Source organism: Manis javanica, chromosome 13 (assembly GCF_040802235.1).
Source record: "Manis javanica isolate MJ-LG chromosome 13, MJ_LKY, whole genome shotgun sequence".
In the NCBI taxonomy this organism is placed as follows: Eukaryota; Metazoa; Chordata; class Mammalia; order Pholidota; family Manidae; genus Manis; species Manis javanica.
The window spans coordinates 54228511-54289902 of NC_133168.1; the positions used below are offsets into that span (position 1 = coordinate 54228511).

The 61392-nt window shown below is 40.0% G+C and overlaps 1 protein-coding gene across 3 annotated transcripts; it reads left to right on the forward strand.

Annotated features, from left to right (window-relative positions):
* Positions 1–7118: 7118 nt before the first annotated feature.
* MYB (MYB proto-oncogene, transcription factor) lies at positions 7119–39964 on the forward strand. 3 transcript variants are annotated; one of them, XM_017646988.3, is made up of 16 exons: positions 7119–7450; positions 11653–11770; positions 13513–13584; positions 15078–15170; positions 15422–15642; positions 17333–17567; positions 18796–18876; positions 19317–19421; positions 20715–20969; positions 21868–22230; positions 23675–23817; positions 24813–24927; positions 25018–25143; positions 26008–26118; positions 27661–27768; positions 38650–39964. In XM_017646988.3, exons 1-16 carry the CDS (start codon positions 7428–7430, stop codon positions 38764–38766), a joined length of 2286 nt encoding a protein of 761 aa, XP_017502477.3. In that variant the 5' UTR covers positions 7119–7427; the 3' UTR covers positions 38767–39964. The 3 variants fall into 3 exon arrangements, with proteins under 3 accessions (XP_017502477.3, XP_017502481.3, XP_017502478.3); XM_017646989.3 differs by lacking the exon at positions 7119–7450 and adding an exon at positions 8394–8634; XM_017646992.3 differs by lacking the exon at positions 21868–22230 and having other exon boundaries at positions 7154–7450.
* The last annotated feature ends 21428 nt before the right edge of the window (positions 39965–61392 follow it).

Here is a 61392-nt window from a genome sequence, read left to right on the forward strand (position 1 = left end):
ACAAAAAGTAAAATGTTTTGCTTAACATAAATATTTAAACCAGGTTAAGATAATTCTGGGAACTGGTACTTTTCATAAGCCATTGCTTATTTTTATTTATTTCCTTAGAATCATTACTAACATAGAAAAGTAAATCAGAACAAGTCATCTCAATAGTTGTCACGTTTTGTAGTATTCATTTTTCACTTCCACAAACTTTTTCTTTTTATAGTTCTAGCAATAAATTTAAGTGGAAGGCGTAGAGTTATGGTATACTTAATCCTAACAGGGTTGGCATTTTAAATCCTGTAGTCTATTTGATGTGAAGGTCTGAAGAAAGGTAATAACTGCCTTAAAGCTATTCCACGCTTCTTGTTCTGGTGGAGGTAAGAAACTTATTTTCTTACACTGTGGGTTCAGGTAAGAGGTGGGGAGAAGGGAAGGGAGGAAAGAGAAAGGAAGAAAGAAGGAAGGGAAGAAGGAAAAAGGAAACGGAGAGAGAGGGAGGGAGGGAGGAAGGAAGGAAGAAACAAAAGGGAGAAAGAACTAGGAAAGTTATACTAGTGATTAGAAAAGATGACCCTTCTCACCAAACGGTTTTCACAAAGACTAAGCAAGCTTTTCAGATTTGCTGGAATTAAGCACTCAGTCACTCACTGATTTTATGACTAGTTGGAAAATAGATCCTTGAGGAAAAGGAATAGAATTCAATATTATATAAAGGTATATTAAAGTAAAATAAATGGTGATAAATCACAATGATAGAGTAGGAAAGGAAGAAATAAGATTCAGAAAAACAATATGAAAAAATATGGTTTAGAAGGAAACAGCTCCAGAGACAAGTTGCCAAAAGGCCAGCAATCTACACAAATATTAGAAATAAAGCCTTACTTTTTAATAAGATTGAAGCTGTGTTGTTGATATAATTTATAAGATTATCAGCCTTTACCTGGGGACAGAATTGAGTCCATGTGAGGGATTCACAACTTAGGAGGAATTACAAGAACGTAAAGGTGTGGGAAATAAAAACTAGAGGCTACCACAGAGTAGTGGAAAGAACTCAGGATTTGAAATAAAAAACCTGGATCCCATCTCTTCAATTTATAATTTGTGTGACTTTGGGCAAATCCCTTCACCTCTCTCAACCTCAGTTAGCCCCATCTGAAAATGAGGAAAATAATATTTAGGAAGGAGGAAAACCATAGGCAGAAAGATAAGACCTGCTATAAAGATTGAATTAGGTAATATATGACAAAGTCTGTGGTAAACTCTAAAACCCAAATGTAAGGCATTATTAAGTATAATTAAAACACACATACACACCAGCTCCAACTAATTCCTCATGGATTGTCATGAGCACCACAAACATTTAATGAGCACACTTATCCGCTCCAAAAACTGAATATGTAGAAAGGAAGAAGAAACTGTTTCTCCCCGCTAGTTTATAATCAAGGCCCAAAGACAGGGCACATTATAAAAAATAAAGAGAGAGATCGGTAAATAAAGAGCAAAGGAAGGTAACATAGGTCATATTTTCAATAGGAGGCAATGAAGGTAGGCATCAACACAACTCACAGGTGGAAGAGATGTTTGTGGAAGTCTAAGAGGACTTCAGAAGGAGGGCTGGGCTTCAGCAGGGCCTGAAGGATTGGGTGGGGGGCACTTATGTAAGCGGAGAGGAGGAAGGAAGGCATTGCAAGCAGGAGGCATGGTGTAAGCAAAGGCCCTGAGATTACCAATGGTTTTTGGAGAGGAAACTTAGTGAACAGAGTGCAGGAGGAGAAAAGGTTGGAAAGTAGGTTGTGTTGTAAAGCAGAATGACATTCCGCCAATGCACCCCTGTTGAGCTATCCAGGTTGTCTATAGTCAGGCCCATTTTGAATGGTCAGTACATGAGCATCCCAATTATTAAATACCATCACCCCTGGGGGTAAGGTTGTGCAGGACAGAGTCCAGAGCAAGCTCAGGACAAGGAATGCCAAGCTAGGGAGTTCAGATCCTGTCTTTTCAATATTAGGGAGCCAGTAAAGGGTTTTTAAACATATAACCAAATGGCAAAAGCTGTTATGATGAAACTGATCCAGCAGCAAGATGAGAGTGGATGGGGGAGAAAGAGATCAGAGAGATCAGAACTAAGGGGGCCATCATGGTCATTCATGATGTAATGGTAATTCATGGAGAAGAAGGTGGTGACAGTAGAAATGGAGAAGAGATCCTAAATGGGTAAGAATCGTTTAGCAAAAGGCTTTCTGTAAGCTCATGCCTAGCATAGTGCCTGGCACTGAATAAGTACTCCCCATGTGTTACCAATAAAAAGGAACTATGGAAACATGGCAGGTATGTAGGGGTAAAATGAGAGGCCTATGAATCTTAGAGGAAAACAGAATATTAAAGACTGAAAGTGCTTTGAAGGCTGTCTACTGCAATGTCCATATTTCAACGGTTTAGAATATGAAGCTCAGGGAAATTGTGTTGCCTGTACATTTGCTGAACCTGGTTTAGATATCTCATTGTTTGGTTATTCCAATATGCCCCTAAGTGTTAATTTTGCTATTTCTGTTAAAATATCTATTAATACAAGCTTGCTGTTTGGTTGACTGACTTGGAGAGCAGCTATTTTACATTTATAACATATGTGGGGAAAGTGCAGCGAGGAAGGAGGAATTGGCTAAGAACAGTTGTGAGAAGAGATGGGATGATCACTTCTGTGAAGTGGTTTTGAAGACTTTTCCTCAAAACTTTGAAAAGATAGGACCATCACTTGGGGAAAAGCTAGCTATTTCATAAACATATTTTCTAAAGCAGAAAGAGGTGAGGCCTTCCTTCTCTCAGTAATGTTCTTCAAACTGCAGTTTACTATTTATTATTGCCATCATGCAGATATAACAGAGATAACCAACCTCAGGATCAAGCATAATAGTAAAATGTAGTAAAATAATTGGGAAATCATAAGTTTTTAATATTACCTTAAAATATATCTAATTGTAGGTTTATATCATTTAGTTTTCACTAATGTCTGTATGTAACAACAGGCTTACAATATTTTTCCCCTGCCCACCACTGTCCTATCTTGACCTCTCCAGCAGACTTTGAGCCCACACTCTGTACCACCTGCTGAACAATTCTACCTGGATCTTTTCCATAAGAAACCACAAATGTAACCTACGAAAATCTAAACCCTCTCTCTTCTTTGAATCTCCTTTGTGCACACTTCTCTTCCCCTCTCAACTTCCCTATTTCTATTAATGGTGCCTCTGATAGTCTCCAGTCAATTGATAAGTCTTGAAGGTTCTGCCCATGTAATGGTCTCCTGATCTGCCCCCTTTTCATTCCAACTAAGGTTACTGTCCTAGTCCAGACCAAATAACTGCCCTCTTCCCCTTCCCCTTCTCACTCCAGCCTATGTGATGATACTGTCAGTCTTCTAAAATGCACGGCTCTGAGAACACAGCTCTTCCATGCAGCCCGCCCACACTCTAATCTTCCTTCAAAGCTCTCCTTGCTGTAGGCCATCTAGACAGCAACTTGTTCCCTATGTCTGGAACATGCCTTGCAGTTCCTGATTGTATGTTTCTGCTCATGCTTTTCCTTTCCTCTGGAATGTCCTTTCCCCATCATGGAAAAATTCATTCCTTTTATTCAAGTCTCAGTGTAAATGGTGACGAAAACATGCAGATTGGCTGTCATAGGTATGTGTAAGTTTATGAGACCCCGGAGGGTGGAAACAAACAGGAAGTGCCAAACCTAAAAATCATTTAAGACAAAATATTTATTTATTTGGTCACTATCTCACATGGAGTTCTATGAAACATACAACACTAACATAGTGCTTCCACCATTGTCGTTGCTAAAGGGTTTGCTGTGAATCAACATAAGGTTTATCCCAAATTTATGGATTTCAATTATACATGCATGCTACAGCTGTCATTTATTAACTCAAATGATCAAGAATTGTCTGTACTATAGCCATTTGGTGTTTACAGTAATTATTCCTCTCTTAATATTCTGAACCAAACTGTGTTGAGGGGGTGGAGATAGGTGGGCGGCAGAGACATGGAGCTCCTGAAGCCTGGGCTGCCACCACCATTGATAATCCTCAGTTATCTTTGGGACACTGATCACAAGTATTAAAAGATCTACCACATGCCCAGGATCTCTCAATAGTCAGAAGCAAAAAAGTTGGAATGTGTATTTTCTCTACATCTTTCTTCTTCAGCCTCTCCTCAGTGTTTAGAGGGAAATAAAATGCTTTAAGGGCTTGCTTTCTCGAGCAGGAGACTCATAATGATGATCAGCAATGATGATCAAGTGATTCCTTTTCTTTCAAATTTCAGATATGAGGCTGAAGTTTAGGTGTAAAAGAAAAAGGAAAAGGTTGACACAACCTGGTGTCACTGGCACCAACTTTCCCATGGACTTAAATTATTTTGGATTATTGGGAGCCTGAATCCTCAGCCCAGGAGAGGTGAAAGTGAGTGAGGAATCAGGAGGTGGGAGACACAACTGGCAAAGGCTGAAGTATTGAGCCAGCCTGTCCTTACTCTAACATCACAGCTGTCACTGGGTGGTCTAAATTCTGCTTCAATTTGGTACTTGTTAAAATGTTAAAAGATCCTGGGTCCTATCTCAGACCTACTGAATCATAGTTTCTAGGGGAACTGCCTAGGACTGTGCATTTTTTTATGCGTATACCCAGTGATTCTGATACACACTGAAGATTGAGGATCGCTGTTCTAGTATTGGCCAACTGTGGCCTGCAGGCTGGATACTGCCTTCAAACTAAAAATAGTTTTTATGTTTACACAGAGTTGTAAAAAGGAAAAAAAAAAGAGAGAAGAAAAGTAGAATATGCAACACAGCCCACAACCTCTAACATATTTACTCTCTGTATCTTTCCAGAAAAGTTTGGTGAGCCCTGTCTAGTGCATTGCAAATAAAAGACTGTTTCTGAATTTAGCCCTATCCCAGGCCACAGATAAAATAACTGATGTGGCAGATCTTTAAAACAGAAAATTGAGAGTGATGAAATATATAAAGTTATCATCTAAAAATATCATAATAATTGTAAGTGGAGGGAGGAAACGTGCAGTTACAGGAAGCATTCCGCATTTTCTTTGAAAATACATATTTAATCCATATAAGAATTTATGTTTTGATTCCACCCTTCCATATACTTATCATGTGGCGATATATCTCAAATTAGCATAGTAAGAATCACTGCGTACTCTTTATTGGACTATGTTTGTTCCCAAATACATTTTTTGTCACATATATGAGGAAAAAGGTAAACCTGTATCCCAGAACTTCTGGGGAATGAAAATATTATAAATTCTCACAACAACATATAGGAAAATGATTTACAAAGAGAATAAAGGAGCAATTGAATTTGGTATCTTTCTACTTAAAAGAAGCTTAAGAAACATTGAGCAGTTCCAACCTCTAAGAATCTTGGCACTATGAAAGCACTTCAGGAAGGTTCAGACACCCTCATTGTGTCAAAAAGGCTGTTTTTGGGACTGAAGCCAGTTAGAGTCATAAAGAAATGCCCCAAAACAGAATACTACAATTTCTTTAAAGGTAGTTTCTAGGTGGTTGTTCTAGATACACATTTTTTTAATTTTTGTTTATTTTTTATGTGGAGAAAGAAACTTTATTATAGAATCCAGAAATAAATAGTGGTTCAAAAAATACTAACTTGTAAGTGACTTGTCTTTTAGAATTGTAAGCTGACATAACAATAATTTTATTTCAGAGGGTTTTTCTTCCCTCAAGAAGAAAGGAATGTTAAAACCTTACACGCAACTAACATTGATAAGGATTTAAACTGTATTACAACTTTTAAGAAACAAAGTTTAAAACACCAGATAAAGTCTTGAAACCTAGCATGCTTCACCATTTAATAAAATTATGACTCATTTCAGTAAGAAAATGCTTTTTTAGTAAGAAAAATGCTTTCTGAGCTAAGTTTGAACTGCCTGGGCACATGGGACACCCACAAACCCAGTCAGCAGAAGTCTCAGACTCCTATAAGATTAAAGGAAAAATAAATTAGTGTGTACAGAGAATGAAAAAAAAAAATCCCCAATGGTACAAGTCTACAAACGGAAGTAAAACTAAAACTCCCCTAAAATCCCCCAATCATCAATCCTTATAAATTCTGCACCTATCTTCTTCCTTTACTTCTTCAGGAGCCCCTAGTTAAATGAACACCTAAGCAAGCCTTCGACGAGTTTTACGTGGTAAAAGTAGGTTCTCAAACTATGCTGACCATGGAAACGACCTCCGTCTCGTAAACTGTTTAACTTTTAAGACATGAAACAAACGTGGGGTTCCCTGAGGTCAGCTGGGGGCGGGCTTTTTGGAACCCCGTGGATTTTGCAGGTGTAGAATTCAGGGCGCCAGCGGCACAGCCTGGGCACGGGCGGAGGGGTGCGGTGGGCGCCGCCGGGGCCGGGAGGGCGGCCGCGCGAAAGTGGAGGGCTTGCGACGACACCGAGGTGGCGTGTCGGCTCCAGGATTGGGGGGGTCTGAGAGCTCCGCCCGGTGCCCTATCTGTGAGCCCTGATAGCTCCTATCCCACCTGAATTCAAGTATTCTTTGTCGCTAAAAAGTTAAATTAGAGATACTCTATTTAAAAAAATCTAGTCAAACATCCTATGAAAACAAACGCCCCCATCTCCTACCAACACCCCGCCTCCCTGTAGGTCCCCCATCTCCAGAGAGCTGAGTTTTTAAGTCCTGCCTAAAACCCAAAGCCAAATGCGGGAGTTTCCCGCTGCCCCTGGCTGCCCCACGACGGTGGCTCAGAGCCCGGTGAGTTCGGGCTCCGGGGCCCTGGGCAGGCCGAGAGGAGCGAAGGTGGCACGGCCGCCGGGAAGGAAGGGAGGCGGCGTCCCCGGGACGTGGCGCGGGCGGCGCGGCAGCGACCCTGGAGCGGGGTTTGCGCAAGAAAAGGCGCCGCCGCAGCCTCCGCAGCCCCCGGCCGCCCCTCCCCGGCCCCGGGCTCCCCGCCCGCGCGCCGTCCGGGACTCGCGGCGCGCCAGGCGCGGCGCGGCGGCGCGAGAGCCGAAGGGGAGCGGTGGCCGGGCCGGGCCAGCTGCCCCGCGCGGGCCGCAGCCAAGGAGACCGCGGAGGCGGCGGGCAGGGCGCGTGCGCACTGCAGGGGCGCCAGATTTGGCGGGAGGGGGAGTGTCCAAAGCTCTTTGTTTGATGGCATCTCTGTTTACAGAGTTTACATTTTAATATCAACCTGTTTCCTCCTCCTCCTTCTCCTCCTCCTCCGCGACCTCCTCCTCCTCCTCCTCCTCTTTCTCCTGAGCGACTTCGCCCCGGCGGTGCTGAGCGCCGCTGCGCAGCCGGGGAGGGACGCAGGCAGGCGGCGGGCAGCGGGAGGCGGCAGCCCCGTGCGGTTCCCGCGGCTCCCGGCTGAGCCCCGCGCCCGCCGCACCATGGCCCGGAGACCCCGCCACAGGTAAGTGGGAGCCCGGGCGGGCGGAGACGCGCGCAGAGCGCCAGGCGCCCAGAGAGCAGGTGGGAATTCGCTCCCGGATCCTCTGCCGGGCTGTCAGATCCTGCGAGGACCTAGAGTCTCTGCCTCGGCCACGGAAGCCGCTGGAGAGACTGATGAATGGAAGGATCAATGAGGAAAATATATCAGGACGTGGGAAGCACGCCCAGAGGCTCATTTTGCAAGTTGCACGGGAATACATTTCTCTCTAGGAGAAAAAAGGCTGCACGGGGGCAGAGCAGTGCCCACCAGCCGCGGGGAGCCCACTGGATCTCTGGCTTGCTGCCGCGAGTGTCGGCGAGGGAGTCGTAGTTTAATTGCTAGATGAGTTGCGATATGTTTGAACTTGGAAGCGCAGAGCATATGGCAGATAGAGGGAAAACGCCGGGTTGTTTAGTAGCTGCAGGTAGTTCATTTAAATTTCATTCATTCTTTATGGAGGCAAAGAAGAGTGTCTGCTGACAGGCGGCTTGAAAGATTTTAGGGAAGGAAAAGTGTCTCGACATTTGCAAATTGCTTTAAGCCCTGGATTTGAAAGTTCTAGTAGTTTTTCTTTGGAGACTTTTTATTGCACACGCGCCCGCACCGCACATGTCACCGCATTTAGGAAGGCTCTCGGTGATTATGAGTTAAGTCCCCTTAACATTTCGGCGGGACGGAGGGTAAGAGGGAAGCGGAGAAGAGAAAACTTGTCGGAACTGTCAGTTGCTGGCGCTCCCACTTGCATGGGTCTCTAGACTTCCCGGACTGGACGCGCGGGAGCTGCGGGGTGCGGGGGCCAGCTCCGCGGCGGTCACGGTTGCCACTCAACGTAGGGGACGGAGGCGGGCAGCACCCAAGGCCGCTGCCGCGCAACCAGGACGCAATCCCCGCGGGCTCTTCCCCCGGGTAAGAGGTCCGGGCGCGGCGCGCACACGTGGACGCGGCTGAGGTTGCCGCTCCTCCCCGCGCCCTGCTCCAGCAGCCTTTGGTTGCCTGGGCAGGGGAGGGGTGACGGGACGGACCCTCGAGCTGAACTTCTGGGACAAGCCCCTGGAGGCAGAGTAAATGCAACGTCCCCCTCCGAGTCGTTAGATTTTCCTGTACTTTGTTTTTGAACTGGCTGTCGCTGGTCGCCGCGCAGCGCTGGAAAGTTGCAAAGAGCGTGGGTGAGGGCCCTGCGGCAGCACCCTAGGTCGGGCGGGGAGGAGCGCCGAGGCATGGCTGGGCGTCGGAGGAAAAGGGAGGCGACTTCGGAGGTGGGGGTACTGGATCTCTGAGCCTCTCCCAGGGCTCGGCCGCCTGAGGCGAAGGTGTGCCTCGTCGGTGGTTTACCTTTGCCTTTGGGACCTAACAGCAGAGCAGCCGAGGTCACCCATTTTTTTTTTTTTTTTTTGAGAGCAGAAACTGGGAGGAGAAGGAGGGTGCTGGGAGGAGGCGCGGTGGAGGCTCAGCGCCCGGAGCTCTCCGCGGTCCCCGCGGGGCGGGGCCGCGCAGGTTCCCTGCCGCTCCCAGGTAGCGGCGAGGGGAGGCCGCCCGGAGGGGCGGGAGACTTGAACCTGCCTCAGGGGGAAGAGAAACCCCGCTGCGGGTTCGAAGCCGTTTCTTGCAGGGCGAGCGTAAACTCGGCAGGGATTATTAACCAGGTCAGCGAAATGAGTCTGAACCCCTTCTCTAGAATCACAGTAGTAGCCACAAGGCACTTCCTCCCGCTCCCCTCCCTCTTCCCAACCCCCAACACCTCTTTTCTTTTTCGTTTCTTTGCACGGTTTATTTCCTTGACAGAATGTAATATTCATAGTTGTACTCTTGAAACCACACCGGGTCTAGCAGGTGGGGAGTTGAGTGCATCAAGCCTGAAATCAGCCTTTGAAAGTCCTCCGACTGTTGGGTCTGAGAGCTTGTTAAAGCGGATAAAGGAAAACTCATTTCGGGTCCTTAGTAGAAATTAATCATGCTACTTAGGCGACTGGGACAACTTAGAGCGAGGAAATCGCATGCAGAGCTCAAAGGCGAGTCCCAATGCCAAGCCTGCTGATGGACCCAGGAGCTGAGTGTGAGCAGTCTGGGCTCGCCCTGCTCCCCTCATGGCGTCTTCGAGATCTGTAGAAGTCACACACCACGTTTCCCCAAGACTTTGATTTTGCACATCTCTGCTTCTATGCTTCTCAAAAGTCATGGGAGACATGAAATAATCTTTTATTAGCATTGGAAAGTACCTTAGTAGTAGAATTCAAGCCCTTATGTAGAGCGAGTAACTGAGGTCCTGAGAGAGAGGAAGTGATTTGTCCAAGTCACCCAGAACTAGGACAGGCACCTTTGCCTCCAGAACCCTAATTCTATTTGATGCCTGTTCTCGCTCACCTGAAGTTGGCTGCCCCCTATGGGCGGTTGAACATGTTGCTTGTTTCCGAAAGAGGTGTCCAATGACTAATTTGGAAAATGTAGTTCTCACTTATGAAAATGTGATCTGCAGATCCAGCCAGGCCTAAAAAGTTTAACTGAGTTGAGTCTGTGACTCCACTTTCAGATAACTCTGGTTTTCTTGGTATTCCTAATATCTTACAGGGGCACCCTTCATTTGGGGGATTTCCGAAGGGTTCCCTAAAAACCATTCAGAAGATGCTGACCTACAACTCTGGGCTAACGTTTGTTTTTTTTTCACCTTATGATGCTTGTGCTTTTGGTTGAAGGGAAACGACTGTAATTTTTAATCAGGCAGTTTTTAAACCCTCCTGTTGACAGTGAAGAACAGGATTAGGCTCTTGTTTAAAAGGATAGACACTAAATGGAAGAAATTATTATAGATTATAAATAGTTTGGTGGCCTTTTTTGTGGGTGGCATTTTACATTTGGATCACATCCTACTTGTCACCGAGCATCCTAGACCTTCAGATTGTTGCCCAAAATAATAGTTTTAAATTATAAAAACCTAAAAAGTTCCGAATTTGGGGTAAGTGCATTTGCTTGCCTTATAAGGGATGGTAATATGTACTTGTAGGTTAAGTTTGGGACAAAACCTGATACGAATATAAATTTACTTTTTAAAAATAATTTGCATTATAATGTTGCTTTATATCATTTTTATTGTCCTCAGTTTGATGGATTTCTCAAATTACAATGGTAAATTTTAGCGAAGTTTCCAAAACAACATACTTTGTCCTCATATATTAAATTTTATAATTAAAATTATAACTGAAAGTAAACTGTGACTGTAAAATTCCTCTCATTTATTCAGTGTATGATTAATAAACATTAGGTATAGAGTTACTTCAAAAGTCATCAAAATTCATAGTTTTGGCCAACTAGGTAAAAAAAAAAGCTCATTGGAAAACAGTAATACATAACTTTTTCAAACCCATCTGGGGAAATACCTCAGTTTTGATTTAGGTACATTTTAAGATAGTCAAATCAGTCAGAGGCAGAAAAAACAGAAGAGTAAGATCCTGACCCTCAAGGAGCCTAATTATTCACTTAGTTACTTAGGAAACTGAGTGCTATAAACATGGCTGCAAGTTGGATAAACCTGGCCTGGAGTTTTGAACTGTTTGATATTAATATACTTACAAAGAAATTTTATCACTTGATGGTCTTAGCCTTCCTCAGGTTTTTAAAATCCTTTCCTCTTAGATTTTCTTAATCTTTTAATCTTTAAGGGATGACTATTATTATATTGTTGGGTGTATTACTTCTTCAATTTTTTTTTCTTAATAAAACACTGGTCCCATTGAAATAACATAATTGAGTTGTTTATTGTATTTGGGAAACATTATTTTAAAGACGTGACATAAGCCAAAGATTTTGAGTGTGTACTTATATAAAGGACATGGGCTCTCATTCCTTTAATTGTCCTTAACACTAAGGTTTAAACTTAAATTTTCATTGGTTGGAAGGTTGCCAAATGTGTAACTTGTCACTGGTCTAACAGTAACAGCAGGTTTAAACATGCAGAGCAATAAGAAAGTGCCAGGTCCTTTGCCGTATCTGTGGATACCAATAACAACAGAACCAGTTTACAATACTAGAGCAACAGAATGCAGAAAACAATCTTGTTGTGCAAGTTTTCAAAGTTTTATCTTCATAACCTTTGAAAAGATTGTTGAGGAGTTTCTGTGTAAGTTTTGTAATCCAGTAGTTCAAATTGTCTTGTTTCAGTCCATGTCTGTCTGCCCTTTTTATTTCTGCAGCATATACAGCAGTGACGAGGATGACGAAGACATTGAGATGTGTGACCATGACTATGATGGGCTGCTTCCCAAGTCTGGAAAGCGTCACTTGGGGAAAACAAGGTGGACCAGGGAAGAGGTAATTAATTGTATTATCAAAACATGAAAAAAACTAGAGTGTATCAATCTGTGTAAAACAAAATTTCAGCTCAACTACCAGTGCTCAAACTCATTAGCAGGCTCTTTTGAGATCTTATCTAGCCCATCTCTGCAGCATGCCACCCCTCCCTACTCTCCACTCCCACATGTACACTATACCATCCATTTCCAAACTCTGCAGCTCTTTGAATGTCTTTCTCACTTTGTATTTCATCTGTGTTTCCTTCTGCCTATTCTTGTCCTCCGGCCCCACAACTTCTTACTACTTCATTCCCATGAACACATCGCCCCTTCTAAAGCCGTCCTTGGCTTCCCCAGACATGTGAGATGCGTCCTCTAGTCACTGGATACAGTATTTATTCATTGTTGTGAAATATGCCTTTTCCAGTAGATTATACGTTCATTGAAGGCGGGGCTAAACATCCGTCCATTTTTGCATTCCCTGAGCCCAGAATTGCTTGACATTAAGTGAGATATTAACAATGTCAGGGAATGAATTGATATTTCCAAAAACAAAAGAATAAAACAAAACTCTCATAGAATTAGTCTTGTCATAATAGATTTGTTAAACACTCTTGATATATAATATATAATTTTTCACAGAGCCATATACATGAATGCTGTTCTAAAAGCATTCAGTAATGGATAGAGATGTGTCTACTTCTCAACTTTATTTTTCTGCTAGATATCCAAAGCTTGATCTTTGTAGGAATGGAAAGATACTTAAGGAGCAAAATTATTAATGTATGGAGAAGGTTACCTTTTCTCTAAAATTCTCTAAACATTTTGCAACTGATTTTAGAGGATATTATGTTAGATAGATAGTATTAACTCTTCCTCAGTTTCATTCCACCCTACTTCACTTAAAACCTCTGTTGACAGGCAGGCAGGATTTCCAGTTAGATTCCTAGAAAATGTGCTTGTGCACATGAGTAAACCTTGGAGACATGGAAGTTCTGTTATTAATGCTGGTTTCCTATGTCCTGTGTCTATGTCTTACCAAGGTGCACATTTTGTATGAAAAGTTACCTCTGCAGAAATGTGAGGCCTCTCTTTCTCTTAAAAGGACCTGTTTAGAAAGACACTTTTGACCTGAAAGATTTCCCTCTGTTGTTTAGTGTCCTCTCTATTTTAATAAATTTGGCCTCATTTAAATTGTGAATATAACAATACAAAAACGAACTGATTTTCTTGCATCATACATGCCTTCAAGTTTAATTAGGAAATGTGATCTTCCATTTTTTTGCATGAAAGAGGTTGAACTGATAGTTGAACTCCTGTCTATTGCCATAGGTAAATGTCTATTAAACCTAACATTGGCATTATTTTTTTCCCCATAAAGTAAAACCTTAACAGTTACCATAAGCCAAGCATTGTGCTAAATGTTTGCAGAGCTCCTTCATGTGGTTCCCAAATAACCCTGTTGATATTAGCATTCCCATTGTACAGGTGACAATACTAAGGCCCAGAAAAGCAAAATGACATACCCAAGCTTACACAACTAATCAATAGCTGAGTCAAGATTTAAACTCTGGATCTAGCTGACTAAATAAATCTATGGTCTAACCCAGTATATTACATTAATATCTATCTGCTGTACTTGGATATTTCTGAGATTTTTTTTTTCTGGATTGGATTATTGGTTTGGTTCCCTTTTACTCTAACTTGAATAGAGTTATACAGTAAATGACTGATATCCTAGGATTACCTTAAATGTCCTAGGATGAAAAACTAAAGAAGCTGGTGGAACAGAATGGAACAGATGACTGGAAAGTTATTGCCAATTATCTCCCGGTAAGTTTATCATTTTTTTCTTTCCATAAAAGGAAACTTCTAAAGATGTAAATAAGATATTCTAGGAGAGGATGTTAAGACATTTGCTCATATATAAAAAGTAGGGGGAGAAATGCCTCATCTGTAACTTACAGTTTATATCATAATGCATGTAATTGGGATTTCTAAGTAGACTATTAAAAGATTTTTACATTTTTAAACATTTGTTTCTTATTTATCTTTTCATTTATTAGGATAATATAAATTGGCATTTTGATGTTTGTTTTATGGCAGATGACCTCAAATTAGCCTCTTTTAAATTTCAGTAGCGTGGTACCCTGGTTTAAAATTTGGTACCCTGGTTTAACATTTTGGAGTCCTTTTAGACTTATCCCACTCCCTTACCTCCCCTACCTCCAGGCAAAGGAATCTCCAATTTCTTTAATCAGTCCCTACTTTTCATTCTCCTTGTTGCTTCACAGGTTCAGCGCCTTTCCCTCTTGTCTGGATGACTATAATGGCTTCCTAACTAGCTTCCCTACTTGTAACTTGCTAATTTTCCATTCATCCTAAACACCATTGGTAGATGAGCTTCCTAAGATGCAGCTGTACCTTATCTTTCCCAAACCAGCAACTTAGACTCTCACAAATTAGGTGCACTGCCTCAGCCTGGCACACAAGTGTCCTTCCATGTGGCCCCAACTTATAGCTCCAGTTCTGTTTCCTACTTCCTCTCTGTAAGCAGGTTTGGTTGAATACATTTCTGCTTTCCTTACTGAGGGCTTTGTCCCTGGTGATGCCACCTCCTGGAATGTTCCATTCATCCTTCAAAGTCCACATCAAGAGCTTTTCCATTCTCCTCCTGAGGAAACATAATTTCTCCTCCTAAGGAGACACTCCTTTTCCCACTGCAATATCCTTTTACTTGGTTTCTTCTTGCATATGAATCAAATTCTGCCTTCTGTTAGTTAATTATGTATTTTTTTTTCCTTCTTATAAGATTCCATGCTCTTGTAAGGTAGGGCCTACCTTTAACCATCTTTGTTTTACAATATTAATACTTGTGGCCCTAAATTGAAAGACATCTCTTAGTTTGAATGGAAAGCAAAGTCAAGTCATTTGGAATGGATTTCCATAAAAGCCTCACCTTCACATGGACTCTCTAGCAAGTCTTAGTCTTAGTCCATATGGGTACTTCCACTTGCAGTAGACTGAGGTTAAGGTTAAGTTAAATTGACATCACATGTGCAATATGATGATCCTTTAATTCACATGGCAAGACTGGTTTCCTTAGGGGGCAGAGCTTCTAATTTTAGATGCAACTTTGAAATATTCTTCTTAGGTTCTTTAGCTGTAAGTAATGAGAGATAAGTGGGCTCTCCAAACATGCCCTAAAATATTCTTGAATGTTTTCACTGTATATTGTCTATGTATGATTCATTTCACAACAAGGACTTCACGTGCTTATCACATGGCATCTATGTGACGGTGTATACTTTATCTTATTTATCTAGAATCGAACAGATGTGCAGTGCCAGCACCGATGGCAGAAAGTACTGAATCCTGAACTCATCAAGGGTCCTTGGACCAAAGAAGAAGATCAGAGAGTAAGTTCTTTCTCCATTGTGATATGTATCACAATTAAGAATATTCCCCAAATGTCTTTGTTGAATGTTTCCCAACTTGAAGAAACAGGTAGAATGTGCAAGCAGAAAGCAGGAGACTCTATTCCCATATTTTCAGTGAACGAAAGCAGATTTTTGGAAATTTTCTAAAGATCTTGTAACAGTGAAAAATGATTACACTGACTCATTACATAACATTAAAACATAGGTTATTTTTGTGTGTTTATCTGAAGGTGATAGAGCTTGTACAGAAATACGGTCCGAAACGTTGGTCTGTTATTGCCAAGCACTTAAAGGGGAGAATTGGAAAACAATGTAGGGAGAGGTGGCATAACCACTTGAATCCAGAAGTTAAGAAAACCTCCTGGACAGAAGAGGAAGACAGAATTATTTACCAGGCACACAAGAGACTGGGGAACAGATGGGCAGAAATCGCAAAGCTACTGCCTGGACGGTAATAATATGTCAAAAAATATATTGATTGGGAAGAACAAGGGAGTGGGTATTGAACATTCTGTTTTAAATGTATGGCGAGTGAATTACATTCCATCGATTGTTAGTGTTTCGTTAGATAAACCAGCTTCATAGCTTCTATAACAAGGAGACCTTTGGTTTATCTAGTTGAGGATTTCCAGAATTCACCCCACAGTGAGCCTTTGGCCAAGTCACTGAACTTCCCTCAGCCTCAGTTTCCCCATTTGCAAAATGAGTAATACCTACTTCACAGGGCCAATGTTAGTTATCAAGTAAAATGAATGTCAAAGCACCTTGTGAACTACAGAACTGTAAACACATAGACGGATGCTGAGGATGGACAGTTTGTCTATAGTCTAGTTCACACTACTGCTTAAGTGACCAGAAGGGAACTCAGCTACCATATTCCTGATACCAGCATCCATTTCATTATACCAGTTGGCTTAATACTTTTCTTTTAAAGAAAGTGTATTTCTAGAATTATACTGCTTCTAGGTTTTTAAATAACTTCCATGTTATCCTTTCTTCTTAATGAACAAGGCACAAAAAGTGACCTCATTCTGAGGGATATCTGTGGAAGCTCATTTTTGTCCCACCTTCCCCACTTAAACAGTTGATAATATATTTTGTTTAATTTGGAAAATACTTTCTACTATAAATCTTCACGAAGAATAATGTAACTTAGGAAATATTTAAAATATTTTTATTCTCGAGCTTCATAACCCAAAAGTGGAGAGTGAGTTCCTGCAGAGAAGGCCATGGCTCTCTGATAGGTGGGGTAGTATGCTCTTGTGATGGTCTCCGTGCTTCGGTGTAAGCTTAGAGAATTGAAGAGGTCCGTACAAGGAGGCCTTTTCTCCCATATGGTCTGAAAGGATATGCTGTTGATTCTTTTAAAAATTAAGGGGCGACTGGACTTCCTCTTTCTTTAACATACAGTCCCCCACCCCCATCGAAATAGTAAAAGGGAGGCTTAAAACGGTTTCTTTGAATTGAGAAACTGTTTTCCTGAGAAATTGAAAGACTTTAGTAAAAATGCTTTGCAGTTTGAAAAGACACTGAGAGCTAGCATCTTTCCCTTCTCAGTCTCCTTTTCTATTCTCACCTCTGTCTGGCTATAAAACAATTTGAGGTGGTTTTCAAAAGGTGGGATTGTTTTTTTACTTAAAATTTCTGGCTAGTGCCATTCAAGATAAAGAGTGGACAGTGAGGGGGCAGCAGCTGCATTATCTCTCACCAGCCTTACTGAGTGCTTCTTGTAGGGTGTAAGCCCTGCTAAGCCACACTCAAAGGAGTCATTTTCTAGGACTGCCAGAACTTTTAAGTCATATTAGAGTCTTATACCATCAACAGTCAGAACAAATAGGAAGGATTGTTGTATTGAAAGTGCTCTTTTATCAAGGGAACAAAATGGTTAAAAGATTACAATATTTATAGAGAACTACATATGTTCCATATGGTATAACTAAGAGAATTCTATGGATTTTTAACTAGGTAATAGGGGAAGCATGATTTTAAGAGCTGGAGAAGCCCGAGACAATTAAAAAGAAATAACACTATTAGTGGGCCAAAAGAAAAGGTCTCTGTAAGAAACAGTTTTCTGTCAATTAATTCTAATCTGAATTGAAATTTTTGTTTGTAACATTTTTGTGTGATGTATTTCTGTGCAGAACTGATAATGCTATCAAGAACCACTGGAATTCTACAATGCGTCGGAAGGTCGAACAGGAAGGTTATCTGCAGGAGTCTTCTAAAGCCAGCCAGCCAACAGTGGCCACAAGTTTTCAGAAGAACAGCCATTTGATGGGTTTTGCTCATGCTCCACCTTCAGCCCAACTCCCTCCAACTGGCCAGCCCTCAGTTAACAATGACTATTCCTATTACCACATTTCTGAAGCACAAAACGTAAGCCATTTCTAAGAATTTAGTTTAATGAGAGAGAGGATTATTTTAGCTCCAGGCAATAATAATACGTCACACCTGTACGCTTTTCAGAGTGCTTCTGTAAACATGATGACCAGCAAGCCTCACCTACTCCCTCTGAGGTAGATGGGGGTAGGTATTGTTATCCCTGATATGTACCCAGAAATAAGGATGTTAAGAGGTTTGCCCAGAGTTACATAGCTCAAGGAGATAGCGCAGACAAGAATTCAAGTTGTCTGATTCTAACTTGCTGCTTCCTATCTAGTTAGCTTTTGACTATAAATTCAAGGTACTATTAAGGAAAGAATGGGAGAATGCAGATGTATTTGTAGTCTAATATTTTTCTCTTTCAAAATGAAAAGTGACATAAGATTACATTTAAAGAGGAGATAGTTTCACTCTGAAATTCAACAGATCATTGTAAATTTGATTCTGTTAGTGATTTAGCAGAAATGTCTTATCCACTCAGTGACTATTTACCTTCGTACTCTGAGTCAGGAGCAGTTTTGTGACACCATTCTCTCCGTTTCTCCTCCTTTGGACCAGTTTGATTCCTTCCTAATTTCCAAATACTTATACTTAGGGAAAGAATTATTCATAATGAGAGGGAAAAGAAAAATACAGAGAAAGCAAATCAAGAAACTTGAATCTTCAAACAAACAATACTAACCGGTGAAGCTTACCTAAGAATACAGGGCTTGTATGCAAATTTTATTCAAAACATACTCATAAGTAGTTTTTACTTGTCTCTGTCTATTCCATTTATTTGACTACAGACTTCCCAGAATGGCCTCACATGAATGAACTCTTACAAGAGATTCTGTGCTCTTTACTAAAATTCATAATTATTCTAAGAGAAAGATTTTAATCAGCTAGAGTCATTCATTATTTCCATCAAATCTTCTTTCATACATTCATGAATATACTTTGATTATATTTATCATTGTGTTTTTCTCTAATTAAAGAATATTTCCTGTCAGGATCAACAAGCACTTTAAGTTTCTTTATGTTGTTATAGCTATTTAGTCATTTTTAAAAGCCTGGCTACAATTTCAATTTAGAGTTTGGTATTTTTTTATTAGAATTTTGTGAATTTTTTTAGTAAAGGATTTTTTTTTCTCAGTTCTAGGGCAAACCCCTAGGAAGCCAAATCCCTTGAAGCATATGTAACCATGAATGACTCAGCCTTTGTTCTGCCTTTTTGATCTAGGTCTCCAGCCATGTCCCATATCCTGTAGCGTTACATGTAAATATAGTCAATGTCCCTCAGCCAGCTGCTGCAGCCATTCAGGTAAGATGATTTTAAGATCATTTCATAAAGAAACTCATTGACTGTTGAAGGCATCGTTTTTAACACATGCTTTATTTCTTTCATCTAAACACTGATTTTCACTCAATCACCTGAAGTGAGATGAAAAGGGAATAGTGGAAAGGTGGGTGGGGAAACGGGCCATGGATCTGCTACTCTTCACATGCGAGAGTAACTTTGCTCAGAAATTCTTTTTCCCCAATGTCATCAGTTGAAACAGCTCCTCTGTCAGCACCCACCCTAGCCTTGGATTTCGCATCACGCCCTTACTTCTGGAAGAACATTCACAATTTGGTTTGTGTTGGTTTCAGGCCGAGGCCTCATGGGCCACAGGGCCCCTTGTGACTGCAAGCCATCACCACTGTATTTACAGCATCCAACCAGGCCCTTGTCTTTTTCTCTCCCTTAACTTTTGATTTCAGAGACACTATAATGATGAAGACCCTGAGAAAGAAAAGCGGATAAAGGAATTGGAATTGCTCCTGATGTCAACTGAGAATGAGCTCAAAGGACAGCAGGCGCTGCCAGTAAGAACGGCACCAGGGGCTTGAATGGGGGGTGACAGCTTTACCCGCTGGCTCCACTGTGCCCTCCCTTCTCTTTTAGATGTGACACCATTCAAGACTCTATATAATCTATTAACTGTTTAAACACTGAAAGTTATTTATAGTAAAAGACAGTTGGGATCAGAATATATGTTGACTAAATTGGAAGTAGTCCTTTCGTATTTCAATAGGAATTCAACATCCACTGAAGGTTGTCATCTATTTTTTTTTCCTTCAGAAGAACTGTAGATCAATTCAAAGACCAACAGTGATAAATGAATGAAATCTGCATTTTTGCCAAGTTCTGTATCTATATGGTGCTATTCGTTTGATTTTTTTCTTTTCCTATGATTTTTTAACCTCGACTTTAATATTTTATACTTTCAAATATGATACACACGTTCCGTGTGTGCATTTGAAAAATATATATCTAGTATCTCCATAAATAACATAGCTGTTCTATGTTTTGTTTGCATGCACAAAAGCTGTGTGGATCATTACTGAATTTTGACCTCTTTTTTAGTGATTAGGCTGCAAACTGGGAGAGCAGCTTGTACTTTATAATATATGTAGTTAAGCAACAAAGAATGAAAGAGATGTGACACCCAGTAGGTACTCTTAGGAGCAAATTTCTTTTGGGTTAAATAATAAAATGATCATGTGCATATGTTAGTTCGACCACTTTTTAACTTTAGTTAATGTTTTGCAATTTCTCCTGTTGCATGGTCATGCTGAAAGGAGACTTCTGTTAATTTGCTCTTCTGCTTTCCTAACCACGTTGATTTGGCAGCCCTTCCCTGCGTCGGTGCAGTCTGTACCACTGAAAAGGGATGGAAGCAACAAGAGTATATGCAGATTAAAACAACTCTCACCCTTGAATCTTCTGGCCTTTTGTAGGTTAGAAAGACAATAGGCCAAATCTTAATTCACAGCAAACGTTTATGGTCCTATTGGTAATTATGCTCAAGTAGATTTGTAAAGACATTCCACCTGAGAGCTGTGCTTTGTAAGATAGTCCCTCTACTTACAGTTTTAGTAAAATGATGACAATTAGGGTAATCGTGTAGCTTGCAGACTGTACCACTATTAAAAAGCAGGGTCTTGCATTGACGAAAGGAAACATCTTGACAACTATTTCATAGGCGCAAGTTTTGGATGATGCAACTGCTTTTATCTTTCCTCCAACAGCATCTGATACCTTGTGCAACTTCATTGCTAAGTTCCTTCTCCCTTTCTTCTCACCCATCTTTCTTTACTCCCCCACCCCCTCCTTAGACACAGAACCACACATGCAGCTACCCCGGGTGGCACAGCACCACCCTTGCCGACAACACCAGACCTCATGGAGACAGCGCACCTGTTTCCTGTTTGGAAGAACACCACTCCACGCCTTCTCTGCCTGTGGATCCCGGCTCCCTACCTGAAGAAAGTGCCTCACCAGCAAGGTGCATGATCGTCCACCAAGGCACCATTCTGGATAATGTTAAGAACCTCTTAGAATTTGCAGAAACGCTTCAATTTATAGATTCTGTAAGTAGAATCGTTAAGGCACGTTAATGATTTTGGGAATTAGAAAACCCTCATCTCAAACTGTTGCCATTTTCCATAGCAAATATCATGTTATTAGCACACATTAATGTAAAGGTAAAAGTCTGATTTTAGTCTTTGTGTGTATGTTTTCTTAAAGATCTGATTTCATAGACTACCCAAATAAAAGGTAGCTTCTCAGAGATTTCCCTCAAAATGCATATTCTTTAACATAGTGAAGTTGATGACATATGAGTATAGTTTTGGGTTGTGGAAATAATGTTTGAGCTATTTTTAACTTTACTTTGTTTACTTCTCTGTGTTTCTCTAGAATTGTGTCTTGCTTTTGGATTGCACATTAAGAATTAGCAATCTTACGGTGTATTTGAAGTGGTAATGAGTTGATGCATTGGTGTGCCTAGCTTTCTCCACAATGTATTGATTTTTGATTACCAGTTCCAGTCGGTGCACTGAGAAAGCCATCTTTAGTGAAACAAACAAGAGTTCAGCACCTCAAAAGCAGACACTCACTTCATTTCCTTTCTTTCCCATTTGGTTTAAAAAGCATTTATTGCATCATATCCCATCACACAGGGGATGAACACTGCCAAAATGTGCCCTCTAGCAAAGGTTTTCCTTTTGCTTTGGATTGCATGCAAATGCCAGAATACCAGGAGGTCCCTGCAGTGCACATGGAGGACCTGCCTTGAGGCAGCATGGTAGACCTACCAGGCAGTGGACCAGACAACTGTGAATCCTAAAGCTCTTTCTCAAGAAGTCAAACAAGCGGGCCAGGTGTTTTCTTTGCATTCAGCATCTCTCTCTCAGTGCTGTGTTTCAGGTGGTGGCACACATCATGCACACACTGTCTCAGAGTCCTGCGCCTCCCACATTGTTTCAGGATTCTTCATCATGGTGCGCTCTCAGCAGTTTTGAATTCTTTGAAGAAGCCGATTTTTCTTCTAGCCAACATCATGCAGGCAAAGCCCTACAGCTTCAGCAGAGAGAGGGCAGTGTGACTAGACCTGCAGGAGAGCCTAGCACGAGGGTGAACAAGTACAAGTTGAGTGAGGGGTCACTTGACCTGCTCACATCCTTGCCTCCTTCAAGGCACAGCACAATTCCGCTGGTCATCCTTCGGAAAAAGCGGGGCCAGGCCAGCCCGTTAGCCGCTGGAGACCCTAGCTCCTTCATAGTTGCTGACGTCAGCAGTTCAACTCCCAAGCGTTCCCCTGTCAAAAGCCTACCCTTCTCCCCTTCGCAGGTAGCGCACAATTTCTGCACAGCTGTTACTACTTCTCAACAGACACTGAGCCTTAATAATCTAGAAACTAATCCTTGGGAACAAATGACTAATTACTGTTGCCCTTGCTGATTTCGTTCTGTCATTGATTGCATCTAGCTCTTGCTAAGTCATACTGCCTCCCAAAGTTGAGGTTTGTCTGTAGGCTAATGATTTTGTCCTAATTCTCTCTCTTATTTTTTGGTGATTTGAAAGATGGTTAGTTGTATGGGATGTGCTTTAATTTCCTTCAACACTAGAGTTTAACATTTCTAGTCCTTCCTTTCCTCCCATCCCTTCCCTCTCTTTAAAACCTTTTAACAGATTTTCTGCCTCTTTGTTCACTTATTATTGAGTGATTCACTGACCCAGGGGAGGAGGGAACCAACCTATGTTCAAAGAGCATTTGGGTTGCAACTAGAAATTATTTAAGGTTCCTATCCATTTTTAAGTGGCAATGTTTTGGAAGAAGATTAAGGAACAAGTGCTTAAAGAAAACTTATGTTTTAATATCAGTTTCTCAACATTGGACCATATGTTTTTTTGAGTTGTGCCATAATATTTTATTAGCACAGTTTTTGCCAATGAATACTCTTGTTTCATATAGTATTTTCAAGGCACAGAAATGATAATTCTTATCAGAGACTTGTGTTTCTTAATTATTGAAAGTATTGAAGTTAGGTAATTTGGCACTTTAAAATGTTCCCTAATTATGTCTGTTGAATTTGTCTTAAGAACATCTTTAAGTCTGAACAAATGGCACACCCACCAAATAAATTATCTTGTCTTTTCCAAATTGTGTTCTGGAGAATATTAGTTCTGCATGACTTTAGTAGATGTTCCAGAAAAAGATCTAAATACATAAGTTTGGGAAACACTGAATCAAACAAAGTTAAAAATTGGTTTATTTACTGCAGGACCTTTCAGACTGATGTGCATTGTGAATTTGCATGGAAATTATGACATGTGTGTTTCACAAACTTATTTTACAAACTTATTTCACAAACTTATTTTACCTTGGAATCGTAGGAACACCTATTATTCTCCCAATAAACCTATATTAATGGTTGATAGATCATTAAGGAGAGAAAGCAAAGTATGAAAGAAAAATAATTACTTTCCAAAACATCACTTTCACACTCATTCTCTGTTATGGCAAGTGTCATTTATTGAGAATATTTTCTTAGGATTTTGCAAATTTCTTGACATTGACCCTCAATTTTATTTCTTAGAAATCACACTCCAAATCTTAAGTGCTCAACTGAAATAAAATAATGCCCTAACACCACATGCTTGTTAACATCTTTATTTTATATAGTTGGTCAGTAAAACATACTTGTTTGTTATCAAGGTGAGATTTTTAAATTGGCCTGAACAAAGAATCACTGTTTAATATGCAATTTTTTTTCTTTCCTCCCATATTTAGTTCTTAAACACTTCCAGTAACCATGAAAACTTAGACTTGGAAATGCCTTCTTTAACTTCCACCCCTCTCAATGGTCACAAATTGACTGTTACAACACCATTTCATAGAGACCAAACTGTGAAAACTCAAAAGGAAAATGCTATGTAAGTCCTTGGTTCAGAAATAAAATGTTTTCTCTTATTTACTTATATTTAATTAATGGAATATAGTCTCCACATGTCTGATCCTTTTGTATGTGTGTATCTTTATGGATTCACTTGTATGTACATAACCATGTATATTCCCACATGGGCTATGTCTGTCCTGGGCATGTTATAACTATCTACAGGCAGGAGGATAAACTCAATTACCTTCTATAGTTCACTTCAAAATGTCCTTTATGTGCAGAAGTAGTTGTCATATGACTCTTCAACTCAGTTTTTCTCTTTGTTCAATAAGGCCTTTTCTTCTTCACTGAAAACAAGATTTTCAACCTCCTTTCCTCTCTGCTTATAAACTTCAGAATAAGAATGAATACGATCCTTTACCTAGTTCATATTTTTTCTCTAATTTTTTCTTTTTGAAATTTATCTAAAGACAGGACCTCTACTGACATCCCCAGGAATATTAAAAGATTAGAAACCAAGGAATGATTAAGCAGTCATTTATATTCACTAAAGTGTTCATCACTTCAAAGAAATGTCAGAGAACATCGATGTGATTATAATAAGCCTTTAAAAGAAATGCAATCTTATTTCCAAGTACAATAGGTACATTTTAAATGGTTAACATATGTGTTCCATTGAGGGCCCTATTTTAATGAATAGATAAAATTCATTTGTAAATGCATCAGATCTTCATGATGCTTATGATCATTAGAAAGACCTAGAGACACTGTGTTTTCAGAAGGATTAAAGGAAAATGAAAAATATTTTAAGGCTCTTAGTCTCAGGGGAATAATACCTTTGAAATATTTGAAAGTATGTGATTGATATGCATAGCATCTTCATATTAACAATACATAGATGATTAATCAGCATACCCAATTCCACATCAGTTACAGTTTATTGTATTCAGCAGAAAAATATCAAATTTAATAGAGCATTATAAGGAACATATGTTCTTTCATATTGAACGAACACTTGTTTTCTTTTTAAAGTTTTAGAACTCCAGCGATCAAAAGGTCTATCCTAGAAAGTTCTCCAAGAACTCCTACACCATTCAAACATGCACTGGCAGCTCAAGAAATTAAATATGGTCCCCTGAAGATGCTAGTAAGTTTTAGCAAAATTCTTGGATGTAGTTGGCTTATGAGTACAAACAAAAATATTCCTCTGATGCAACATACTCACTTTTGCCTTCAGCCTCAAACACCATCTCATCTTGTAGAGGACCTGCAGGATGTGATCAAACAAGAATCTGATGAATCTGGAATTGTTGCTGAATTTCAAGAAAATGGACCACCTTTACTGAAGAAGATCAAACAAGAGGTAAACACAAGATCCTTTGGAAGAACAAGCTGTGAATCTGGCTCTCTGTTCCTCATGGGCAGCTAGAAATGTGTGGCATCAGCCCTCTGTAACAACACCGCTTTTCATACAAGATTTTCATACAAGATGCAGTTAAGAGGTACTGCCAGACTGTTGGCATATGACCTGTCACTTGGGAAGCCTACCCACTTCTGTCTACTTCATGCTTAAACAGAAAACATACTACAGAGGTTAAAGGAAGGAGAAGGAAGCAGCTTTTACTGTACTTTTTAAACCACTGATATGTAGATAGGTAGATGAGTGATACATAAGCAATTAATTTTCTGATATCATGGAGAATTGAAATTTCAATTAAAATAGCAGTATCTTTAATTAATAATATGAAAGGGAACCTAATGTGCAAGGATCAAAGTTTTAGCTTCACAGCAAGGAACATTTCCAACAGGTTAGATCCAGTGACTCCTGAATTTATTTTCATATAAGGTTTAGGGTTTAAGAGACTGGCCAAAAATTTACTTTTTTTTTTTTTTCAGTTTTATTGAGATATAATTGACAAAAACCATTAGATGTTTAAAATATATAACGGGTGATTTGCTGTACATATACACTATGAAAGGATTCTCCCCCATTGAGTTCATTAACACATTACCTCACAGAGTAGTTCATTTTTTGTTGTTGTTTTCTTTTTTTGGTGAGACCATTTAAGTTCGACTGTCTTAGCAAGTTTCATTTATACAGTAGTTACCATGTTATACATCAGATCCTCAAACCTTATTCATCTTACAGAAACTTACTCTTGAGGCTAAGTGTTTCATGGGAAGTTGCAGTTATAGAAACAACAAAGCACTTCCTGTTTGCTTGTAGGTGGAATCGCCAACTGATAAAGCAGGAAACTTCTTCTGCTCTAACCACTGGGAAGGGGAGAGTCTGAACACTCAGCTGTTCACCCAGGCTTCGCCGGTGGCAGATGTGCCCGTGAGTACATGCCCGTGTTATGAGACGTCGGCACCTCACAGAACCCTGCGTATGGCATGGGAGGCTGCTGTGGTTTCAGCACTATTTAATGCATCATATTTCTAAATATTCTCAGTTGCATGATTATTTCCTTATGATCATTGATGTTGGATATAAAGTTGAGGCTTTGTTTATGTATTGGAAATAGATTCTGTTCCACTGCAGATTTCTCTCATTGTTTCTTAGCATTTGAGAGTCTTGCCACCTAAAAAATCTGCTGCATGCTATACATATTTTCATGAAAATGGAATGTTAATTTTTTAAAATTTTCTTTTAATATACTTGTCTTCTAAATGTAATGTTTCCTCCTTGTTAAATTGACTCCTGTTAATAGATTTTATTTTCTAGAGCAGTTCTGGGTTCACAGCAAAGCAGAGAGGAGATAGAGAGGTTTCCCATACAACTCCGTCCTCACGCATGCATAGCCTCCCCCTCCATCAACATCCCCATCCGGAGTGGTTTATACTGATGAACTTATACTGACAGGTCATTATCACTCAAAGCCCATAGTTTATATTAAGGTTCACTCTTAAAGATGTACATTCTATTAGTTTGGACAAATTTATGACACTTCGCCACCATTAGAGTATCATACAGAATAGTTTCACTGCCCTAAAGATTCTTTGTGCTTCCCCTATTCTTCTCTCCCTCCCCCCCAAATCCCTAGCAACCAATGAACTTTTTACTGTTTCTACAGCTTAGCCTTTTCCAGAATGTCATATACTTGGAATCATACAGTACTGTAGCCTTTACAAACTGGCTTCTTTCACTTGATAATATGTATTTATATTTCTTCTGTGTCTTTTCATGGCTTGAAAAGCTCATTTCTTTTTAGTGCTTAGTTACTACCATTTCTAAAGTTTGTAGGGTGTGAATGGTTGTCCTTTATGGAGAGTCAAAGCTAATAACAATTGTTAATATTTATTCAGTACATACTGAGTGGTAAGTACTGTTCTAAGAGCTTTAGATGCTTTTACTCATTTAATCTTTTAAAAAACCCTGCAGGGTCAGTAACATCATTTGCATGAGACCAACTGGGAAACTGTCCTAATAAGTGATAGTTCTGGGTTAGAACTCAGAAAGTCTACTTCTAAATTCTGTACTTTTAACCATCATAGTATAATGCCATTGATTTGTAGTTCTAATATACTTCTGCACCACTGAATAGGTCTTTCACCTATTTCACCTAAATCTCACATTTTTAAAAGCATGTATTTATTAATTTCTTTAGCAGATGATTTTTGAGCGCCTCTCTGAAACCTAAACCTATGTGGGACCCAGAAGCTCTTTGTTTTAGTGGCATTTACCACAGTGAGGATTAGGGTTAGTACATAGCCGAGTTCTCCTTTTAGCTCATTGAGAAGAGAAATCCTGGCAGATAGCTGCATTTTTTCCTGCAAATGTGTATCACTTCATAGTAATCTACTCTCTGAAGGATCAGGATTGTTAGCTGTCATATTATCCAATCTCATTTAAATTTCAAATTACTCTCTTTCCCTTTAGAATATTCTTACAAGTTCCGTTTTAATGACGCCAGTATCAGAAGATGAAGACAATGTTCTCAAAGCATTTGCAGTACCTAAAAGCAGGTCCTTGGCAAGCCCCTTGCAGGTAAATATTATTTCAACATTGCTATCTTAAAAGTCATTCACTGGAAAACTATCATCTTGTTTTTGTTTTTAATGTTTTAGACATAGTGGAGTGATGCTTTTAAACAACTCTTGATGTCTAAAATAACTCCTAAAATTCCTTGTTGCTGGTTGCCACTCATGACACATGCTGGACATTTTTATTACAGTAGATTCTCAAAGCATGATGAAGTGGAACATTTCCTACTGTGGCTGAGACTAAGATTATATTACATGTGTCAATCTCTCTTCTGCTTGTAAATATTCCATAAAAAGTTTACTGGTATAGTTTACTTTTCATTAAAAATTTTTATTTTTAATGCTGTATCATGAAGCCATCAAAATTGAGACACTGTTGAGATTTTTAAATGAAGTTTGAAGTTAGACAGCAAGGAAATAATTATATTATTTGGCTATCAGAAAAAAGAAAGTCAACTGTCAATGTTGTGTGGCTCATCTGTAATTGACCATCTGCTGCTGAGTTTTAATATCAAAAGAGATTTTCCTTGTAGCTGAAGTAGGTGTATGCTGATGAAATATAACAAATTCCAAATTAATCCTGAGCCAAATGCAAAAAAGGATGCAAATTTACTCCCCTAAAGTATTTAAAGCAGTTTCCAACATTAAATACCCAACCACCTGCATCCCCCTGAGCTACGCTGAGGGAATCTTCATAAGCCCTGGAGCAGGTAGAGAACCTGCACTCAGATGTAGAAAGTCCTGTTTGTATGGGAGTTAAAGGCACTGTAACAGGGTAGTGTGCTTTGAGAGCTTGCCCTTTTCTTTAAAGGGCTCTCCCATCATCGTGGTAGGCCATCTCTCTCCAAATCATGAGACTCTTAAAACTTCCCCATTTTAGGTATATGTGATATTGAGCATTATTTTTGAAGTAATACAAATACAGCTGGAAGGGCTGTTGGCACATTTTGTTTCTTAGTTAGTCACATTGCTGCCCCTGTGGCCTCTAGCTGATCTAGCTGCTTTGGTGAAAGATGACTACTGACTGGAGTGGAGGATAGGGAGAGGCGGTGGGGACTCGGGTTGTTCCTGAGTCAGGCCTGGGTCGGGGCACCTGGAGGAGATTCAGAACATCACAAAGAAGTGGGATTTGAGAAGGAGAACCCGCTCCACCAAGGCGTAAGAGGTACACAGAAAGTGGGTTAGAATGTCAAGGGAAGGTCAGCTATTTCAGAATTTTACATAGCACTTAATCCTGGCTCTAGAAGGGCAATGCCATCTCTATTTTTCTGTCCTTCTTCCATCCTGAATTACTTGGCCCTTGGTTTCCATACCCCAGAATTTGACTAGTGCTATTAAAACATTAAACTAGATTAAGCCTTACATATATTTTGTAACCTCACCTGGGACCCAACCTGTATTTATAGTAGTATAGAAAAAGAGCATTCTAAATTTTGAAGAGCAAATGTGTATATATTTGGGGACAGTTATCATTATATAAATTGAAAACCCTTGGTTATTTTCCTAAAATTGAATCCTAGATCCTTTTGGCCTAACCAAATAGTATTTAGCCAAAACCATTAGTCCTGAACATGGTACTGATATAAAATTGTCAAGTTGTCAGTAGGTCATCCAAGCTTTTACTTTAAAGTTGCACTTTTTAAAAAATAATCAGTATGGAGCTTTATCAACGTACTTGTTTCTTAACAGAAATACTAGTTATCTTTGAAACTCAAAGCTAAGTAGTAGTTCTGTTTTATTAATTCATATTTTCTAGCATATCAACAAGTCATATTTGGCACTCTACAGATTCTAACATCTGTGTTCTGAGATTAAGCCATTTATGTATGTCATATGGTGAAGGTGGTATTTGTCTATTACACTAATCTGAATAATTAGTCAGTGCTTCTATCTGCACTGCTCAAATATATTTTAATAACCTGCTATAATCGATACCTAATTCATTTTAAGAAACACTTATTAAATGAATGAATAGTACACACCCTGTATCTCCTTTATTTTGCATCCTGGAGATCTAGCTTCTGATACAATAGAAATATGTGATCTCTACTGATTATAAATGTTTAAATATACATTGCCTATAACTTATATAATCCTGATTCAATTATATTTATGTAAGTTTTATGCATACTTCGTTAGTATAGAACATAATGCTTCATCATGTATTTCCATTGATAGTTCAGTTTAACCTAATTAGGCAGAGTCCTCATGGATGGTAATCTGGAACATACTGCGTATTTGTTAAATGACCTGACTATTAAATTTGAATTCTTTATATAACCTGTAACTTTTGTAATTTGTATTTAAAATAAATGAAATATTTAATGGGATTTTAGCCAAACAATCTAGATATTTTTATCATACTGCTTTTAATTAAAACAACTAAATATGATTCCTAGAAATTCTGATACTTCTAAAATAGAAAATATTTGCCATTTTATAGTGTGATTGTCTGTCTACCTAATTGTCTAAATAACTTTACTTAGGTACAAGAACAGTTCATTGAAGACTATAGTAACTGTGAAATTCTCTCTTGTTTCCGCTTAATTATGGAAATAATACTTTGGACAGAACACTTACCTTGAGACCCATATATTGGGCCTTTATGGTTCAGTTTCTAATGTACTTATAAATGCACATGCTTTTACATAAATATGTATACATTACATTTAGTTTTTTAAAATTAGAAATTCAAGAAGCTATGAGTTTAACATTTTATTAAAAATTTCAAGTATACATGGAAGTATAGAAAATATTCAGTGTTTTGATTTAACAGTATTAACATTTGCCATATTTATATCATCTATTTTTACAAAACATTTTAAAATTCCAGACAATCTAAATATTTTTATATTATTTTATTCTTATTTACTTCCAAAGGACATTTTCACATATAACCTAATATTTTATCCACACATTATTATTAATAAGAATTCCTTCATATTCTAAGTCTCATGCTACATTGGAATTTCTCCATTAATCCAAAAAAATTTCTTTTTATTACTTGTTTGATCAAAGTTTCACATATTGCATTTGGTTAAGTCCCTTAGATCCCTTTTAATCTCTAGGCCACTGCTGTCCAGTATACCTTCTACAGTGATGGAACTGTCCAATGTGCTGCTGCCCTACGTGATAGCCACTGGTCAAACTGAGCCCTTAAAATGTGGCTAGTGCTCCTGAGGGACAGAATTTTCAATTTTATTTAATTTAAATTATTTTAATTTAATAGCTACATTTCCTTTCTCTCTTCCTAGAATCAGCCATTTCTCCAAGGTGCTCTGATCCTTTAAGTGGGACATAGAGACCAAAATCAGGGTGCTAAGTTTGTCCATTTGTTATGTGGGTTGTCAGTGAGAAACAATGATTTTTAGTAACTCAGAACTCTCCATATATCCACTGGTCCATAAACTATAAAGCTTAAATAGGAACTAATAGCCATCATGCACAAGTAATATTTGTTTTTCAAATTGTTTATGCTTAATCTTTTCCCAGAAGAAATTTGTAGCAGCTGCATTTTGTAATTGTTTTTCTTTCTTTCTTTCTCTTTCTTTCTTTCTTTCTTTCTTTCTTTCTTTCTTTCTTTCTTTCTTTCTTTCTTTCTTTCTTTTCTTTCTTTCTTTCTTTCTTTCTTTCTTTCTTTCTTTCTTTCTTTCTTTCTTTTTTTTTTTCTTTCTTTCTTTTCTTTCTTTCTCTCTTTCTTTCTTTCTCCTTTCTCTCTCTCTCTCTCTCTCTCTTTAAGGTGCTTTCATTTTAAATTATAAAAGCAAACAGGAATCTTACAACAAACATTATCACAGATATTTTTGATATTTGTATCTTTCATTTTGCTGAGAACACATGAGATTTTCATGCTGAATCATTGTACTATTTTTCCCATATTGTGTAGGAATAGAGGATAGAGTCTTCAAGCTTATAATATGTCCACAACTGGGGAAATAAACATTCGACTAGCAAGCTTGGAGTTTGGGGCAGAAAAGGCAGATTCACTGTGGAACACTGTTCGAAAGTTATGCTGGCAGAGTCTGAGGCAGGCGCACTCCCACTTGTGCACCCACACAGTCACACTCACACACACTCACACACACACAGCTCCATCCTCAGCAAGGAGAAAAGAGCTGCAGGTTTTCCACGATATGCTTTCAATTTGCTTTACACTTTAAAATAAACAATTATATCAGTAACCATTTCTTAATGTAGACATTTTCATGAGTAGATCTGAAACTGTACTTAAGTCATAAGCCTTCTGAACTTCTGTATTTTTCTCTTAAATTATAATTTCCTTTTATTCCTATTTAAAACCCACGTATAAAAGATGTGTTCATATGTTTCTTACTCACTCACTTTCCTCTTTTTTTGTAACCACAGAATGACAGCCTTAAATTTTTATTTCCTGACTTGGCTTGTCAAGGCCCTACTTTTTTAAAACAGTGAGTTTAAGTAAATTTCTCAAGCCACTATTATTTGAACACATTTGCACATCATCAAAGAATCTTAAAATATTCTTGCAAGCAGTTAGAACTCAGTGTTTTTCAGTTCCATGTGTTTTGGATTGCCCCTATCTTTATATGGATTGTTTTTGAATTTTTCAAAATAGGGCAAACCCGTTTTGCATGATCAGCATTGCTGAGAAGTGCAATAAGCTAGCATGCAGGCCACAGGAACCTAGTTTCTAATGTCAACTCTACCATCTTCTGATAGCATGTCTTTAATTCATTAACCTCTTCAGATCAAAATACTCTTGTCTATACCATAGTATATCTTCCACTCCTCATACAGGGTTGCTACGAAGGTCAAATGGGAATAATATTGCTTTCAAAATGGCAGTATATGCACAGGGTACATTGATGGTATCTATTATTAGGCAAAGGCTGTGCATAGCCTCTGTCCTTACAAACACAGGCAGGGAGGCCTCACCAACAGCCAAGTCTTCTTGCACTGTGGTATATGATTTCCTCTAGCATGCTTTCTCATTCCCTGTTCCACACTTGCAGAACTGTGTCAGTGGGTCAACCAAAGAGATAGCTGATGCAACTGATTCCTGAAATAAAGGTAGTCAGATCTCTTTGGTGTTATGGAGATGAAAGAAACGATTGACTGGTTTTCTCTATTTTTGTGCTGCTTGTGTTGGCATGTCAACAGACACGGAAACAGTCTGCATGTGACATAGATCTTTCCGGGCATTTCTTAGCATAGTGTGGTGTTGATCTGCAACCCTGGATACCTCTGTACTCATTTGGTCCTCCCTTTGGGTCACTTTTTTTCCACTTGCCCTGGCAGTTATTCACATAACTGTCAGCATTTCAGTGACCTGCTTTCAAAATATGGTATAAGTTAAGTTTGCCATGTACAGCTTCTGGATTGAACTGAGAAAGTCTAAATGAGTGGGAAGGTATGTCCAGCTCAAATTCAGAGTGTCTTCCCGCACTGTGGATTTTTTGTTTGGTTTGGTTTGATAAACACCACCATACTGAATCATCCTCCCAGCAAGACAGAATTGCTTTAGGGCAATTTGGCACTTGTCTCAATCTTAATAGTCTGGGACTAACATGTAACTTAGGAAAGAGCTACTCTTCCCAAACACTGTGACACCCTAGGCTGTGTGATATAAACTGCTTGTAAAGCCTATAAATGTGTATGATGAAGAGACCCCTAGAGACATCTGGGACAAACTCCAAATTTGGGGATGTCCCTCCACATTACAATGGTTAACTTAGGTTTGGTGACCAAGGAAGGCACTGGTAGATGGAGTAACTTCCAGTCACCACCAGGACCTTTAATTCCCTGACTTTTAGGCTCCTGTCTAAGTTAACAACTCTGAAGTTGGGGGCATTTGTTTTGTGCAGACACAGGGAGGCAGTTCTGTGTGAGAAAAGTTTGGTAACTGTTATCCTGACCTTCAGGTTCATCCCTGACTTTCAAATCTTACACCTAAAGACTTCTCCATTTTATCTCTTATAACTGATATATTTTAAAAAGATGCCCCTTGGGGAAAGAATTTTGACTTTTAGAATTTTTTTAGTCCAGAGTACTTTCTTCACATGGTTAAAAGGGATAATCAGATAATTCTTATTCTTACTCTTTTGGACACTATTCATATATGCTTATTATTTAAAAAGAAAAGAAAAGAAAAGCAATGCCATCTCACCAGTTGCTTTGTTTTTACAAAATCTTTTTCTATGATTTAGGCAAATTCCTTATTAGGTCTGCAAGTTGTAAAGCACATCCCTTTGCCAAGGCTTTTGAGATGAGCAGCTATGTGTGAAGTTGCTGTATGAATATAGCAATAGTAGTAGTTATCCAGCACAATGGAAGAACAACTCGTATTCTAAATGAAAATGTGAAGATAATCTAATTCTGACAGAAAACCACCCTTGGACATGGTCTTGTCTCATTTTATTTCTTCTGTTTTCTACAAAGGATCTGAGTATTTATTTAAAGTGCTTTAGCAGGATATCCCAGTTAAGCTTTGACAGTCTGTTTACAGTTCACTGGTGCCCAGGGGCAATAAAGGCACATTACAGCATGAGCAAAATGACCCACAGGCGAGAGGAGGAAGAGGTGCAGTAGGATTACTAATGGGGAAATGAGGGTGGAGTGACATGTCTGCATTACTGCTGTGGGTTAGTAATTGAATAAGAATTCATGTGCAGAAATCTGTCATTATTAGCAATTCTTTGGTGTAAACGAAACTATAATTTCAGGAGAGGGATAAGGAGGATGCACAAAGATATATATGAGAGTATTCAAGAATATTCTTCCAGCACAAAGACATTTAATCTTCCTTTGTCAAAGCGATTCTGTCTGCTTTAAAGGTTGGCCTAGGGCCCAAGGCTTCAAGGTAAGGAAGAAGGAAAGAGCAAGAGGCTGCTGCCATTTCAGCAGGTCCTGAACATTTCTTGTCTTACCCAAGGGCTTCCTTTCCCTTCATGCTGAAGTTATGTGTCGTCTCTGACCGGTTTCTTCATTCACTGTTTTAAGAAGTGCTTCCTTTCCTTCTGCTCTCACAGTGCAGAAAAGGAGCTGCCCACTCACGCTGGCCTTTCTGCTCTTCACATGTGTTTCCGGCACATGGTGGTTACTGTGTCCTCATGTTTGTCTACACTGGGAGATTCAGGTGTTCCCAGTCGTCTTGCCCTCCCTAGAATTTGAACTTCAGGACTTATGTACCCCTGAAATGTCCCCCCTTCTGGAGTTTGGACATTTCAGTCAATTTGATTTGTTTCTTGGTAATTTTTCATTCTGACCCAGGAGAAGTTTTCTCAACCTGTTATAGGTTGAGTTGGTTCTCCTCAGTCCTTATCCCTGCAACGAAGAACTGAAAGGCAGAGACACAATAGCGAAGCAGAGGGAAAGTGTTATTTGAATCCACCCCAAGGCAGGAGCTGGCCAGAGTCAAGGTAGACAAAGGCCCCAATCCGTTAGGCAGGAGGTTTACATATTGCGTTCTGGTTAGGAGGCACCTCTTTGATAAGGTGGGGTTATTTGATTTACAGGTGTTTCTATCTAGTCAGCCCTCTCCAGCGAGCCTGTCCTTTCCCCAGGCTGTGGTGTGATCTGGGAAGTTCTTGATTTCCGACCATTGGGATCTGGTTGGGGAGGAAGTAATCTCCCTGCAAAGCCTGTGTGGTCTCCACATGGGAACCCCCCGTCCCATCCCCCCCTGCCACATGGGCAAAGTTTGGGAGGCTTTGTCTTTGAACCTTATCTGGGCAGCTTCTTGTTTGAGCCTTATCCTCCCCTTTTCCGGCTGCTCATGTCTATCTTTCTACCTAGCATTCCTAACAAAAACACTGATAAAAAAATATATGGTGCTCTCTTTGTACTGATCTTGTTTTAAATATCTAGTCCTGGAGCAAGAGCCATTGGTGGATAAAGTGATGAGCCATGTGGAGAAAACCAACAGGAATGCAGTCAGATGTCAAGTTGAAAATACAGTGAGCTGATGATACTTAGTATTTGAACAGATTTGGGGGATTCTGAATTAACTTCAGTACTACATTGCCAAGGAGCAGAACTTGGCTTTTATGAAAAGGCATAGTAAACGCGAGCATCAGGTAGTTTTAACATAGTATTTTAATACATTTAATTGACACGTTTAGAAAATAAATTCTATAGTAGTTCCAGCACAGCAAGTAGAAGAATTCCTAACCAAAGAAAAACAGGAGCATTCTTCTCTCCTCTTCACTTCTTTTTCCAGTCTAGTCTTCCTTCCCTTTTCCCCTCCATTCATTTGTATGTATTCTTTCAAAATATGTATCTTTGTTTTTTTGTGTGTATCTTTATATTGGTTTAGATTTGCTTGGGAAATATTGGTATATTAAGATATTTGATTCAGCTGCTTCTTTGGTCACTGTTTTTTTTAAGATCGATGCCCTTTGTTCTGGGTTCTCCACCGATTCTAAGTCCTGCCTGGTACTTCACGGTAGGCATCCACCATTTTTACCTATTCATTCTCAGATGGTGGTTATTATATGTCACATTGCTTGACTACAAACGCAAGCTCAGTGACTGAAACAGTAACATTGACTTTCATTTTTCTTTAGCTAGGCTCCTTGTGTCAGTTTTGTGCTTCAGCACTGCTCTGAAAAATTAAATCCACTGAACTAAAGCATGGAGTCTGTATGCGCAGATAGGTGAACACCAGACAAATATGTGTATTTGATCCACTTACTTGAACCTGGGGAAACACCATTCATTCAGAACTATTTCGAAGAATGCTATATATCCTGGTGATTCTGTTTAGGAAAACATTAAATGTGACTCAGTGGCAGAAGTCAGCCCCAGACACCTTCATCTGTGTCCTGTGATACACAGTTTCAGGAAAAGGTTACAATAATCTATCTTGCTATGTAGTATTTCAAGTTACGTAGGCGCCTCTGAACCCCCAGGGTGAACAGGTGTTGACTAGGACAGTGCCTTTTACATTGGTGATGAGAGCACACAACAGATGGGGCAGAAGCCAGGGAATCTAGGTTGTGTGCTATGGAAACTTTGCTCCAGCCACTAGGCAAGGAAACCCCATCACCACACAAATATCAAGTTGATTCAGAATTATACCTCTTTGCTAAAAAGTCTGATGACATCGACACCCCATCTATATGCTGCTTCCTGCATTCCCAGGCCCTGCTGACCTGACCCCACAATTGTCTGCTGATAAGAACTAACCGAGGCAGCATCTTGTACTCACCAGGGCCTGGATTCACATTCTTGCTTCATCACCTCTTAGCTGGGCAACCTTGATGATGTTGCCTAAATTCTTTTAAAAACATTGTCTGGCCTGTTAATAGGTGCAATGAACTGTACCTATGCCAAAGGTGTTCTGAGTGAGAATTAAATGAGATGATATGTGTAAAACACTTGAAAGCACGGCACATAGCACGTGTTAAATCTTGTCATATAATCTACAGTATCTCGTCCTCTCCCCTGCAGTCCCTCCCACAAGCGGTGTACAAACTGCAGCTTCCGCATGCTTTCAGGCTTTCTCCACCTGTCTATCAGAAGGCTGTACTCCTTCTTTCTCACCTGTCTACCTCAATCCTGCCTCTTCTTGCCCTTTCTCTGGAGCATCACCTTGACAGTTGCTTGTGACCCATTCCTGCTCACCTGAGCACAGCACCACAAACCTTTCACACTGCTGTGGTCATTCCCCCTGTGGCACAGGTACTCACTATGTCTCCTGAAGGACATTTGAGGCTCTAGAGAGCAGAGGCCTTTATTTTCTTATTCTCTTTTTACCCCATGGAGAAAATCCCCTCAGATGTCAATGCCAGAAATAGTTGTGCTTTTTCTAAACCACCGGTTTAGTTTTGAGCTTATGGACACCAACTCTTCTATCTGCTTATGTTTCTATTTCCTGCTTTGCATTGACTGCTAGAAAGCTCAGGGCCAAGCCTGGAGTTTATATCTAGCTGCTGCCTTGTGCTTCAAGGCAAGTGTTTTATATACAAATCTCACCCCATTTTCATTTTATTTTTCCCATATTTCTCTGTGACCCCTGCCTTATCCACTCTTTCAACCCTGTTTTCTTGTATTTATTTTGTTAGCACCTAAAATCCTTTGGAGAACAAGTAGAGCACACATAGTATATATTCTAGTTTGAAGCAACATGGAGGGAAGGCAGGAGCCTGGGCCGTGCAGAAGACAGACCTAGGTTCAAAGTGGCCTTAGGCAAGTTTTCTTCACTCTTAGACTCCATTTCCTGCCCAGCTAAAGAGAGCAGGAACCTCCCTCACACAGCTCAACAGCCGGGTGGCCGTGCTGTGTGAACCACTATGTGTGTGAAGTGCCAAACCCTGGCCTGATGTGGGTGCCACCCATAAGATACTAGTTCCATCTTGTGCCTTCCTGTGTGTCTTTAAAAAGTGAGCTATCCCGGCAAACCGGTATTTCTAAATTAATAGATGTTTAACTGATATTTTAAAAGATATACTCTGTTTGTGCTGATCCATTCCAGCACCTCCGGGAACTTCTCTCAGAGAATTCAAGCACTCACCAGTTTGCCTGATGGGTAAATAAATGCCCAGAGCTCACCTTAGGTATCTGGGGAATTATGCTCGTTCCTGGTTCCAACTCTGTAACATCGCCTGTAAGACAACAGATACTCAAGTATAAGGCGGCGGCCATGTGATACTATTGACCCTATTTTGAGTGGGTTTCCTCCCTTGGCGATTAAACAGTTCTTGATAGTTGATGCATCTCTTTAAGAATGTGGGATTCCTGGATGTCGGAGAGCCAAGATTTTCTCTGCCAAAGGCTCCCTGGTATCTAGCACTTGCTGTCTGGAGGGCACAATGCCCTGTGCTGGCTCCGCTGGGACTGGGAATTCCCTTGTGGGCTGAGGTAGGGCCTTCCTGTCTCACCGCGTTGCCCTCCTTTCCCCCATTAGCCTTGTAGCGGCGCCTGGGAAGCTGCGTCCTGCGGGAAGACAGAAGATCAGGTGACGGCCTCCGGTCAGGCTCGTAAATACGGGAACGCCTTCTCAGCCCGGACTCTGGTCATGTGAGACGCTTCCGGACAAGCATTATGGTTTTCAGAACACTTCAAGTTGTCTTGGGATATATCGTTCCTCTACATGAAACTTTTCATGCATGGGAGAAGAGCCTATTTTTGTTGTGGTACAACAGTTGAGAGCAGCACCAAGTGCATTTAGGTGGATGAAATCTTACCGGATTTCACCCAACTAAAAGGTTTTTTTTTTAAATAAATAACAGTCTTACCTAAATTATTAGGTAATGAATTGTAGTCAGTTGTTAATATCTTAATGCAGATTTTTTAAGCGTAAAATGATTTATCTGTATTTTAGAGTATCCAATGGACCAGTATTTTTACCTGTGATGAGGTTTTTGAAATTTTACACAAAAAGAAGGTACTCCAATATTTCACTTTTCTTAATCACTAAACACAATGCATTACTATAAATGTTGGCTGAATACCATGGGATAATTCATCGAGATTGTAAATGCTCATTTATGGTTAGTCACATTGGAGGTACATTTATTGTACTGAACCATTTTATGAGGTTTTTGTTAGCTTGCTTTAAAGATTATTACTGTATGAAATAGTTTTATAAAAAAATTATATTTTTATTCAGTAATTTAATTTTGTAAATGCCAAATGAGAAAATGTGTTTTGCTGCTATGGTCTTAGCCTGTAGACATGCTGCTAGTATCAGAGGGGCAGTAGAGCTTTGAACGGAAAGAAAAGAAACTTGGTGTTAGGTAATTGACTATGCACTAGTATTTCAAAACTTTTTTATTTTTTATATATGTATACATATATATATATACTTTTATTTTTCCTTTTGTAATACATTGGAAAAGTTGTTTGGGAGATTTTGCATTTGTTATTGTGGTTTTTTTCTTTTTCTTTTTTTTTTTTTTTGTTGGTTTCTAAGAGCATGCATTGCACTTCTTTTTTGGGAGATCTATGTCGTTTTTGTCCTTTGTTTTGTTCTGAGTTCAGCCTGACCGTTCTTTAATTCAGGGGTTATGTGTGTGAACAGCATCCCCCACGGTTGCTAAGTGTCTGATCTCAGAACTGCTGCACAGAGCCTGTGTCTGTGGCTGGGGTCGAGAGCCTGGGGTCGAGAGCCAGTTGCTGCCTTAAGAACATTTGGTGCAAGATGGCCAGCACTGAACTTTTGATGTGACAGAGTACTTACTGCCTTGTAGTGAAATAAAGCTGTGCCCTTATTTTACTTACTTTTGACTTCTCTCTTGTGATTGTTACAATAGTTACACATTTAAGAAAATGGAGTGAACTCTGAGCACTTCCTTTCATTAATAATTTGCACACCGTCTGAACTTAATGTGGAGAAGCCAAGGATCTTTACTTTGGAGAAAGAAGAACAAGCAAACTAAGTTCAGCAGTCCACAAAATAATCAGATGCAGAATGACAGCTGCGAGGAATCTTCCAGAACGTATCAGTCAGGGTTCCAGCAGCATTCTAACTGGGGTAATGTGAGGAGAGTCTGTTCACAAGGGTCCTGATCCCATGGATGTGAGCAGGGGGCGGGAGAACCACATGGTGGGGCGCGTGCATCTGAGAGCAGGCCTGAAGGACCCTTTGCCATGCCGTGGCGGGGGGGCCCTCTAAAGCAGAAGCCCTGGAGAGGAGCAGAGACCTTCGGGGACCTCACTGGGAGAGAACCAAAGTAGTCCCCGGCTTTGCTTCCCCTGTCTCTCCCATCTCCGCCACCAGTCTTTATTGCAGAACTGACCAGAAGCTAAAGGGCAAGGGGGCTTTACCTGGGATGTAAGGCAGCCAGTCAGCCTCCTCGGGCAGAGGGCATCTTTCAGTTGCGGCAAGAACGGTGACTTCCAGCCAAGTCATCAGTTCAGTCCAACTCCCTGTTTTACAGATGAACCTCCACTGGCTTCCATCTCAGCTCAGTACTCTTTTCACTGGCCTACAATATTCCTTCACATGACACTTTATAGTTTCCTCTAGTCACTTTTTTCCAACTAAAATATTGGATTTCCACATAATACACTTAGTGTTCTTAGAGCCAAGGATTTGTTACCCCTAATCACTAGTCTTTAAGACTGTTTAGTATTCTTTGATTGCTTTTCTGATAGGCTAACACATCATCCCAGTATTAGAAAGCTTTTTATATTCATGCATTCTTAGATGTTCCCAGATGCTGACTCTACCCCTTACCAGCAGTTTGAACTTGGACAAGTCACTGACCTTTCTGAGCCTTGTTTCTCCATCTTGTAAAATGAGTTCATTCTTACAATGAACTCTTGTTAAGTAACACACTATACAAATGTTTGTTAATACATACGCTTACCATGATTAAATGTAGGGTATCAGATGTTCATTTGACCGATAACTTTGCATTGCTGACTGCAAAGTTAAACTTAGGGGTTGTATTATTACTATTAAAATAAATTAATGGCAAGATTGAACTCAGCATTATTTAGAACTGAAATAAGCATTTACTTTTCCAACAAGTATGTAGCCTAATAACTAGAAACTGAAAACCTGAACTAGTGAAAAGCAGTGTAGGTCTAGGTTTTATGTACAAATACTCACACTCATTAACACACATTTCAGAAGCTTGTCCTGGTCATTTTTGTTTAATCATCCTCTCTACACAGAGATTCAGTAAAACAAATGGAAACAATATTACTGACTACTTGAAGGAAAGGTTATCCTCTTGAGTTCTTATGTATAAAACTTATGTCCACATGTGTGCATCCAGGGCACAGGAGAGATGCTGAGATTCTGATGTATCTCCCAGCAGCTGACAGGTCAAGATGAGAAAAATGTGCAGGGAAGAACTTCTTTGCCTCTTTAGAAATTATAAAATATTACAACTGGAAGGGGCTTTAGATGTAATAATGGACTTCCCCTGCTTGCCACAGTGCTTTATTGAAAGAAAACCAGCTCTGGGGCCGGGCTATTGGTTTGAATTCAGATTCCCCTTTACCAGCTCTGTAACTTTTATGAGTTTTACTTAATCTCTCTCAGCTTTGTTTTACTTATATGACATTTTACTTATATTGGAGATAAAAATGCATATCAAGGTTGTTAGGTATTGTGAAGATTAGAAAATTTCTGGTATTTTTGTAAAAAGTTGCCATGCCTGTTGATTGGGTACGGCACCGTAATGACTCGCAATCAATCAAAGAAGTCTATTACCTAGCAATGAATACCACTGCAGTCTATGTCCCTGATCCATTCTTTGTGTTAAAACTAACTTTAAATCTACATCATATTCTCTCAAAATACTCCTAATCATTCTAACATATAGTTAGATATGCTTCTTCTTGTACAAATGTATTTGGGAAGCATAGGGCCATATTTTTCCTTAAATTTATTGGTTGCTGGTTTGAAAAAGGAAACTAGTAGATAAAACACGATGTGAAGATCTATTACTCTGCACTTAAAATATGTTTGGTGCTTATTTGTTTCCTTTAAACATCGCTCTTATGAAAAAAATCTTTACCACTTTTAGAGGGTAGAATTAAAAAGAGGGTAGAATTAAAAGAAAGTCAGCTAAAATGCAAAATACCTTTTTTTTAATAAAGTTACCTTGTATACAATTATACACAGTAACTTTGGAAACTGCAGCAAGATGATGCTGAGCTATAATCTTGGGGAACTTGTTAGTGTTTTGGTAATATATAGGCAAGGATTCTTTTTAACTAACATTCAATGCTAATAATGAGATTGGAGAGATGGGTATTTGCCTTATGGACCACATTGCTTTAATTCAACTTGTGTATGGTACCTATTATAAGCTAAGCACTGTTTTGAAGTTGGGATTAGAGCTCAAAACAAGAGAGATAAGAATTCCTGCCCTCTATGAGCTTTCATTCTGGTGGGAGATACAGATGAGTCAGTGGATAATTGTAGTAGCTGAACAATAGAGTAACACAGACCAACTCTAGACTTGGAGGAATAATGCAGGTTTCCCACAGAATTGGCATTAAGCAGGACTGACAGATAAAGCCAAGCTAAAGTTGGGGTAGGAATTTGAGTGGGGAGGGGATATGGGTAATTTGCTGGAGAGAAACGCCCAAATACACTAACTTGTCTTACTTCTAATTCACAATGGCAAACTGCAACTGGGCACTCAGGCAATTCTACTACTGCAAGGATATCCTCTAGTTTCATCTTTTCCCCATGCTCTGGACACGAATTTCATACCTTCTCCTGCCAAACCTCTCCATCCTATCTCCACCCAACTCCTGGCTGATGACCTTGACTCATAATCAGTGAGAAAATAGAAGCATTCACCTTCCCACCCCAAAGCATCACAGACCCGCACACGTCCCCCAGTCCATGCCTTCCCTCTTGTCAACGTGGGAGAACAGTCCGCTGCAGTCAGGCCAGCTCTTCCATCTGGCCTCTGCACACTTGTATCCTGGGATTCCTGTATCCAGGGGCTCATCCTGCAGATGTTATCTTTCCCCTATATCATGATGTCTCCCTCTCTTCTGAATCATTTTATCGCATTAACATGCTCTACATCTCCTAGCAGTAAAAAATAATACCCCCCTTTATCCCATGTCACCAACATACAGCCCCACTCATCTGCTCTAGATTCTTCTCAGCAAAACTGCTTAAGGGACCTTCTCTCACCACGGTCCCTACTTCCTTGTGTTGCCTCCTCCGCAGGCCATGCCCCGTGACCTTTCATCGCCCCTACTCCACCATGCTTGCTCCCATTCTTATTACCCGCAGGCTACACCGTTGCTAAATCCTGCGGTCACTGCTTAGGCCTCATTTTAGTTGACCTATTGGCAGAATTCAACAACACTGAGGCTTTCTTGAGTCACTTTGCTCTCTTGGCTTCCAAGCACTACTCCTTGTTTTCCTCCTTCCTCCCTGGTTTCCTCTTGTTAAACAACAAAAATTCAACCGGTAAATATAAAGATCTACTTGGTTTTCTTCAGCAGTTCGTGCATCAGGCAGAGTCCCATCCAGCAAGTAGAAAGGAGCTTCCAGGAGCTACGCAAAATGAAAGCATTTTATAAGCAAGAATGGGGGCAGTTGAAGAAAATGAAAGGATTGTTTCAGGCATGTTCACCTTCCCTGAGTGGAGGAGGCAGGAGGCTCTCTCATGCACATCACCTCGCTAGTGCTGATCAGAAAAATTACAGACTGATTGTTTTGAAATTCCACTCCTAAGAGAGGCTGAAATTGCAATTAGGTGGGATGTTGTCTTGGTGGGGCTTAGCATAGGTGACTCTATTTTGGACCTGACACTTCTTTTTAACACTGTGTGCTCCCCTCCTCTCCTTGGACTCAGAGTGGTCCTTTCTCCAACACTTTCTGCAGGAGTTCATCACTGCTATTGCTTTAAATACCAAGTCTACTTTCAGCTCAGACCCTGTTTCCTAATTTCTTAGAATTTCTTCATTTCTCAAGCCAAAAAATTCAAGTGTCATCCTGAATGTCTGTCTCCCTTTACCTATTACCCCTCCTTACAACCAAGCACTCAAAGACCTGAGTATTTTACCTCAAAGATACACCTTAAACATGTCCACTTTTCTCCATTGTCAATAATGATATTGTTAGTAATGACACAATATGTGTTAAGTGCTCACTATATGCTAGGGAAGAAGGAAGAGGCAGAGAAGGAGCCTGGCAGAGAGAAGAATAATGGAGACATCGGAGAGCTCAGAGCGAGGAGAAGCAGAAAGGGAAACCAGGGGGAAGAGGAAAGAAAAGAGGCTAGAGAAGAAAGCCGTGTAAATGCTCTTGAAAAGTCTCAACTTCGTCCTTAGAGATACAGTGAGTCATTGAATGGTTTTAGGCCGGGAAGTAAAATGATTAACTTATACCTGACTTACATAAGTAATTCTGTTCAAATCCCCTTTTAACAGATAGTATAAAATCAAAGATTAGGTCAGCAGGGCCAAGTGATGGCAGTCCACATTTTATACTCAGTGAATTAGGTTTTACATGGTATGTTTCCTACTGCTTCTTAATTCCCAAAGAATGTGCTTTAATCCCAGAAAATCTTATTGAAGAATACCTTTTGATTTGAGGTTCATAAAGGCTTTTACACTTTATAGTATATAAGGTAATTAGTACAGAAAGAATTATTTGCATAAAACACTTTCTCCTTTAAGAGCAGTATATTTTCAACAAACTAATAATTCATCTAAAAATCATCCTTGTCATTTTTAAAACCAAATCATCCACTGACTTTTTAAAACGTGGTATGATACTTGGTTTGCCCAGTATTGTACCCATTAAGGGAACCTGCCAGTATTTGTTCTTGAAAAGTGTCTTCAGCTTGCTTTTACATTTATTTTATTTTTCTCTTGAATCTAGACTTCTTTAGAGTCCAGTGGTTTTCAGACTTCTTTAGGCATCAGAAACACACTGAGAACTTGTTTTAAATGGAGATTATTGACCTCACTCACTCAGGAATTCTGATTCATAAGTCAGGTGTAGACCTAGGAATGTTTTAAAATGCTTCTAGGTGGTTCTAATGTAGATGGTCTGAGGGGACCACACTAGAAACCTTGCCTTAAAAAAAAACCTTTTTCTCCTCTGAACCTTATACCTTCCTTCAAACACTCCCCCTAGCTTTCAGTTCCTGTGGAATCCATAAATCTTCATTAAAATGCCCACTGGTCTGTGGAATATTAGAAAAATATTAAGCCCATAACTCTAAGTAGAGTTCCTTAAGAACAGAAAATCACTGTATTAGAAATGCTGGTAATTTGGCTAAACTTGGCCTTCAGATCAATTTTCGGTTTGATCTTTACCATAAGTGGGGAAGCATAATTTTACTCACAGTATATCTGAATCTCATTAATAATATGGTTCTATTGCACATGATCTGTCAAAAGGGAATTTATATCTCAAAAAGTTCAGCACATAAGCAAAAAACAAAAACACCATTTTTGTCCACAAGTCTCTGGTCTAAACCAGTCTCTAATCAACTTGCAGAGCCCTTGTTCAATTACACCTCTGTGCTTTGGGATTTCTATTTAAATGGAAGAAGTTTTTAATCCTGTATATAGTTACAAAGTACACAGAGGTCCTCAGATCAAGGACAACAAAATTCCAAGAAAGTTCCACTAACCCAAAGACATTGGAATACTTTGGGTTATTTTGTGAGGTTTCCCTGCTAGAAGACATCCTCCGAAATGAATTTGTTAGTTAACAAATCACTCTTTTTTTGTTTGTTTTGTTTTCTATGTCTTTTTTTTAATTAAGGTATCATTGATAAACAATCTTATGAAGTTTTCACATGAACAACATTGTGGTTTCAACATTCACCTATATTATCAAGTCCCCCCCATCCCATCCCATTGCAATCACTGTCCATCAGCATAGTAAGAATTTAACAAATCACTCTTAGCCTGTGTTTGGGGGCCAATGTTAAGGACAGAGCTAGGATTTTTTGTCACTCAGTCACTTTTCTAAAGAATCTAAATCCATCCAACTAATAGTCCCAGATATCTAACAATGGACAGACTCTCCTGCCTTCCCAGTCTTGGTCACTTTCAAGTCAGTGCAAGCAGGGACCAGGTGCACAGCCTGAAGCACACTGGAATGGTGGTCAGTGGCTAGGGTAGTAGCCACTTGGCTTTACTCAGATCATCCCAAATCCATTTCCTTCCCCAATTTCAAAGCTGCCAAAATGAAAAGACATTAGAAACATGTATTTTGGTTAAATATCGTGCATTAAAGATGTATATTAATGCCACTCCATCAAGAAATTCCATCAATGACAAAGAAGGGAGAAATAAGGAGCATAAATATACAAGTCAAAGAGAACCGAAAATAACAGATAAGACTTGATTATTTGCCAAGAATCTAACTCATTCACTTATTCAACAAATACGTATTGAGCACTTCCCAGGCAAGGCAGAATTCAAAACTATATCTAATCTAATATATGTATTTTTCAAAATGTTTGTGGAACAATATTGTCCTGAATACTCCCAAAAGAACTAAGAAAGTGGACTGATTCAGATTTTCTATTTTAATAACCATATTTAAGTCTAAAATGTCCTTTTTATTTTTAAACATTTCTGACCTCAGAACATCTTTAACATTGTCTGATTTTTACTTTTGAAAATTGTTATTAAATTCATAGAGCCTTATACTTGATATATCCATAAAATAAAGGAAGAGCTTTGAACTTATATGCAGAAATTTCTGAAAGGATTCTCTAGCTTTTTATTAATAAATATTTAGCCCCCCACAAACTTTGTCCACTTTTCCCAGGCACATCAGAGCCTTTTGCTTATTAACTCATGGGTTGGTGCATGTCTGATCCACTCCAGGGTGGGAACTGCCTTTTATCTCCAGTGTCTAACCCAATGTCCAACATGTAGTATGTGCTTAAGAATATTTGGAAAATCCATGACAGAATGTGAGTTAGCATCATGACATGGTCTCACCTCTGCCCTATCTGTTAACTATGGTCAACTACTTCATCTTTCTGTGTTTGCTCAGCTATAACATGAGTTTGCATAAGCTCAGCTATAGATTCCTTCCCACTCTAACCATCTCTAAGTAAGTGAAATCATCAAGGTGCTGCAAATAGAAACTACAGTGATTTAGTTGACATACACATTGCTCATGAAGGCAATGCATTTGATAACAGTTACAGGCTAAATTATGTCCCCCCTAAATTCATATGTTGAAATCAACCCCAACCACCTCAGAATGTGACTGTATTTGGAAATTGGGCCTTTATAGGGGTAATTAAGGTAGAATAAAGTCATTCAAGTGGATCCTAATCCAATATGAATGATGTTCTTAGAGAAGAAATTAGGATACACATACATGCACAGAGACGATGTGAAAACATAGGAAAACAACCATCTGGGGCCAGAGGAGACAGACCGAGGGGCCCCTGGCTAGTGATTCTGAGCCAGCTATAAGAGATAAAAGCATTTCTCCCAACCTGTCTTTCCCCTTTACTTACTTCAGTTCCACTGTATTCAGAGGCCACGCATCCTGGGCTGGGAACATACTTCCCCATCGGAGCTACAGTACCGGAGGTGATATGTGCAGTCAGTCTTGAGCACCACTGGGCTGCTGAGAACTTTCGGCAACACCCAGGTACTGGGTGCTATGAACTCCTTCCACCTGGAGAGAAAGTGTGGACAGTTGTAATGAACAATTGGGGTAATCACCACTGCAAACCTAAGCCTGCATCAATCACCTGGAGGGCTTATAAAAATCACAAATTGTGGAGTCCCACCCTCAGAATTCCTAATTCTGTAGGCCTGGGGTGGGGCCCAAGAATTTGTACTTCTAATGAGGTCCCAGGTGACGTTACTGTTGGCTCAGGACCCATACTCTGAGGCCCACTATACTATTACTCTTCCATGGACACAGTGTTTAGCTCATGGTAAGTCTTTCATGAATGTTTGTTGACCAGCAATGGGAGGATTGTGGCAGCAAATAGAGCTGCTGGTTTCTCTACACTAGATACTAGGTCTGTAGCAGTGAACAAGACAAACAGTGTCTGTCCTCATGGAGCTTATGCTCTGGGGAGAAATACAGAATTTCAAGGGTAAATACAAACATTACTAAAGGCAAACATGGAATACTATAGCAGCACAAAGAAATCTCCTTGCCTAATGGTTCCTAGCCCTCTGAAAAGTCCCTTTTATTAAATTCCATGTTGCCAAGTTCTATCATCACTAGGCCTGTTGGCATCCAAGAACAGAACACTCACTTAGGAAAATAGAGATGAAGAAAAAGAGAAAGACAGAGAATGAGAATGAAAGAAAGCTGGTTGATAGATAAGAAAAGTAAAAAGTGTGTTTGGCCAAGAGTCAGATGGAGGTTCCCACTTGGGTCTTATCACCACCTGTATTAGTCAGCTCGGGCTACCATTACAAAATACCACAGAATACAGTGACTTAACAGAAATTTATATTCTCACAGTCTGGAGGCTGGAAGTCTGAGATCAGGGTGCCACCATGGTCAGGCTCTAGTGAAGTTTCTCTTTCTAACTTACAAATGCCACCTCTTTACTGAATCCTTGCCTGGCCTTTCTGTGGTGTGTGCACATGGGGAGAGCAAGACAGCTCTCTTTCTCTTCCTCTTCTTATAAGGCCACCGACCTATCAGATCAGGACCCTACCTATGACCTCCTTTAACTTTACCTCCTAAAATCCCTATCTCCAAGTATGAGTTACATTGGGGGTTAGGGCTTTAACAGGAATTTTGAGGGGACACAATTTAGTCCAACCGCTGACTATAAATACAAGCTTAGTTAGTCAACTCTAAAATTGTATTGTCTCTAATATATATCCTATAATACTTCCCCCACAGACATGGAGGTGTGAGTGAAAATTACATAGCTCATCCCTCTGCTCTTCTTACACACACATAGCCTCCAGAACACCACTTACGACTGGAAAGCCCAAAGCCACGTGCCGACTCCGGTCTTGTGGAGAGCTCTGTGGTTGTCTGGGGTATCGTGGCAGTTGAATGGCCTCATTGCCCAAGTAGTATTCCATTCCTACAGCTCATTCTGTGTTCTCTCCCGTTGCCTCTGGCTCTGCAGTCCTCCCCACCACAAGTGCTCCCTCTAAACCCCATCCATCTCTCTTGCAACAGTTACAGCCTCAAACTATCCCCATAACCCATTAGAAAGACATGCCTGTTTTTATCCTGGCCTTCCTTTTTGAATACTTTTCTACAAACTATTACTAGAGACCCTATTTTTCAAGCCAAGGTCCAAGTAATCATGTCCGTAGGGAAATCTGTGAATAATTATTACTACACCAATAATAGACTTAGTGGAGCAGAATCTGCCCTTTCTCTTTATACTGCAAGACAGTTGCCTATGTTCCTCCAAAATCCCCTCTTTCGATTCTCTAATTGCTCCCCTCTCTGTGCTCTCCTGGTAGATGGCAACATTTTGTAAATATCTGCTTATCCCCAAGCAGGGTGGTTGTGGTTTCGGCAGTGTGAGGAGGAGTCCTGGGGCTTCACTTACAGGACAAACTGCCAGTAGCCAGAGTCAAGCAGCCATAGAATTTCCCCTGCGTGACTTACAAAACTATCAGTGTATGCTGGAATTTCAAGGTTCCCAAAGCTGTAAGCATCAAATCCTTTGGTAAGGCTGGTTCTCTTCAGTTCAGTGAGTGAGTGGAATAAAGCGTGAGGTAGCACACACCAGAGACAGAAAAGCAGTTGTCAGGCTATGTGGGCATTACGGTTTTAAAACAGTAGTGAAGTATTTGCAGGACCCCTTTCCCAGGCCCTCTGTGACCCTAGCACATAACGACTGCTCATCCTCCTAACATCCAGCTGCATCGCTTTTCTGGAGTTCCCTTACCTCTTCTCTCCATCGCTGTACCTGTTTTTTGGTTTTCCTTCATCTCAGACACCTGGCGCCTTTGACAGAGTCATTAGTGGCCTCCTATTCTTCTACATCTCATGACTCCATGATTCACTGTTGAGAGGGAAGTCCCAAGAGTAAAAAAAAAAAAAAAAAAAGCGAAAAGAAAGGAAAGAAGGACATAGAGAAAAGGGCCCAAAATAGGACTCAGAATTAGAGCTCAGTAAAGGAGCGTTCACTAGGCCAGCAGGCAGGAGTTGCCAACCCTTCCTATCAGCAGGCAGGCAGGCAGTGCCTCCATCAGACGGTGTAAGTCATTTTGAAACTGGCTGCAGTTGGTGCTTTATTGGCATCCTTCCTTTGAAGTTGACTTTCAGATCATCAGTGGTTTTGTAGGTGGACCCTGGTGCCAACATGAACTGACAAATTTCTTCTCACAAAGCAAGATTCTCCACAGGATTTTGTCCTGGGCTACTGAACTGTCCAATGAAAGGTGAATGCAGAGGGGATTGATTGGTGGCTGAACAGGAATGGGTAGGTGGGTAAATGATATGCTAGAGCAAGTATTTAGATGCTGGTTGTAGAATCTAGGCAGTGAGTATATGGGTGATTGAGTTATTCTTCTTTCAACTTCACTGGATGGTGAAAATATTAACAAATCAAATGCTCAGGGGGAAAAAGGAATATGAGGTCAGCAGTGAGGTCAGTAGTAGCTTATAAAAACTTGATGGTTGAGCATGCAAATAAGATGATAGAGGTGCTTTTTTATTCTAATGAAGTGACTTATTGATAGGTAATTATATCCCTACTGAACATTTTCCACAGACATAAATGTTAGGCAAGAAGAGAAGTGATTAATGGTTTGAAGACCTTGAATGAAGCTATTAAATTCCAAACCAGTGATCACATTAATACACATGGAAAAGGCATGAGTTGCTGTGTCAGATGGAAATAGATGCCACGCTTCTTGCACTAGGGCAAGTTAGGTCATGTTCTAAGCCTCGGTTTTCTCATGAGTAAAATGGGCTGGGGCGGGAGGTGAGGAGATGAGGAATAATATCCACGTCTTAAAGTTACAAGGTTTAAATGCTCCAAAGGGATTAAATTCTCTGTAAAGGACAAAGTGCCACATCAATCTTACTTATAAAAAGAAATGAAACTGTAAAAATTGAAAAGAATACTTTGGTGTTATTCAGATGTTTCAGACAAGCCCTGCCAAATTTGACTAATTTTATGTGAATAGCACTGTTGGAGCATTTTGAAAGGTTCAAGGTCCAGAATATTCTTTCATTAAACTTAGCTTTTTTCTTCTGAAGCACCTGACACTCTTAGGGTGAAAAAAATATGTAAATAAAATACTGTGACTCTTAACCATAGTTCTTAAGTGAATTACACAGAATCTGTGTACCTATCGTAGAAAGGTCATTTGCACATTATCAAAATAAATGAAATGTGTCACACTTGCCAAATTCTGTAAGAAACCTTTGTCCCAGGTCACTATTTAAAGTTCCTACTAAAGAACAGAGTGGGACCTGCCCTTTTAACCTGCCGCAAAAGAGAAATGGAACTATGCTGGGCAAACAAAGCAACCTAAAACTCCGCATCTTAAAATAACAGGCATTATTTCTTGTGAACCTGCACTTCAGCTGATCTCAGCTGGGCCTCCTCAAGGCCCTGAAATCCTGGGTGCTGGGCTTGTTCACATGGTGGCTCAGGCTTGCTCCAAAAGAGCAGGCAGGTGGGCACAGTATCTGGAAATGAGGGCTCCGAACAGGCATCTCTTTTGTATTCTGCTGTTCGAAGCAAGTCCCCAGGTCAGCTGAGAGTCAAGGGGAGAGGAAGGAGGCTCCACCTCTCGCCGGGGAAGAGCTGCCAGGTTACCCTGTAAAGGGAGTGGAATAACCATGCCGGTTTGCAACTAGTTGCTATTATCAACCCCTTAACACTGAAAGTCGCTATGAAAAGGGTCAGCGCACCCTCCTCCCTAAAGCAGATGCACAAGCGTGGACCAAATCCTCTGCTCCTTTGCACATTGAAAGGGGAGAGACCTGAAGCATGAGGATCTTGTAAGCTGTGTAAAACCAGCATGATGATGACTGAACAGTTTATCATATTACTTTGGACAGAGAATAAAATAGCAATAGATTATCGGTTGGCTAGTCTCCGAGTCTCTCCAAGTCATGACATCGATGTCTTGATGATATGGTCTATAAATTATCAAAATTAGATCTAACTCAGATAACAGAGTTACTCCTGCATTAGACATTAAAGTACCTTTTATAGTTTGCCAGTGCATTAACCTACATGTTACAGAGGGCATTTACCAGCAAGATCTTGATAAATGGCTTTTCTCTAGGCGAGATCATGGAAGGCCTGGGATGCCTGGTCTCCACAGGCCTCCCCTAAAGAGCTATATTTCCATGGAATCTTCTGGATTTCTCAGCTGAAAACAATCTTCCTCCCCTCTGACCTCACAAAGCATCTTATTTTTATCTCTCTTTCGACACTTATAAATTTCTTCATTATCTTTCACATACATAGCTCATTTTCCTCACAAGATCTTTCAGTCACATCTTCCTATGTTCATCTTTATGTCACCCCATAGAACTTTATAAAGTGCCTCCTGGATATTTGGAGCCCAGCAGGACTGCGTGATCGGTATCCATTATGATTGCTCAGTAGCCAAGCTCTACTATTTGTAAATACACACACATACACACACAAACTCATTTAATAAGCAATCAGTGTACATTGAATCCATCATTATAGGGAATTATATATTTCAACCTGCCCTCCTATTACAACATAAGTAATCCTATATAAAGTTCAAGACACACACTTTTTAAAAACCTTGTGAGCCCTGCAAGGAAGCAGGAGGAATCTCTAAGCCCTCCAGCCAACTGAAGACAAAGAATAAGATGATGAAGCATAGCAGGCAAAATCCAAACAGTAAGCCCGCAAGTAACTCCAAAAGCTGAAGCTGCCCTAGGACAAGATACTCCTACCAGCCCTGGAGTGTAAGATCCTCAAAGCGAACTAAGTGCTTCCTGGTTGGTAGCAGCGGTGGGCAGAATTCTAGAGATGTCCCTCCCCGCCCCAGGTTCTGTGCCCCAGCGATTCAACCAAATGTTAATCTAGGTGTTGCAGATGTAATTAAAGTCCCAAGTCAGCTGACTTAATAGGGATTCTGTTGGTGGACTTGATGCAGACAGGTAAACCCATTAAAAGCAGAGAATTTTTTCTCGGACAAGTCAGAGAGACTCAAAGTGTAAGAAGGTTTCATGACCATCTTTCTTTGAAGATGTAGGGGTGCCTCATGCTAAAAGGTGAGAGCTGCCCCACCTGACAGCCAGCAAGGAAAGGAAGACCTCAGTCCTAATCGCCCACAAGGAACTGAACACGGCCAACAGTCTGGGTGAGCTCAGAAACAGATTCTTCCCCAGAACCCCCAGGTAAGAGCTCAGTCTGACCTACACCTTGACTTGACCCTGTGAAGCCGTAAGCAGAGAAACCAGCCAAGCCCTCCTGGCTGCTGAGTGTGTGACTAGGACCTAATCACTGGGCGCTGTTTGAAGTTGCTAAGTTTGTGGTGATGTGTTATGCAGTGACAACATGGGACTATGTGGTTTAAAGGTGGGAAATTTTGAGAGGAGGGTCATGAGCAGTCTATTCTTGAGAACTGGTTACAAGGAAAACTGTCAGAGACAAAACCAAGCTTCAGTTAGAGCACAGAGGGGGAGGTGGCATTAAGGTTCAACATGTATCTGTCAGAATGAGAAGATGATGTGATCAACAGACAGATGCTGACAAATACCATTATCAAATGTAGGGCTTCTTCCTCTCTTCCTTCATCCCTCCCTCCCTCCGTTCCTTCCTTCCTTTCTTCCTCTTTTTCTCTCTTTCTCTTTCTCTTTCTTCTTTTTCTTTCATAAAATCAAGGGATATGTAGATATAAGTCTACATTTTCTAAAGATGGCTTCTCAAAAAGTGAAAGATAACACAGGCAGAGGGAGATAAAGTTTCCCAGGTCCCAAAAAGTTCCCCAAGGGGACCTACAGCTACAAATGTGGAAAATACTGCCATCTGAGAGTGAGGGTTCTGCCGGGCATGAAGGAACGCCTTTGTCCCCTCCCAGCACACTTTCCTGCTTGACACTGGAAACCCTGCCTTCCTGCCTGCTTGCCAGGGACAAGGAGCTAGTGCAAAACAAGCCCAGATCATTCTAGAGTGTTTGCTGTGAGATAGTGCCCCAGGAGTCCCCCTCTGCAGGCCCAGTTGCAGGCAAGCCTGAGGTCCCCATCCACATGGGGTTCCTTGAGTGTAGAGAGAAGTCAGAGGGGTCAGAGAAAAGAGTGTGAGGTGCATCTGAGCATGAGCCCAGGACTGGAAAAAGCAATATGCGCCCCTGTACACGGTTCTGCCACTGTGGGCTAGTGGTGCTGGGCCACTCCGTCTCCCTGACGTTATGTACTGTGTGTCGGGGTGGGGACAGGGCTGCTGAGGGTGCAGGGCAGGAAGAAGACAGGAGCTGTCCCAACTGTTCTGAGAAATGGTTCTCCTGATTTGGCTGTAGGAGGGAACTGACAAAAATACATAAACTCAGGTAGGTGATTACAGAGGGCACATCCTGATTGTTTTGACCTTGCAGCAGTGTACACATCTTTTCTCCAATAGGAGAAATAATATAATCACTTGGTATTGCTCAATGTGGGGCAATAATTCAATGATACCATCTCTCTTTGTTCTGCCCACTTGCTTTCTTGAACTTTCTATGTATGTGGACATTTGCACAGCTTTGAATACGTACTCTGCTTGGCATATACATTTTTGTTTTTTATGTCCTTATTTACTGACTTGGTCAGTTGTGATTTCTATATTGGGAACTATTTGGGGGAAAAATCCAATACAAAAGTCCTAGTTACTGTTTTTCTCGAGAAGTTCTAGGAGGTTTCTCGGCAAGGCAGGCACTGTTGCCAGGAGGAGCAACAGTGCTTGATCCTCAAAGAAACAAAAGTGTACGTAGGATGCTAATACACGAAGGTTCAACCAGGAGGGGTCCATGAACGGAGCTGTGAATCCTTGAAATTATGCACAAAGTTTTGCGGAACTGCAGAACTGTTTTCAGTTTCCCACAGAGACAGTCTTCAGCATTTGAGAGCTCTTCAGTCCCAGCAATGTTAGCTGGGATTTTCTTGGGTGCAAATGACAGGAACTGAATTTAACTATCTGAACTACACCTTCGATCTTGACCACACGTTGGAGATACCCTGAGATGCCTCGTGGACAGCTGGAGTCAGGACTGTGGCACCTCAGGGCTGTCCCTGATGCTTTCTGCATGTCAGCTGCTTATCTCCAGCCACCAGCATCTGCAAACTCATCCTGAAAAGCTTTCTACCTCGCAGCTGCAGGTATAAAACCTCAGGGAGAGACACTCATTGACCCAGGGGGAGTGGATGGTGACTTGGGTCAGCCTCCCCTGGAGCAGAGCCTGTGTTTAAGTCATTTATAATGAAAGTGCTCTCAGGAGAAGCGAACAGGGAAGCAGAACAGGCAGCGGGGAAGAAACCAAACAAGGGCGCAGGTCAGACAAAGTTCCAGCTTCAGCCTGATCTGCCAGCTCTGAGTTTGTTCAGGTACAAGGCAAGTTTGCAGAACTTTTAAACTCCCATACCAGCTAGTCATTGGCTAAAGGCCACCACTGGAAGCATATGTGCCAGGTGCTTCCAACTCTCTGACTTGCTTGCAGGTGACGTGAGAAAGTAAAGCATTTCCAGAAATCCAAGACATGCCTCAGAAAAGAGTCAAAGATATGAGCTCTTATGCATGCAAAGAGCATGCATATGATGCAAAGAGCATCAAAGTCAAGGGTGCCTGCACACTGATACCTGAGGGATCTGTACAAAGAAACAGTGTCGGTTACATGTGGTTTTTCTAGGGCCAAGCAATTTATGGTCAATGCCTTGGGATTCTATGTGCCTTCAGTTGAGTCAAGGACTTTCCGCTTGAATAGTCACTATGGCCAAGGATGTGGGGTTACATAAACAACAGCTGCTACCATTTAGATCTCATAGGTAAAACTAGGGTAAGGAGAAGCTCTCCCAAGAGAAGGGGATAGACAAATAAAGTATAATTGTCTACTATAGCCATTCTCCAAAGATTAGAAACAGTGAAACATTTTCAACCAGACTTCTGCAGATAACTTTGAAGCTTCAGAGAATCTTGGTATGGAGATCTAAATTGGCATATAATATTGTAAAGGATGCAGCATTCTGTGCTTTATGTTTATTCCTTTAAATAATATTTACTCATGGAGATGCCATTTATGAAGAAGGGCTTCTCATGGAAAGAGATAGCTCCGGATAATTTCAGAAAACATTAATGTAATGTTATCTGAAGTCACAGCAACATTTGAGTAAAGATGGATTAATGGGAAACTGATCAGGCATATAATTCTCTGTTACATTGATCTAGATTTCAGGAAATAGAATACACGTGAAATTTCTCATGGAAAATATTTTATTTCCTGGTAAATGGTGTTTATTTATAGTGAAGAGGACATCACATTTCTTTTCTGATTTAAAAAAAAACAATTTTGAGGTTGGAAAATAGTGAAAGGTAAATAAGACTTATAGTTGATTCTAAAAGAGCACACATTTCAAAACAAAATATTGCAGAATATCACAAAGTAAATATTTCTTTAGCTTATTCAAAAATCTGTAATTAGGCAACTATGATGAAAGATTCACTGACAATTTGTGTAAGATTTTGGCAGAGCACATGAAAACACTATGGAAATCTGACAAATGCTTGGATTCCATTGAGACAGTTGTCACAGGGTTATAAACACTCCTTTCTAGTTTATAAAATGCTTGGCTAGTTCCCCGATGACATGGCTGACACAGAGGGTTGTAGAAAAGTACCAGGAGGAAGAAGCAAGAGTTTGCTTATGCATCATGGTCATGTCATGTCTATTTTCTGAGGTATTCGTGCTCTTCTGGGTTCTAGCTTTCTTAATACCCTTTCTCCCTTTCCAGGCTAACTCGCTCTCCTTGGACCTGATTCTTGATATTTTCCTTGAATCTAGATCTAGAATCTTCTCCCTGGCTATAATTTATATTGGCCTCCTAGTTCATGTCTGCTTCAGGCTATTCAGAGCAAAACCTTATGCAACTCAGTTGGCCTCAGGACATCTGTTGCTAAAGCATCTCTGTCATCCTACCTACCTTATTCCAAATAGTACAAGGAAGAATTTCTCAGGTTTAAAGAAATACCATTAAATCCCAGCAGGAGGATTTTAAATCTGGTAACATGATTTTAAATTTTACTTCAAAGAAGAAATAGGTAAAAATATCAAATAATATTCTAGAAAATACTAAGAAGGGGAGCCAGCATTGCCCTAAATTAGCGACAATAAATACATGTATGGTACTGGGTTAGCATAGCTTCACAGTGATAATAATTTAATGTATCATAAAGGAGGCCTCCTAAACTGACCAGGAAGGAAACAGACAGTGGTCAGTGGTTAGAGATTTGAGCAGAAAATCCATTTATTCCTATATCACACATTATTAATACAGTAAAAAAAAAGCTAAATATTTTAATTTACAGAAAACATTGATTATCAAATATCTAAATTCTGGATGACTTTAATAACCTTAGAAGTAAAACACCACATCACAAAACTAGAAATCAATGTATTTAGCTAAAAGGACTGAAAACATTCACATGCCCCTGCAAAAATCCTTCTTAAGAAAGATACACAAAGTCCTTGAAAGAATTATACAGCAAATATGATAGATACAACAACTTCTTTGTTATTTTAAGAATTCAATTTATTTTTTATTTTTTAAATAAATTCTTTATTAAAGAATTCAATTTATTATTTAAAGCAATTAAAAAGTTGCTAAGAAAAACAAAAAATAAATCCCAGTAGATAAATGAGTGATTCGAACGAGAGGAAGCATAGTTAGTATCAAAAAGACTTGAAATTATAAACCTCACTAAAAATAAAAATATACATAAATAAAACACAATAAAAATTTTTGACAATCCAAACATACTTCAGACTGCTAGAAGAGGCTTATGGAATTTGATACACTCACTAGCCATTGCTGACAATGTGAATTGCTACATATATTTTGGAAAATAAGTGGGCACTATATATAAAGAACAATTAAGGTCGTCATTTGCCTTGACATAGTAATCCCAGTTCTGGAAACATGGTGTAAAAAAGCCAAAATAAATAAGAAGCAGTAGGATTTACGACAGGAAGAAAGGAGGATGGGAAGTTAAGAAGTTGGAAAGAAGAAAGGAAGAAAACAATAGGGCATTTAAATTATGGTACTGTGCAGCCATATGAAATAATGTGTACTCTACAAAAAGCAAGGAAAATGCTTGCTTTTCTATATATGTAATGGTCAGTGAAAGAAAGCAAGATATATCCTTTTGCACATATTAAATTACCTGCCATGCAAAAACTGAGCATGCATAAGAAACTAGTATTAGAATTTTCTAAAGTGAAAACCATTGGGATGTACACTTTCTATTTTCCAAATGTTCTTTACTGTTACTTTATGTCCTTAACAACTGCAATACAACACAGGTAATACTGAGGAGAAAGCCAATGCCAGCCACCAACTCTTCCCAGCCCAGCAGGAAGCCCCATTCTTCATTATTCATAGTGAGGTGAGGGCAGCCTTTAATTGACCCTGGAAGTTTCTGGAATAGGGATAACAAAGAAAAACACAGGACAAACATAAAAGAGACCACTTATTTACTTATTTTTTTTAAGTTAGCAGATACCTAAAGCATCCATTTTCTATGTGCACAGGAGAGAAGAATATTCAGGTAAATGATTGTTTATATTTCCAATGCCAGCTTCAAAATAGCACTTGATAAAATCTTCTGAATAGGGATTGAATATTGAGTCACTTACTGACACTTTGTTATGTTAATCATCACCATCAAATAATAAACTATTTGTTAGTCACTCCGTTGTACATGCTGCTATGTGGGTCTTTATTTCGTAACAATGCACTTCACCCTAGGTACAAGGATGCTTTTTCTAAAAAAATGGGAAAATTGGGTCTTTGGAACAGGCTTTCTCTCCTTCTCATCTATCTTACACCTGCCTGATTGCTTTGGTTCCTGGATTTGGCAGTGGGGAGGGAGCAAAGAGAGTGACTCCCCTGCTGTAGGTTTTTCCTACTGTCATCAGGGAACAGACTTTCCTTTTTAATCATTAATAACAACATGGTGGAAATTCTCTATTGTTCGCTTGTCATTTTTAAGCTCTCCATTGCTGTCAGCCTGGCAGCCAAAAACCACCTCCCAACAACCCCAGAAACCACTGCTCTGGCTTGGGATCAATGAGCAGCAGTGTTTCTGAGCTGACAACTTTAGGCGGAAGAGATGTCAGGTTTACAACCCTACCTGCTTTGGCCTCCTCAACTGTGAAAAGTTACAAGAGTCTGTTTCCTTTTAATATCTAAGCCCCAAACTACAACAGAAGAAAAGATTTCTATTTCCTGCCTCCTACATATGTAGTTGCAAAACTGTCTTTTTGACAGGTTATTAAAATCTTTAAAATTGAGATGTGGGTTTTGGGCTTTTTTTTTTAAGCCCTCACATGAATGGTTTTAGAGTACCTTGAAAGGCGAGGTACTATTTAGCTTTCTGAGGACGGTATTCAGTTGCCGTAGCTCCGGCCTTGTTATCCCAGGATGCCATGGGCCCTGGACAGAAACCCCAGAGAACGCTCTGGCTGTTAGTTAGCAAGGTGTTACAGCAATAAGAAATCTTTTTTTGGAATAAAGTTGATATACAATATTATATTGATTTCAGATGTACAACATAGTGACTTGGTAATTATATACATTATTAGATGCTTGCCACACTAAGTGTAGTTACCCCATTATCATACCAAGATATTACAATATTATTAGTTATATCCATTCCTATGACTAACTAATTTTAAGTAACTAACTATGGGGCTTAAAAATACCTTTTGTATGGTTCTGCTCAAGGCTGACAGATCATTTGTTGTTTTATATTGTACAGCTGATTTGAGTTGGTTCTTGGTAAAGAATTCTCTCCCTTAAAGAAACTGATATGAACAATGAACTGAAACAGGGCAAGAATCCCAACTGTGTAAATACAGTGCTGTGGCCAGGATGGTTTAAAGTCCATGCATATAAATCAGTCAAAATGATGAAAAATTGTATAAATAGAATATTGGATGCAATTCCTTACTTGCCTTACTGAGACAGTCTTTTTTATGAAAATGCTTTTCTTTATTATGTTAGTTTTCTTTTCCTTGTCCCATAGGTAAACATTTCACAACATACTAGGCATTTCTAGGAAACAAGACAAATTCCCAAATGGAATTAGGACACTAAAGAGAACTGAAAGTGGTTTTAAGAAATCTTTAGGACCACGTAATTATTGCAATTTTAGACAGAAAAAAAATTAGTGCCAGGGAGTGACTGATGGATGTGCCCCTGATCTGACATCTTGGCAACCTTTACTGGCGGGCTTTCAACAAGGGCTGATGAGTAGCCATTTTCACTTGCGACCCTGACAGCTGAGACTTGCCTTTCCAGGGCCCACGCTCTGTGCACCGGAGTCATTCAGGCCAAGGCCTCCCTGAGGGAGTATCATGATGAAGGGTGGGAGTCCCAGAATCGACTCCACGTTAGGTCCTGTTTCGTGAGGCATTTATTTCCTTTTTCATTTATGTCTTTTCCCTGAAGTAGCCAACCTTTTTCCCCTTCTGTAAAATGGAAATAACAACTTCCACCTCATGTGATTGTTTTGAGAAAGAAAGATGTTCGAGTGAGTGATGTAACTGGCACAGTTTATTGCCAAAGGGAAGGGATAAACAAATGACAGCTAAAAATGACAAAAATTTGAAAGTAACGTAATCTAGATGTGATTAAACAATTTAACTAAATAATCTGCTTTAGATTTCCTGCATGTGATAGACACATACCCATTTACAAATTTTTAATATAGTTGCAGTAGGTTCTAATATATGAATTTATTCTTATTTCATATACCTAAACCTATGATCCCTTGATTAATACAGAAGATTATGCAAAATTATATTCTATTATCAGAGACCGTATCTCCTTTTCTTCTTTAAAAATGGAACTACAGGACCCAGGAAAAGCTTAAAAATACACTGAGCCCTATTTACTTACTCCTGCATATCTTCCTTTCTAAGGAACAAACAAGTGTCCACCCTCATCGTGTCCATCATGGCCTGTTCTCAGCTCTGAATTATAAGATCCTTTTCCAGTAAGGTTGACCTTTGTCCTCCCCTTTCCTTCTGCTAACCAAAT

What these genes read in the sequence shown, in the direction of transcription:
- MYB (XM_017646988.3), top strand. Translation starts at nt 7,428, where the DNA reads ATGGCCCGGAGACCCCGCCACAG. An exon ending in CGCTTCAATTTATAGATTCT is followed by an intron (nt 20,970 to 21,867) that starts GTAAGTAGAATC and finishes ACATTGTTTCAG; the next exon opens with GATTCTTCATCATGGTGCGC. An exon ending in TACCCTTCTCCCCTTCGCAG is followed by an intron (nt 22,231 to 23,674) that starts GTAGCGCACAAT and finishes TCCCATATTTAG; the next exon opens with TTCTTAAACACTTCCAGTAA.